The sequence below is a fragment of the Hemicordylus capensis genome, chromosome 4 (assembly GCF_027244095.1).
Source record: "Hemicordylus capensis ecotype Gifberg chromosome 4, rHemCap1.1.pri, whole genome shotgun sequence".
In the NCBI taxonomy this organism is placed as follows: Eukaryota; Metazoa; Chordata; class Lepidosauria; order Squamata; family Cordylidae; genus Hemicordylus; species Hemicordylus capensis.
Genome location: NC_069660.1, coordinates 135763991 through 135836079, shown reverse-complemented (window position 1 = coordinate 135836079; position 72089 = coordinate 135763991). Strand labels below are relative to the sequence as shown.

General features: G+C 44.3%; 2 long non-coding RNA genes across 2 annotated transcripts in view; one reads left to right on the top strand and one right to left on the bottom strand.

The window, feature by feature from the left end:
- Positions 1 to 9737, bottom strand: part of LOC128324819 (uncharacterized) — a 24005-nt gene extending 14268 nt beyond the window's left edge. Inside the window, exons 1-2 of the long non-coding RNA XR_008307110.1 lie at positions 9662 to 9737; positions 7908 to 8071 (exon numbers count right to left, since the gene is read on the bottom strand). This is a non-coding gene — a long non-coding RNA (uncharacterized LOC128324819). The remainder of the gene's footprint in view (positions 1 to 7907; positions 8072 to 9661) is intronic.
- A 12713-nt stretch (positions 9738 to 22450) lies between these two features.
- Positions 22451 to 46890, top strand: LOC128325244 (uncharacterized). Its single transcript, XR_008307325.1, has 4 exons — positions 22451 to 22540; positions 31343 to 31439; positions 45901 to 45963; positions 46546 to 46890. It is a non-coding gene; the product is annotated as an uncharacterized LOC128325244 (long non-coding RNA).
- The last annotated feature ends 25199 nt before the right edge of the window (positions 46891 to 72089 follow it).

Below are 72089 nucleotides of genomic sequence, written 5' to 3'. Positions count from 1 at the left end.
TAACCTGGCTGGTTACTAATAGAAACTGTGTGCTGGACATTTGGTCTAACCCAGCAGAAAGAAAGAAATCTGTTGAGTACATAAAGAGTGCTAAAGAAAGGCAGTTTCTCCAAATTACGAGTGTCTGTTCTTTTGCTCGCAAAAGCCATATTTCTTGTGGCAATAAAGTATAAGAATGCAGACCCTGGAGAACAGAAGTGATTGTAACTGTATTTAATATGGTTATTTGCATATTCTAGATGATAAAAAGATCAAATGAGGTGTTCCTTGGCTCAGTATAAAAGGAGTTTTTCAGTATTGTAGTCATTAATTTTGTATTTTCCATAAAATGCTCAGAAGTCAGACAGTTTATCTTTGTGTCAAGGTCTTGCTAGAAATTAGCTGTTACCCTGCTAGGAGGATTATTGCTAATGCTGGGGAAATAGAAACTGATAGCTTGTTGGAAATCTTCACTATATGTGATGTCTTACCTATGATTAAAGCCCTAAGTACAAAAAATAATAATAATAAATCATTTTAAAAGTAGCTCACAAGAAGGTGAAGAAATGTCTGAAAAATACAGAGTTGCTTTATTTAGATTTATTAATGCTTGCCCAGTGTCAAGAACATTAAACTTGCCCAGACTCAATAACATTAAAACACACACAAAATCTGTGAAATACACAAATCATACCAAATGTTAAAATTGTACCACACCAAATGCCATGTCTAATAAGAAAAACTTACAATGCTGCTAAGTAATACATGTACTCTGATCCAGGAAGAGAGATCCATGTACACTTTTGCATTTGCTGGTATGGATCCATATTTGATGAACAGACCTGATGTGGTATATAGTGTCTAGGAGACTGAGAGACTAGGGAGATCTGTGATCAGGTCTGCCAGCATCTTTTTCAAAGTGTAAAAAGATCTATAAAGGGAGTGGGGGGTAAATACTGAGGCTGTAGTATTTACTCCCCCGCCCCCGGTATGTTTTCCCTGTTCAAAATCACCCTTCAGAAGTGACCACTTGGAAAACAAACAAACAGGTATCTGTATACCTGTGTAGGGTTGCCAATATTATGTTGGCTGAAATCAGGATAGGGGTTTGAGGCAGCTGGGGGGGGGCAGCAGGAGCATGGCCACCTAGGGATGGGGCTTGTCTTTTTTTTTTTTAAACCTTTTAAAGCCACAGGATGGGTGTCAAGAGCTCTCCCAGCATCTCCCAAACTCTGGGAAGGGCTGGCTGGGGCGGGTGTGCTGACAGGCAGCTAAAAGAATTAAGAAAAGCACTACATCTCTCAAGCACTCACTGTGGCACTGCTGACTACTGACTGACTGCAGGAGGGGCCTGGGCCCTGCCTTCCTCCAGATGAGGCAGACAGGTGATTTCAGGCTTCTGGAAGCCTGAAATGCTCTGGATGCTCCTTTCAGGCATGCACAGGAAGGGAGTCTTTTGCCGGCCCTCTCTCTGACTCCTTCCTCCGGCTCCTGCAGTCAGTCAGTAATCAGTGGCATCTCAGTGAGTGCTTGAGAGACAGAGTGCTTTTCTTAATTCTTTTAACTGCCTGTTGGTGCATTCCCCCCAGCCAGCCCAGCCCCTGAACAGCCATTCCCAGAGTTTGGGAGGTGCCGCGATTGCTCTCGCCACCCATCCTGCTCCACTGCTGCTCAGCGGTGGCTTTAAAAGTAATTTTTTTAAATCCACAGTCAAAAAGTGGGAGAAATTGCATCCCAAATGGGACAAGCATTTCCCTGCTGAAAGTTGGGACATTCCGCACAGTGCGGGACAGTTGGCAACCCTATCTGTGGTACCCCCCACCTCAAAAACATAAAGCAGAGATCATAGCAGATGCCGGGGGTGGTGTCAATTTTGATTTAATTTGTCCCTTAGCTATTAGTCAGGAAGCCATTCAAATTTATCCTCTGCCCTGAACACAAGAGATCACTCATTTGTGGGACACTTGTGCCTTCCTTGTAGGAAGCATAGGAGTCTATTTTATATTGAGTCAGATTGTTGGTCTATTAGCTCAGTATTGTCTACACCAGGGATTCTCACTGTTGGGTCTCCGGATGCTATTGGACTTCAACTCCCATAATCCCTAGCCAAAGGCCACTGTAGCTGGGAATTATGGGAGTTGAAGTCCAATAACATTTGGGGATCCAACGTTGAAAATCCCTGGTCTACACTGACAGGAGCTGCTCTCCAGAATTTCAGGCTGATTCCCCAACCCCCGTCCTCAGCCCTGCCTAGAGATGCCAGAGATTGAATGTGGGACCTTCTACTAAGCGACAGTCTTACTGGGACCTTCTACCAAGAACTTCTACTAAGGACCTTCTACTAAAGGGACCTTCTATTAAGAAGCGGCTGGGACCTTCTACTAAGCGACAGAACAGGGTGCCAGCAGGTTGGTCAATAGCTTCACTTAGAGAATTGGGCTGCAGTTGGTGAGTTGTGACTCACAACAGGATTGTGCCCCACTCCCAACCTATGGCAGGTCACATCAGTGGAGACATCACCACTAATTTCATTAATGGTTTTAGCAGCTGTTGTACTTTGAGAAAAGAATCACAGAGATAAGAGAAGGGGAGGAAGATAAGTAGAAATATAGAGAAAATGACAAATGTTAACGTTTTTAAAAGTAGGCCTCATGTTGGAGCTAAAACTGAGTCTGGGGTCTGAAAAGGTTAAAGACTGCATTAGGGCTCTTGAGACTGTATCTTGAACTTGTTTGTTCTTTCTACTGTCTTCATCACCGTGTTCATGGCCTGATGCTCCCTAAGGAAATATCTGATCTGAATTCCATCTGGTGAATTGTTTTTGCTTCCTGCCTGTTTGCCCATCTTAGGATAGATTCCCATATATTCCTCTGTCCCTGACCCAGCTACACTGTCCTTGCTCCATCTTGCCCTTGACAGCCCCTTCCATTATAGAACCTGCCTATAATGCACAATCCACCTGTTTCTACAAATATCTCACAACCGACAACAACCCTGTGAAGTAGGTTAGGCTGAGAGAGATGTGACTGGGCCAGAGTCACCCAGCAAGTATCATGGCTGAACTCATGGATTTGAACTCATGGATTCAAATCAGTCCCCAGTCCTAGTCCAGCATTTTAACCACTACACCACTCTGCCCTACACTTTGATCACTTGGGTAAATCAGTGTTTCCTTACTGAGGACAGAAGGACTCAAAAGGTATAGTAGTTTGGTCAACAAATTAACAACATAATTTAATCTTCCCTAGTTGGAAAAAAGAGAACAAAATAAACAGATGCCTGTACAGATGCATTTCTTTCTGCAAAGAAATGCGGAATAAGCTTCCAGCTTAAAAACCAACCCATTCTCAATCACTAACCAGTACATATATAAGAAGCATGCGTTGCTGTCACTGGGATAGCAACTTGCTGAGGCTTATTAGTGTTAGAGCAGCAAGCTTGATCTCAGAGAAGAGGATGTTCACTAATCCCTGCTTATGACCACACTCTAAGAGCCAGGAAGGGACTCTGCTCCCTCAGAACACCTCAGAGTCCTACAAATTTGCTTTTTCTTTTTTTTTTAAAGCTCCCAGTAATTCCTCCCTGCATTGCTCTGTTATTACACCACAGGCAAGTTTGTTTTTCAGTAAATCTCCTGCCAGCTTCTCCAGGGTCTGGTAACTGGCAATTCTCAAACAATATACTCAAAGGACTGGAACATTCATGAGATTAGCCTCCTTGGGAGTTAGTGGCAGTGACCCCTCACTAAAATAAAGGTACAGTTGTGCCCTCGAGTCGGTGTCGACTCCTGGCGCCCACAAAGCACTGTGGTTTTCTTTGGTCGTATACAGGAGGGGTTTACCATTGCCTCCTCCCATGCAGTGCGAGATGATGCCTTTCAGCATCTTCCTATACACTGTTGCCCGATATAGGTGTATCCCATAGTCTGGGAAACATAGCAGTGGGGATTCAAACCGGCAACCTCTTGCTCGCTGGGCAAGTCATTTCCCTGCTGCACCATTAGGTGCCGACCCCTTACTACAACACATTTATTATGACTAGAGCTGCCCATAGGATTATCTGTACTTTGTACCAAGTTTGTGGTCAGTGTCCTCTCGATTCCACCCTGCCCCCTGGAGATGTTGTAAGACCTGCATATTAAAAAAAACCCAAAATGAATACAGGGAAGAACATTACCAGGTAAATCCCTGATTGAATTCTTTATCTACCCCTTTCTGTCTACAGGTTTGGAGATTATAGTTTATTTGATCAACCTTCCTTGTATGGCTGCTGGAAAACCCAAGCTCCCATCACTTTATGAAAGGAAGGCAGAGACTTCTGAAAGTGCTCAGCAGCCTAAGGGCTCAATGTATGTCTCAGTCAATAAGTAATAGTAGCACTACCAGCACCAGATCAAGAAATAATCTGAACTGCTATCATACATAAACATATAACACCAGAGGAAAACAGAGCAAATGGAATTGATTATTTCCACTTTTCTTTATTTCAAAAATACAGTTTGATCCCTTGTTTGTGTTGGATTATTAAAACTTGTGAAGGGAAATGTTCTATGTACGTATGGCACATCCCATTTTCAAAGTTTAATTGTTTTAGATTTTTCATTGGTTGGTTTTAATTTCAGACTTGTTTAGGTAAGGTTTTGTAGAGTTCTTTATAAATTTCTTTACAGTCGAATCTTTATCTAACCATTGATTTCTAGCACAATTGTTTCATAAGCATTAAACACACACACACACCCAAAGAGCAATTATCCTGGGTGCTCTCAACATATTAAAAAATAATTTCCATGTGGAATCTGATTGAAATTATGAGGCCATAGATGGCTGCAGCATTTGCTTTATATAACAAATTTAATATTCCCCTGGATTGTGTTTTGCTCTTACAAATGCAGAAAGGCTCCTAATGTAATTGCATAATATGCAAGAAATTGCAATTGTGAATGAAGGTCTCGTTATTCAAAAGAGCTAATGTAGAGTTTAATTTCCACTATTGATTTCTTTCTTTTTCTGATTCCAAACTTTCCTCTTTTGTGCAACAAAAATAAATAAAATTGGAATAATAAAGCTTTCTATCTCGTCTTACTTAAAATGTAACTTTTCATCAAAACATCTTGAAAATTAGGTGGGTCCCCTCCCTTTGCTGCCCCAAATGCTGCCCCCCCTCCCAAAAAAAAGCAACACTGAAAGCAACAGACGGAAGGGGGTTTGACAAAAAATGGTGCATGAGTTACTCTGGATGATAATATTTGTTATTTTATTTATTAAAGGGTTTGATATACTGCCCAATCCACAGACTCAGGGCAGTGTACAAAACAAGAACAGCATCTGAGATTTAGAGGGGGGGAAATTAAAGGGCAAATGCCTGGCAGAAAAGAAATCTCTTCAATAAGGTGTTAAAGGCTGAAAGGAGGGAAGCAGACTGAATCTGAGAAAAAAAGGGAATTCCAAATTGAAGGGGCAGCAACAAAGGAAGCCCTTTCACGGGCCCTAGAACTATGGACGTCTCTGAGACCAGGGACTAAAAGAAGGGCAACTGGAGAAGATCTCACAGGACAGGACTGGCCAGGAGAGGCGGTCCTGAAGGTAAACAGATGCTAAGCCCTGAAGGGTTTTAAAGGTGAGTACCAGCACAACCCCATCCAGGGAGAGACTCAGACTTGGCAATTGGCCAGATTGAGGAGTAAGCAATAGCAGCTTAGTCTTGGAGGGATTAAGTGTGAACTTGTTTTGGCCCATCCATACCCTGACAGCCTCCAGACACTGAGCAAGCACAGAAATGGCATCTCTGGAGTGGCCTGTGGTGGCAATATACAGCTGAATATCATCGGCATATTGATGGAATCTCACCCAAAACTGAGGGATGACCAGCACCAGCAGTTTCATGTAGATGTTAAAAAGAATGGGTGCAAGAACCAAGCCCTGATCCACCCCCACAAAAGAGTGGCCACAGGGCAGAGCACTCGCCACCAATACACACTGACTGAAAATGCCCACTAAGGAAGGGATGGAACCACTGCAAAACAGTGTCCCCAATACTCAACAGTGCCCTCAATACCCAATACGCAGGCGCTCCAGAAAGAAACCATGGTCAATGGTATCGAAAGCTGCTGAGAGATCTAAAAGGACCAAGAGATGGGCATGACCCTCATAATAGTCACAATACAAGTCATTAACCAGAGTCACCAATGTTGTCTCCATGTTATGCCATGGCCTGAAATCTGACTGACAAAGATCAACATGAACAGCTGCCCCTTGGGTCAGTTAGCAACCCTAGGTGCATAGGTTATGAAGAAGTTTCACGCCAAAGGCATCATTAGGTCCCAAAAGCCTTTATATGGAGAGCAAACAAGAACAAAAAGAGCAAACAAAACCACCATCCTGCAGCTATCTGCAAACTGCAGTGTCACTGCTTACATTCTAACCAAGAACCCCACAACCAGTGTTGCTGACCATGCAAATGGCCTCCGTGCATGTGCAGATAGGGATGTGCAAACTGGTTCGAGGGTTCGGGAGCTCGGTTCGGGGGTTTGGGGAAACCCCAAACTGGTTCCGTCCGGAATGGAACCAAACCCCTGCACCAGTTTGTGAATTTAAAATAATAATATTTTTTTTCTTTTAGTTCCCTCCTAGCTCCTTTGGGGGGCTTCACTTGAGCATGCGTAGTGGCCATTTTTAAATTTCTTTTCCAAAAATGGCCACTGTGCATGCTCAAATGACCTCTGTGAGGCCCTCAGCCATGCCAGGCCTTGCAGAGGCCATTTGAGAATGCACGGTGGCAGGCAAAATGGTCCCCGCACCAAATAACAGAGGCCCAAACAGGCCAAAAAGGATTATTTTATGGGCCACGGTGGTGATAAACGAGGCTGGCGGGGGAGGGACCTTTAGGAAGCCCCTCGAAGGGGCTAGGTGGTACAATTTTTTTAAAAAAACATTTTTTAATCGCAACCCCCCCCCCGAATGGACCGGGGAGGTGGGGTTTGATGGGGCAGGACCAAACTGGCCCGGTCAGGTTCAAGTGCAATTTGCACTCAATCTGAACCAGACTATCCAGTTCCGTGCACACCCCTATGTGCAGAGTCCAGCTTTGTGCCAGAGCTGTGGCAGCTGCTGTGTGGGATGCTGGGCGGGGCAAAACTGCTTGTGGCAGCTTGTGGGTGCCAACGGTAATCACTTTTTACCTCTCACCGCCCCCCAAGCACCGCCCTCTCCAGCCACCACTGATCCACATGTCTCTTTATTTTTGCCCCATTCACTTCTAGTGTTACAAAGCTCACAGCTACTGCTTTCGAATTCTATATCCTGATCAAAGTCTGGCCACCAAATATAACTTTCAGCTAGATTATTCATTTTCATTATTCTTGCTGTTGCTCAAGTAGCTCTGTTTAGAGACTGCCCTGTAAACTTTTAAAACGTTATCAATAGTTGTTCTAGGCTCTGTGTTAATAAGCATTATTCTTTGTGTATTTGTAATTGAACTTGAAAGTTTTATGCTTAAATTGCACTTTAAGGAACATGTGGTATTATCCCTTTATATATCTTTTTATATTTTCTATATGCATACATGTGCAGAGAGCTTATTAAGTGTACATTTTATTGTTTATAGAATTTCCTTGAAAAAGATAAGATACTGAACGTGTTGGCATAAATCCTTTCTTCAGCAGCTGCACCTGCTTTGTTTTTGCGTTCAACTGTTAAACACTGGACGTTATTAAATCTTACACAGGAAAAGTTCTTATTCTTCTGTATATTAAATTACAAGGGAAAGAGAAAGGAGGATATGATGCAACATAACATGCCATTTTATAGTTATGATGTGATATCTTATTGCTGTAATTTTCATGCTTGTTAAACTGCTCTGACTGCATTTAAAAGCTTGGTGGAATAATAATATTGGTGGTATAATAATATAATTAATATAGTATAAATTACCTTTCTATCCTGCGCTTCTTCTATGGAACTTAGTGTATAATACATTTCATCCTTGCAGAAACCCTGTGAAGAAGGTTAGGCTGAAAAAACATGACTGGCCCAAGGTCCTCCAGCAAGCTTCAAATACAATAAATGAAAATATCATCTTGTAGTCTTGGCTTGGTCTAGGAGACAAGCAGAAGGATATGTGTGAGGCTAAATGAGTTACAGTGATTAAGAAACAGAGAGAGCAAAGCATTCTCTCTCACTTTCTTGTTACAACTCCAAATCCTGAGAGGAGGACATCATTCCAAAATGTTATGTCAAAACTGGCGGAATCCGTTCATCTCATCCATTCCCCACTGGGCAATTTGTTTGCTGGCAAGGCATCCTCCATATATCCAGTGCCAACACATATCCACTGCTGCAGTGTGCGGTAATATTTCCATGAAAACTTCTGCTTTGGAAGCTCCACATTGCTCTCTGTATTTCTTCAATTGCTCTTTCATTGCTCCTGGGAGAAATGGGCTCTTGTACTTGAAATGGCCATTGAATCCATCTTTGAGACAGCTACAGATGGACATCCAGAAAACTCCAGTTTTCTATGGACATTTTGTGGAAAGAGAGATGTTGCTTTAGCACTCAGTTATTGTGAGTGCTAAGGCCATATCCTACCTTCACCACATCTTTTGTTCTGCCTTTGCTCATCCATATGGAAGCCATGATGAAGTGCTATGAAATTAGGAAATATTTCTGTAGGCCAGCAATGAGTTGTTTTAACATTTTGGCCATGCATGAAATGTCACCACACAGCTAACCTCTTGGAGGAAAAGGCCTATTATATACGAGAGCCTACATCAGAGCCAAGTGGTCAGTACGTCAAATGAAGCCATTGCATTGAAGAACCAGCAATTCAAAACTATTATAGGAATATAGGAAACTGCCATAAACTGAGTCAGACCACTGGTCCATCTAGCTCAGTATTTTCTACACAGACTGGCAGCGACTTCTCTAAGATTGTAGGCAGGAATCTCTCTCAGCCCTATCTTGGAGAAGCCAGGGAGGGAACTTGGAACCGCCTGCTATTCCCAGAGCAGCTTCATCCCCTTAGGGGAATATCTTACAGTGCTCACACATCTAGTCTCCCTTTCATATGCAACCAGGGTGGACCCTGCTTAGCTAAGAGGACAAGTCATGCTTGCTACCACAAGATGAGCTCTCCTCCCATTATCAGTAAGGCAGTACTAGCCCTGGTGGATAAGTTCAAAAGGTCATCAAGTCCAGCATCCTGTTTCATACATTGGCCAGTCAAATGATTGATTGATTGATTGATTGATTGATTTCTATACCGCCCTTCCAAAAATAGCTCAGGGCAGTTCACACAGGAAATAATAAATAAATAAGATGGAGCCCTGTCCCCAAAGGGCTCACAATCTAAAAAGAAACATAAGACAGCCACCAGCAACAGTCACTGGAAGTACTGTGCTGGGGGTGGATAGGGCCAGTTACTCTACCCCTGCTAAATAAAATGAATCACCACATTAAAATGTGCCTCTTTGCCAAGTTAGCAGGGGTTCTCAAATGCCAAAGAAGCTTATCAGCAGGGCAGGAAGGCAATATATCTCTTCCACTATTGCTCCCAAGCAGGAACAAAGCAAGTTAGGTGTGAGCCTTGGGACAAGTGAAGATGACCTGCCTTCCCCCCCACCCCCATTGTTTTGAATATGTGGCACACAAGTAAATCTTGCCAGTGTTGGTGGCAACAAAATACAAACCTTATAAGTCTGAGCTCTATTTTAGAGCCTCGTTGCCAGGATTCTAAGCATATCCCTGGCCTAGCCACACCCGTCCCTCTCCTTGTAATTGGCTAACTAGTGCTCAGGCTCAACCCACTCGCCCACAACCTGACTGACAGGTTCATCAACCATAGAAATGTTGGAGGGGTGGGGTTAGCAAAGGGGAAGGCATTGGCAACCTTTGGCTCTCTAGTTGTTGCTGAACAACAACACCTACCATCCCACCCACAGTATATTGTGGTTGGGGATGATGGGAGTTGTAGTTCAACAGCTAGAATGCCAAAGGATGCATGTAGCCAGTAAGTAGGAGTGGAAGGAAAATGTCTGTAGAGGACTCGTTGGCTTGAAGCTGAGCCGAGTTCTGGAAGGGTGAGCAAACAGCATGCTAGTGAGTTGAGGAGGTTGGATGGGGAGGAGCATAGAGCAAGTTTATTTTTATTTATTTTTACATTAATATCCTGCTCTTTCTACAAAGAGCTCAGAATTGTATACATGGTTATGTTTATCCTCACAACAACCTTGAGAGGTAGGTTAAGTTAAGGGATAAGTGACTGGCCCATGGTTACCCAGTGAGCTTCACAGACAAGTGGGGATTTGAACCTGGCTTTCCCCATTTCTACTCCAACACTCTAACCACTACACCACACTGACAGTCACTACATCACACTGGCTCTTGCCCCCACCGTGGTCCTCTATTGTAATGATGCCCCTGCTCCCAAGCAACTGGTATTGAATGACATACTGCCCCAGAAGCAGAAGACTGCATATTGCCATAAGCATGACTTCTCCTCCATGGTATCATTTAAAGACATCCAAGCTAGTGACTATAGTATCACCACAGCAAAGTCAATTCTATATTGTGTGAAGAAGCACTTTCTAGTAGTCCTGCATGACATAATGGAAGTTCTTTGGCATCTGACCCTCAGAGCTGCTAACAGCCTTGGAAGCTATTTTGGACTCCTGACAATGACTACTGATGATTGCATCCCACATAGAACCCACATGGGATATTCTTGGATGTGTCAGTTAAATAAGAACATGTCTAAGCCCACATAAATGATTTTATTTTTTAAAAAAATGTTAATTGTGGAGCAATTAATATTTGCTGTTTTTACATCTCATCTCTAAATAAAGTATATACACTTATAGATATGAATGACTAAAATAATCTGAAAAACTTTCCTTTTGGATATATATTTTTTTAAACTAGGTTTCCTGGATGAATGTATTATTCTTTTTACTTTTAGGAGGCAAAAGGGAAAGCAGCCAAACAGTGCTTGTTTGTTTATTGTTATATATTTAGTTAATTTATAGCCTACATTTTTCATTGAATTACACACACACACACACACACACACACACATGCACACCAACCCGGCAACTTACAATGTGATAAAATCACAAAATCAAAAACAGACTAACATAATAAAACAACAATAAAACCTCAACAAAATGAAATGACAATAAATGCCATACCAGAAACAAAAATAATTAATACTAATTTAATTTGACCAGATGCCTAAAGGTAGTACTGAAAGAGGCTATTCACATGTGTGTGCAAAACTGGGCTAAAGGAGACCAGCCTGGTTTTGCATGCACATGTGAATCACCGGGATCCAGCCCGATCTGGCAACTACACAGTGACAAACCCACCAAAGTAGCCTCCCTCTAAAATAAGGTTAAGGGAGCAAATGCTTAACACTCACGCAGAGCATGATTGGAGCTCTGGGCAGCCAGGGCCATGCATGGTGGCACATTGAGGCTCCTTGACCCCAGGAGCTGCCGGGTGAGCCACTGGTGATCTGGGCGGGTGATCCGTCCACCCAGGGAAAGCACGGAGGTTGTCTGTCCAGAAGGTACATTAAACCCGCCTTCCCCACCGACTGCTCCAGAGCTCTTTTCAATGATTGTGAGAAAAGCTCCAAAGAGTAATTTGAACCTTCTTGAAGGGAGGTGTCAGCACTGAAAAGGCTTTGTTCATTGTAGATACTAGTCTCGTTTCTGTTGACACTGTGACACTCACTGGCAGGGCCTGGGCGATTCCCAGGTTAGCTGCTCAACAGCAGCAAAATGCTTCTATTCAGGCAAATCGCATTTGAAATGTAAACAGCAGGGAGAGCAGTCTTGGAGAAACTAACAGCCCGGAAAAACAGCAAGCTTTTTATACCGGATACAGGACATCATAGCAATTGCAGCGACTGTATTGGAAACAAGGTGTTTGAAATGTGATCAGCAGCACCGTGCTGTCAGTGTAGGGACTGCGGTGTCACAACACAGGAAGTGTGGAAGCACACTTCTGAGATCTACTGTGAACCCATTGCAGGGTCTAATCTGAAAAGTGCCCTGTTGAGATGTTCTGAGGACACCAGGGAGATGTGAGCTCTCATGGGAGAGATGCTCCCTGACTTCTGCAAACTACTAGTTCTTAGAATGTGTTCTCTCTTAAAAAAAAAAAAAAGGCTCATGCAGACAAGAATAAGGCTATTCCACGAGAAGCCTAACTCAGGCTAGGGCAAGCCCAGCCTGGGTTAGGCTCATGTGCAGTGCTGGGATGTACATGGATTCGGGCGCTGCCTGCCTAACCCCACTTTTAAGCCCAGTATTTAGTCAGGGTTAAGGGCACAAACACGCTCTTAACCCCAGGATCTCCAGGATCGTGTGTGTGCTTGGGCTGCCTGCAGCCCGAGAGCATACAAATTTGGGTGTCTAGAGCGCTTGTTCCACGGGAGTACCCCCCCCCATGCACTATGCTCATCATGCAGTGCATTGTGGGATAGGTGGAGGCTGGGACACATCATCCAGTGCTACAGAGACTCGCACTGAGTGCAGCAGTGCAGATAATGGAGGAGCACAGTCTGCACTTCCCACCAACACTGAAGAATCATCTAGGGGGGAAGTAGGTTTCACCCGCCCACTCTCCCTGCCTCCCAGTCGTGTGAATACTTTTACTGGGTGATGTCTTAATCACTGTCCAATGTCCACATTAGGGTCCAGGAGTGGATTGTGATCACATGTTCCACGTCCAGTATCTCTCCTCTCCAGCACAAGTCCCTTCTCCCCTTCCCTTGCTAGCCTTAAGCCTGGTACAAATATTAACCATGGTTAAAGCCAGGAGCGGAGGGAGGCTGGTGGCAGCCTGAGTTGAGCTGACGCAGGGTGCCAGCTAGCCATGCCCCCACATTGACGTCAGGTGTGGTCTCCCTCCAAAATGGAGCCACACGGCCCCGTTTGGGAGGGAGATCGCCCCCACTGCATTGGCAGCAAGGCCAGGAGTGGCTCTCCCTGCCTTTAAAAGGCAGAGAGTCACCTCACGGCCCCATTTAGGAACAAAATAATGTCCTCCGCGTCTGATGTCAGATGAGGAGTGTGTGTCTGGGGCTGCAAGGCACAGCACCTGGGGGCAGTGGCCCGGGTTCTTTGAAACTGTTTGGTCAATGGTGGCTCCACGCCTTGTTAAAGTTAAGCTGGATTCCCTGCTAACCTATATGTGAAGCCAGGAGTTTGCTCCCAACCAAAATTAAGGGAAGGCAAGCATTATATTTGCACAGGATCTGAATGTGGTTCTGTGTACATCACTTACAGAAAAACCAAGATACTGAAAATTGGTGTGAGCAATATTGTTTCTTGTGTATTTATTACAATTAATCATTTATTTGTTATATTAATATCCCACCCTTTTCTGTCATGGAGCCAAGGCAGTTCCAAGACAGTTACTCATCCAGGCCTAGATCTGGTGCCAAAGTTCAGTGGCAGAGCATCCGTTTTGCTTGCAGAAGGTCCCAGGTTCAATCCCTGACATTTCCAGGTATGGCTAGAAAAGACTCCTGCCTGAAACCTGGGACGGCCACTGCCAGACAATACTGAGCTAGATGGTGCAATGGTCTGACTCAGTATAAGGTAGCTTCCTATGTTCCCATGTACCTGCTTTGCTTCAGCAAGGTAACTGTATCATGTGACCTCACATTCAATGGAGATCAAGATTAACCATTGCTTGCCATAATCAACTGCGTCATTTACTATTTGTATTAAAGGTTGGCTTGAACTATGATGTGAAATTTGAAGAAACCAGTTTGGCTACAATATTCATTATCCTGTTGGAGGATCCATGACCTGCGACTGAGACAGAGCTTCCTGACACTGGGCAGTACATTTCACTCCAGAATGTCTTGATAGTCTTGAATTTCATTGTTCTCTGCACAGAGAATCTCCAGTTTTGACTCATCTGTCCAAAGGACATTCTCCCAGAAGCATTGTGGCTTGTCAATATGTATTTTAGCAAATTCAACTCTGGCTTTTTTAAATGACAAAACTGTAGCTTTTTGGCAAGTCACATCAGCTCTATGTCCACAGATGAAAAAATGAAGCTTTCAAAGAAAAGAACTCCAGGCCTACTGTGAAACATGGAGGCGGGTCTCACGATCAGTGAGACCTGCTTTTGCCTGGTTTTTGGGGAGAGTGGGCTAAGCCCGCTCTCCCCACAGATGATCGGGCAGACCTGCCTGGGCAGCCGGATCAGCCACCCACATGACTGCCAGCTCAGTGATGGAGCCAGCTGGGGCTGGGGAGTTCTGGGGCCGCGTGGCTCACGGAAGCCTCAGTATGCCCTGTGCGAGCACGCAGGGCATACTGGAGAGACCCCCAAGCTGGGAGGCTGCTTTTCAGCCTCCTGCTGGGGGGGTCTACTCTTGAGTAGTTGTGGTGCGGAGCCACGCCACGGCTACTCACGATCCCAAAAACTGGGTTTGCAGAGCGCTCACTCTGCAAACCCGGTTTAAGGGGTGGGCTACTCGAGCGGGTTACCCACTCAGGAACCACCGGGCTGGCAGCCGAGCCTGGTGGTTCCCACAGTGGGACGAAATTGGGCTAGCGGAGGCTAACCCGATTTTGTCCCATTGTGTGAATAGCCTCATGGAGGAGGTTCAATTATGTTTTGGGGCTACTTTGCTGTGTCTGGCACAGGGTGCCTTGAGTCTGTGCAGGGAACAATGAAATCCCAGGACTACCAAGACATTCTGGAGCGAAACATACTGCCCAGTGTCAGAAAGCTCTGTCTCAGATGCAGGTCATGGATCCTCCAACAGGATAATGACCCCAAACACACAGCTAAAAGCACCCAAGAATGGCTAAGGACAAAACATTGGACTGTTCTGAAGTGGCCTTCTATGAGCCCTGCTTGGAATCCTATCGGTCATCTATGGAAAGAACTGAAACATGCAGTCTGGAGAAGGCATCCTTCAAAGCTGACACAGCTGGAGCACTTTGCTCAGGAAGAGTGGGCCAAACTACCTGTTGACAGGTGCGGAAGTCTCATTGAGAGCTACAGGAATCGCTTGTTTGCAGTGATTGTCTCTAAAGGTTGTGCAACAAAATATTAGGTTAAGGGTCCCATCATTTTTGTCCATGCCATTTCCATTGATGTTGTTATTTGAAATATTTTGTTGCATCAAAACTCTAAAGCAAAGTCTGATTTTTGTTAAATGTGGAAGAAACAATGATGGGTGCCAATTACGTTTGTCAGTTTCAAGTTATTTCAGACACAATTGTGGGTTCTTCTTTTTTCGTGGAGGGGTATCAACATATTTGTCCACATGTGTAAGTCCAATAAAGAGCTGGACCAGACACAGCATTTTAAATTATACAATAGGCAGTGCAAATATTAAAATAAAAAAGAAGAACATTTTTTACCTTGAATATCCAGGTGAAAATAATTTATGTGGGTAATTATGGCACAAAGCAACTTGTTCAGCAGTTAGTTGTTTAAACTCTCCCCTTACCTACTTCCCGAGTCTTCAGGGAAATCAATCTAAGAAATGACCCTTCTCCACTTGGCATATTTATCAGAAACATGATGCTATATATGAATGCTTACCTTCGTAATAAGGGCGGCAGGAGAGGGAGGAACCATACACATCTCATTTGCAGGGATCCCAGAGATGCAAAAGGTCAATAAGTGTGCTTGTAACTGGGTTTACAGTTTACCAGCAACACGAGTCACAAATTAATAATCCTCACACACCTTTTGCTGGCAAACCCTGAATAATGTTTATGAACATCATTATGAATAATCTGTTTTCCCATGCTTTGACAGCGATAATTTTTATGTTGCATGTGCTTCATTTTAGTTAATCATCCATGAGATAACTAGGCAATGTTTTACATGGCAAAGGTGTTGAACGAGAACGATTAAATGTTGACTGCATTTGTCTATGGAAGTATTTTCGTGGTTCAACATTTCTGTTTATAGCATGTTTTAGCAACCCTGGCTGTCGTCCTGACTAATGCTTCGAGACCAGGGCACCAATTCAGTTAAACTCCCTTTGAAAGCAATGGGACTTATTTGAGTTCTAATGGGATCCAGTCAGAACCAACTTTAACTGAATTGGGGCCCAGATCTATAGAAGAAAAGGCTGACCTTTTCCAGTGTGTGTTATCTCAGTTTTCATAGCACAAACCTAAGCTGTGTAGTAGTAGTAGTAGTTTATTTTCGGCCCTGCCAAAGCTGCAGTAGCTTTAGGATTATAGATCCGTTGCCAGCTCACATGTCCTTTCCCAATGGCTGCTCTGGTGGCCACTGAACTCTGTGATTGCCATGCAAGGGAGGGAGATCAGGATGTTATTGTTTAGCTGTTATGACCAGCTAAAAGAGCTGTGTGAATTCTCATTACCAGAGAACTCAGGTAGGAGAGCTCTCCCACCTTCAGTTAAAAGCATAGTAGAAAAGCTGCGTTACCCTGCTTGGAAAAACTGGGCTGGAGGGATTTGCTTGACTTCTCACAATCATGCAAAACAGGGTAGCACAGCTTCTACCTTGATTATAACAGTCATGTGAACCAGCCTTTTGTTTGTTTTAATCCACACTCCAGTCTGTATTTTATTCCCATCACTGTCTATTGAGCTACAACATTTCTGCACCATATCAGATTTCGCTTCTTCCACATATGGAATGGGATGCTTTTTGTATGATTTTAAAATGGGAGAAAATATTGTGTTAAATTAGACTCTTTTATTAGGAACTGAAGGACTGAACGCATTGCACCATCCAGTATAAGATCTTCCTTACACACATTTAATAAATAATTACATTGTGTGGCACAAAGTAAAAAGAAAGTTAATGTCTAGGGAGGGATGGTTTCCTATCCCTACATATGATCTTGCAGAACTTAGTCAATTCTTAATATATAGGTACCAGAGATATAAAGTGGCAAATGGGAACTAATTATCTGCATTAGACAGAAGGAGCTTAACATCTTTACCAGCCTTTTAAAAAGCCCCTAAGACACACTCTTTTAAGCCAGGCTTGTAATAATCTCTGAATGTTTTACATTTTTAATTGCTGTTTAAAATTTTGTTTTGAATTGTGGTAATCTTTGAATGTTTTAAATTTTAATTGTTTAATAGTTGGTTTTATTCTGTTTTTATTGTGTTTATTTTTGTAAACCACCTAGAGCCTTTGGAGTCAGGTGGCATATAAAATAAAATAAAATAAAATAAAATAAAGTGGGTATATGTGTATGTGAGCTTGTGTGTTGGGATGAGAGAGAAACACTCTCCCACATAGCAGAGCCAATGTATCTTTGCAGTCTTTAGAACCTGGATACAGAAATCAGATCCAGTATTCAACGCAGGTCAGCACAACTTAACCTGAGCCAGAGTTGAGAAGGATGGAAAAGGGTTTTTTGTTTTTTAAATACCCTTCACAATTATAACGGGCAGTGGTATGTAAAACCAAGGAGGAACTCCCTTCTAAAATAGAAACATTGAATAAGGAAGACGTCGTGAATGCCTGGTGGGTTGAATCGTGACGGTGAGCATCCATCTTTGAGAGTAAGGACTGAATTTAACATGCTATGTTAAATGAAGCATGTTTGGCACAGCCTCAATTTAGGACTCCTGTCGGGTTGATATATATCTCCTTACTCATGTGTAATTCACCAAATGCTTCCAGTCTTTGCTGAGGAAAGCTCAGGCTGAGACTGTATAGAGTGTGATGAATAATCTGCCTCTGGAGGACAGTTGCTTTTTGAAGGCCTTTGGAAGGTCAATGCAAAGAAAATTGCACTAGTGATTTTTCTAATATTTTTCACCCCAACCTCAGGGTTCTGTAATCTCTGGGGAGCTCAGGTAATCACTCGCTTTCACTGTATTTTTGCCGTTGGATAAAAATGAGACTTCTAAATGACTATGCCAGGTTTGTACTGATGCACTACATGAACAAACTGGTGTATTTTAATTGCATATGTTCATGTAGTGTCTGGTGATCATATGCTTTTAAGGTAAAGATTAATGTTAACTGTTGGAAGCATATGGAATTCAAGGACTGAAAGTAAATGGGGGCCAACCTCTTAATGCTTTTCAGATTACCTGTTTGGAAAACAAGATCAAGAAATCAGGAGGCTGCAAGGAAATAATTAGAACTATAGTTTTTTTTATATATGTTGTTTCTCTCGATAGGCATCCCAACTACTGCAGCTGATATGTGGTATTCAATACACTTCTGCAGGGGAACATTCTTTCTAATTTTATATTGTGGCTGGCTACATCTATTATATTATTTAAACATTTTAGGTCCTGCTTTCTAATGGGGAAAGGCTCTCATGGCAGCTTGTGATACAGTTAGAATGATATGAGAGAAAACAATTAATAAAAAGCATAGCAACAACAATCTGCTGTCAGACCTGGCTGCTGTGAAGGTGAAGGAAGGGTGAAGCAGAGGCAAAGGCACAGAAAAGTGATGGCTGTCAATTGCCTTGTTGGAATTATTTATTCCAAGCAGGGCTAGCAGGGAATATTGGGAATAAAACATTCCAACAGCCTGCAAGACTAAGAAGCTATTCCCACAATCACTGGAAAGAGGGCCAAGAGAGCTTAGCCCGCTTTCCAGGGATCGTGGGAATCATTGGGCTCGAACGTGAGCCTGGTGCTCCCAAGGCGGCTAGCCCACCTAATTACTCTTCCCCTTAAATGAGGTTAACGGAGCGAGAGCTCCGTTAACCTCATCTGATTGCTTGAGTATTACTGCCGCTTGTGTGTTGCACTTGTGTGGGGCATCCTGGAACCCTCGGGGGCTGTGCGGCCCCTGATCCCCGCAGCCCCCACCAGGTCTGTGACAAAGCCAGCAGTTGTGTGGGCAGCCAATCTGGCTGCCCAGCTATGAGTGACTGCTCGTCTGCGGGGAGAGTGGGCTAAGGCCACTTTCCCCGCAGAACCCTGTCAGGTGCTTCACACGTGTCGTCCTAGTTGTTCAGATCAGTGAGCAAGGCTGATGCAGAAACTTGTATAGGGTTCGGGATAATCATTTGACCATTCTTCCTATTGGCACAAAGAGACTTACTAGACTGGTGTAGCTGGTCTTGTCGCACTTCCTTCCTTTAGACAACACTGGATTAGATAGTACAGGTGACCATTTTGCCAGCACTGGGGAACTGATGTTCCTGAGGAAGGCCAAAAGAAACATGCCCAAGAAGATGCCCACCTTGAAAGGAAGAGAGAGAGAGAGAGAGAGAGAGAGAGAGAGAGAGAGAGAGAGAGAGAGTGAGAGGTGTGAAGTTCCTGACATAGACTTAAAGTGCATGTGCATGGAAAGTCTCCATCCTTGGGGAGGTAGATCATGCCCCAGTAGGACTTGTGAAGATCTTCACTGTAATTCAGGAATTTTCAGTGCTGGAGAACTTCCTGGAGTTGCGTCTTTAGGGCTCGCTCAAGGACTTCATAGGTCCATTATATGTATTCTTAAACTGATTTTCAAGGGGAGTGCTGAGAGATTATCAAAATAAGTTATTGACCATTCCACATGACAGTAAACAGATACAAATCTGTGCAACCATGTTTGACTTCTCCCTACTTCAGTCCTATGATGGTGCTGAAGAATAAAGGTGATGAAGACTTGTGCTTTGTGGATAGTCAGTTAATGAAGGAATTGTTCACAACACTATGCATTATCTATTTGCCACAGTAGATATGATGTCACAGATTTGTGACTGGCTTTCCCCCTGAAAAGCAGTTGCAAGTGAGCCTGATTTAGACTGGAGCCACAATGAGAGAGCAGAGTCCCACCCACCCATTGCCACTTTTGCTGATTTCCCAATAAACAGTGAGCACTCTCTTAACCCCATGTTTCGGGTTGTCTGCCTGCTCAGGCTGCTTGCAGCTGGTGCTGGGAGACTGCAGGGCTCCCAGCCGGCATCAGGGAACCCCAGCCCCACAACCCACCACACTGCCTGAGGAGGGAGCTGTACATCTGGGCACATGATCTCTGCCCCCAGACTCTTCACGAGGATTGTCTATGGGAGAAGCACACTTTTGAAGGTTTCCTCCTCTCATCTCTTTTGAGCCCTTTCTCCCGTCGTGAGAAAGGGCTCAATATCTATGCATGTATGAGTGCCTTTATGTTTTCCCCTCCATGGCTAGCAGCAGCTTTGGCACTGGCAGCGGATTTGCATCAGGGAATTGATGTGAGCTGGAAAGGGTTGTTTACCCTGCCCCCTATACTGCAGTCCCAGTCTAGATCAGGTCTCCCCATGGTTGCTTTTCAGTGTGTGTGTCTGCGGGGGGTGGGGGGGATGCTGAGAGATGAATTCAGTGACTTTCCATGGAGTAGCTAGTTTTACTCTTTCTCTTACTCTTTTAAGAGTTTAGACTCTTACAGAAGCAACTGATCTATTTCCACTGAAGATATTGATGTAAATAACTGGAAGTCATTTGAAGACAGATCAAAGGAATGGTAATAGGAGTTATACTTAACAAGGGAACTAATTTCTGGTAGGAATGTGCAAAATGTTTCGGGTACAAAACAATTTGTACCCAAAATGAGCCATTTTGGGCAATTTGTAGCCAAAATAAATCGCCCAATGGCCAACTCGAAATGTTTTGGAGCTGAAATGAATCACCCCTATTTCAGCTTCAAAAGATTTGTAGTTTCGGCCCTCCATTTTGCGATTGCTGAAATTGCTTCTTCCTCCTCCTCCATTTTGAGTTCTGATGTCTGAATTTCCCTCCTTTCAGCCTTCCATTGACTTAAATTGCAAAGGTCCGATCTGCAGAGGAATGCCCATATTTGGCTCTACAGGAGTCAAATTGACCCCCCATTGGATAGGAGGAGGTGGAGGAAGGGGCAAGAGGGGATTTTCAGAGAGGTTTGTAGGAGGGTATTTAAGGGCCAGTAGTAGCCATTTTCTTCCTTTCTGCTGCCTCATGTGGTAGAAAAGAGAGCTCTCTATTGCCTTCCTGTCTGCTTAGCCTCGCTGCCCTCGACCTCGTCCACCATTGCCTCCATTTTGCTCAGCAAGCATTGCCGGCCACTATTGCTCAGCATTTACGCCATTGCTTAGCCTTGCCAGTTGCCTGCCTTTTCTCCTGCATTTTCAGCCCTTTTTTGAGAAAAAGAGAAGAGGAGAAATATTTTTTTGGACGTTCTGCCTTGCTGCCAGCCTGCTGCCTGTGCCATTCTCTCCTGCAGTTTTTGTTTTTTGAGAAAGAGAGAATTGGTAGAAAAGATATATATATATTTTTTTCTTTCTGAGTTTTAAAAAACTTTTTCCTGCTGCTGAGAGAATCATCACTGCTGCCTGCCTGTGCAAGTAGCCATCCACACCAGCCCCAGCACAGTGGCCACCTGTGGCCAGCCAGCAGCCACCGCCACCATCTCAGATTTCCCACAGAGGCTTGCCTTTTGCCCCATCTGAAGAAGAGGAAGACTGAAGAAAGACTGACCAGACTCTCAGAAGCGGACTACAGAGACCCAGCGTTTGGAAAAGCCTTCGATTGAGTGAGACCCATTTATTTTAACACATGCACACACACACCACATCATTACACACACACGTCTCTAGTCTTGAATTGTGTTTTTAGGGTCACCCCGCCCTCCACTGTTTGGAGGGAGGTTTTGGTTTAACTGAATTTAATGAGCTGTGTGATATTTAGAATAAGTTTTAAACAGGGGTTCAATTTGTGTAGCTTTAGAGTTTAAATAGAAATCCCCATTAGCTAGGTAGAAGGTGGTTTTGCGTGTAGCATAGCCTAGTGGTTTAAAAATCTGCCCCCCCTTTCAAATAATGTTTTTGCATTTGCATTTTTTTTAAAGGAGCCTGCCCTGCCCTGATTGTATTAATAATTTAAATTCAATATTGCTGGTGCCCTAGGCTCTTCTGCAGTGCCACACACTTTTTGTGTGCATGTGTTTGTTTTTTTAAAGAAGCCTACCTGTGCCCATTTCATAGAGAGCAAGCATACTGTATCTGGCTCTGCCCATAATGTTTACTTAGAAAAAATTGTAAGTAAAAAATTTGTATCCCATTCCCTACCTAGACTAGTGACATTGTCTCATCTGGCTGCTCCTTGCTGTTGACATGGTATCTCTCCTCATTCTTTAATTTTGATACATTGTTCTAACTGTTTGTGAATTCCCTGAATCTAGCCTGTGCGATACAACTACTTTCCCTGTTCTGCTGCCAGTGGCACACACAGCCCCAGCAGGCGCGTAACAATGATAGGGCAAGGGGAGACAGTTGTCTGGGGGCCCCACTGCCTGGAGGGGCACCCCAGAGGCACCTCATGTGACTCCCCATTGCCCCCTGCCCAGCCCCATAGCCTCTCAGCCACTTGCCCTCTTCGCCGTCTCTCCTGCTTGTTCTGCTGGCCCGCAATGGAAGCAGCAGGCAAGCGGCAAAGAGCTCCTTTTCTCCCGCCTCTCAGCTGATTGGCGGGTGGGCGGGGCTTCCACCGAGGCCTCCGTGTAGGCCGCAGTGAAGCCTGAACTCGAGTAGGGCCCAAGCCAGCCAGGAAGGAGGAGGCAGCCAGAGTGTTCTCTGCAGCAGAAGACCCCAGACCAGCATCTGCTTAACCCAGACCAGCATTTGCCAGGTAGAGTGTGAACTCCTTTTTGTGGTTACCTTTCCCGCCCCCCCCCCATATATAGGGATCTGCTTGCCATAGGGCTTGGATATGGGGGGGGGGGGGAGGGACCGAGAAGTCTCTGAATATTTATTTTGAAACAGCTTGGAAAATTTGCTGACTTAAAAAAACTATCTAAAAAGTCCTATAAGTGGCTTGTTTCATGGCAGAAAATTGCAGAAACTTCTGGAACAGTATTTTATTAATTTTATTTATTCATTCATTCATTTATAAATGCACTTATGTTCAAGTTGTTTTGCAACCCAGAAGGTCTGAGTGAGAACTGTGAAGCATGGCTTGTGCTTTTATTTTATTTTATTTTTCTTGTGTGTGAACTGCTCCCCAATAACTTGCAGGGACTTCAGGGTAAATCTGGCCAACATGTGAATGCAGCACCTCCATTCCAGAGGAGATGTGTGTTAAAGCGCTTTAAAAGCCTCCTGTGAAAAACCTCCTGCAATCAAACTTGACTGAATTTGTTCAGAATTCTGAGAAAACAAACATAGGTTCATCCTGCATGGTTGAAAGTCTCCTTGCTAATCTGCAGCGAGGGGCCCATTTTAATCATTCATCTTTCTAGTGTGTTCTAGGCATTAAAAGTAATACAAATGTATAGTACTCGATGTATATCACTATATATTGTGACGTGTGTGTGTGTATTCAGTGAAATGTATTTGCAGGCAGCATACTTATTTTGGAATATCAGACTTAAATCCTTGGGGGCCTGGGGTGTGCGGAGGCCCTGGACTTTGGGGGGGGGCCATTTTAAAATCTTGTCTCTGGGCCCACTCCAACCTTGCTACGCCCCTGAGCCCCAGGCAGGCAGGCAGGCATTGCACTGAGTAAGTGAGTGCATCCATTGTGCACCCCGCAACTGCAGTGCAGCCTTAAAAAGAAGCAGCACTGCAGCAGCAGTACCCACAGTCCATTGGCACTGGGTGTGTGTGTGGGGGGGCACACTCTGCTGTGCTGAAGTCAGCCCAGCCCCACTTCTTGGCCATTCTCCCAGCTGAGTGGCAGGCCTGAGACACTCACACCCCACCCCACTCCTTTCCAAAAGAGGGGTTTTTTTTAAAGTCAGGGTTTTAAAAAGAAGCCCCCAAAGAGATGGCTGGGAGGGGCGGCAGAGGCAGGGGGAGGGGATGCCAGGTACTAGGGGGAGGCTTCCCCCACTTGCTGGTTGTGGCAGAGGGCAGCAAGAGGGGCTTACTCCCCAAGTCACCCTCAGCCCTGCTTCGGCACGCAGGCTGGACTTCTCTAGTCTACTTGGCCCTACAGCCAAGCAGCAGTTAGGGGGGAGGGCTTCCCCTGCCAGAGAAGAAGAATCCCTCTTGTGGCAGATGTGGAGGTGGTGCAGGTGGAGATGGATGCCAGTCCAGTGAGATCCACCTTGCCAGCCTCCCCACTGGTCCCTGTGGTGGGGTGGGCAAGGTTGCATCTAAGGAGGCCCAGGAAGAAGTCCCTGTGTTTCCTTCCCAGGCCTGCTCTGAGGGCAGTGGTGGTGCCATGCCCCAGAAGGAACCATCAAAAGTGCCACTACCCAAGCAGCCATGTGTTGTGGGAGAGTCTAGCAGTGTGGTTTGGGATCACTTTGAGCTTTGCCCTGGTGATCCCAGCCATGCTGCCTGCACCAACTGCAAGGTGCTTGTTATCAGAGGCAAGGATCCTAAGCACTTCAGCACCACAGGTCTACTGTTGCACCTGCAGTGTAGGCACCCAGGTGTTGAGACCTCTTCTGGCAGTGGCTCTAGGCAAAGTGCCTCAAGTAGTAGTAGCAGCGCAAGCAGCCAGTGGCTCCTGCTCCTAGGCAGGGAAAGCTGACTGAATTGTGGGTGCAGCCTCTGGGGAAGTGGTCTGATCGCCCGAAGCCATATCTCATAACCTGGGCCATTGGGGAGATGATAGCTTTGGACGACCAGCCTTTTAACATTGTGTAGTATGTTGGCTCCCACCGTCTGCTCCAGCTGCCCACCCGAGAGTACAAAATCCCCTCACGGACCACCTTCAGTAGGAGGGTGGTGCCCTCACTGTGCCATTCATGTAGGGAGGCTGTGCTGGCCAGGTTGCATGCATCCGCGCCCAGCACCAGTGTGCATTTCACTGTGAAGCTCTGGACGAGCCGCAGCGGGCTGCACACTGCCTTCATGTCCCTGACAGCCCACTGGTGGGGGCATGGGGGTGAGGGGACATCGGGCTCTGCTGGCGCTGTATCCAGCTCCTCCCATGCATGCACGCCTTCTTGGGCAGTCTTGCATGTGGAAGCAATGGACACAGACCACAGGTTGGATGAGTTGGCGGCAGTCATGGACTCGCAGGTGGGGAGTTGGCTTCACGGTCACCAACAACGCAGCCAAGATCAGTAAGGCATCTAGGCAGGTTTACGGTGTGAGCATCACTTGCGTTGCACACACCTTGAACCTGGTGGTGCAGGATGCTCTTGGGCTCAAGGAGGCATCAATGTCCAAGCGCCAGCAGAGTAGGACAGGTGGTTTAGCTCGGGCCCCATATCCTGCTGCTTCTGTGGCTGCTTTTGTGGAGCAGTGCCGCAAGATTGCTGGCCACTTCCACTGGAGCAAAAAGGCAAGGTGCCTGCTCAAGGCCAAGCAGATTGAGCAGCGCCTGCATGGACAGCTGATACCCCAGGTGGACCTCCACCTTTCTCTTGCTCCAGTGCATGCACAAACAAGAGGGAGCTCTCCACAGCCTGGCAAGGCATGGTAGCATGGTAACAGTGTGTACACTGGCAGCTCATTTCCGAGCTGGTCTCAGTACGCGAGCCATTCTATTCTGCCACGAACAGCTTGTGTACTGATGCATCCAGGCTTTGCCCATTGCTCTTCTCCTTGAGAAGGTGATGGGTGATAGTGGCCTGGAGATCACCCATCACCTTCTCATGGAGAAGAGCAATGGGCAAAGCCTGGCTGCATCAGTACACAAGCCTTTTGTGGCAGAATAGAATGGCTCGAGTACTGAGACCAGCTCGGAAATGAGCTGCCAGTCCACATGGACCAGTGTGCACACTGCTACCATGCCTTGCCAGGCTGTGAGGAGCTCCTTCTTGTTTGTGAATGCACTGGAGCAAGAGAAAGGTGGACACAATTGCCCTGGCAGGTCGGTTGAGGACTGGGGTTGTGGAATGGCTCAAGACACCCTTGGGTGCATCTGCATGGCATGTCCTGGCATACAGTACATCTGTGACCCAAGGATGAAGGGCAGTGCTAGGATGAAGGATGACCCAAGGATGAAGGGCAGCTGCCCAGGTGGAGGGACCTCCTGGTTGAACATGTCAGGCGTGAAGTGAATAGGAGGCTAGGTGTAGGTGATGATGAAGGTGACCAGGAGGAGGGGGATGGGTTGCAGCTTGGCAGTGAGCATCCCACCCCCAGCAGCACTGCCACCACCACCATTTCTTCCCAGTCCAGCAGCACGGTTTCTCTGGCAGTGGCACCAGCGGAGCAGTGCAACTTCTTCATGGTTCACAAAGGCCTTTGCTGGTATCTTGCCAGGGAGATGGGAGGTGGCTGCCCCTTGCTGCAGCCGTGCTGAGCAGACTGTTCTGCAGTACCTGGAGGAGGCGGCAGAAGACGAGGAGATGAAGCCGTTCCACTTTGGGGCAATGCATCGTCAAGTCTGGCCGGAATTGGTGACTGTTGCCGTGTGGTGCCTCTCATGCCTGCCAACCAGCATCTTGAGCGAGAGGTTTTTCTCCATGGCTGGGGACGTGATGACCCTTCTGCACTCAGGTCTGGGTGCTGAGTTGGTCAAGCAGCTTGTCTTCTTGAAGGCCAACCTCCCCCTGCTGGGCTACCCCGAGCTGTCTGTGGAGAGTGAGTGACTCGCGTCAACCCCCCATTGCAGCGCCTCTCACGCCACGGCAGCTCATCCCTTCCCGACCAAGATGTGTCGCAGTTGCTGCCCCTTACCAATGCTGACACATCCAGACACGCACACACAAGCACTGCTGCACTGCAATGCCAGCCTGAGAATGGTGAGATGGTGGACTGCGGCTGTGCTGGCACTCAGGGGTAGGGCAAGTGAGTGCTCCCGTTATCAGGGAGGGGTTCTCCCAGATGTTGCAGAGAGAGACTACAACTCCCATTTCCCACTGTTGCAGTGGCTGGCTACCATCGAGACTAGGGACAATGGGAGTTGTAGTCACTGTCTCAGCAGCATACATCTGTGGTGATCCCTCCTTTTTGCAGGAGCACCCGCTTGCCCAGTCCTGAGTGCCAGAAGGCAGAAGCGGCACACTATCCATCACAGAGGCAGGCTGCTGCTGTGTGTGCAGGCACATTCAGGAATGTTTCTTGGATGCTATGTCCCACACATGACAAGTTAAATTGAATTACACACACACACACACACACACACACACACACACACACACACACGAGAGGAGCACACTGTCACAGAGGGTTTGCTTGTTCCCTTCAATGTTGAACACAGTGTTTGTTTGATTTGTTTCAACCACCACGAGGCCCATGACGGTGGTTGGAGGGTGGCACGTCCTACCCTGGCTGGCGCCACTAGGGATGTGCGAACTGGTTCATATTCAAACCGGTTCAAAATCGAACCAGGGTGGCTCGAAGGTTCAAATTCGGAACGAACCAGCCATCAGGTTCGAGCTGCAGGTTCGAATTCGAACCAAACCAGGGGGTGGTTCGATTTGAACCGGTTTGAACTGGTTTGAACCAGTTAGAACATCCAGCAATTGGTAGGATGGTAGCTGGCACCCAGGGGTACCTGCCACCCAAACCCCAAAGCAATCGGACACTCGTACAATTTTTTAAATAAATTTTTGAAAATTAGTTTAATTTTTCCCCTCATAGGGTATAATGGGACTCCAACCAGCCCATTATTCCCTATTGTGGAGAACCCATGGGTGCCAACAACCACACAAACCCCGAAGCAATTGGAAACCCCTATGATTTTTTATGAATATTTGAAATATTTTTAATTATTTTTCTCATAGGGTATAATGGGACCCAAACCAGCCCATATCCCCTATTGTGGAGCACCTAGGGGCACAAAGGTGGGGTGGGTGGTAGACAACCAGGGGTGCCTACTATCCAAAAAGTTCCAAGGCAATCAGACACTCTTCTGATTATTGATGAATTTTAAAATTATTTTGGAATTCCTCATAGAAAATAATGAGGATTGCAGCAAATGTATAGCTTCACGTCGGGGAGAAAGGGGTGTCCTAGAGTGGAGTGTGGTGGGTGGTAGTTCCCAAGGTGGGCAAGGAAGCTATCAGAATTATTTGAAAGGAATTGGGCAAAAGGCTGGTTTTTAAGTGATTTTTGAAGTTTATGCGACTTTAAGGTTTTTCTCCATAAAGAAGCATGGAGGTGTCAGCAAATGTATAGCTTCACGTCGGGGGCAAAGGGGTGGCCTAGAGCAGAGTGTGGTGGGTGGTAGTGCCCAAGGGGGCCCAGGAAGCTATCAGAATTATTTGAAAGGAATTGGGCAAAGAGCTGATTTTTAAGTGATTTTTGAAGTTTATGTGTCTTTAAGGTTAGCAGATGAGAGTGCATTCATGGTTTGTCACTGAAAATCTTATATGCTACCAAAGAATCTACACTCAGAACACTTCAGAAACAACAAAACCCAGTACTCCATGGGTTAGCAACCCATGTGGGTGGTTGGCACCCTCGCTCTGGGCCACCCCAGCACCCCACAAGTGGCTTTAAGGTTTTTCTCCATAGGGAAGAATTCAGGTTTCAGCAGCCCCATAACTGCACTTGGGGGGTGCTGGGTGCTACCACCCCTTTCTCCCGCTACCATCCTACCAATTTTTGGATGTCCAAACCAGTTCAAACCGGTTCGAACTGGTTCAAAACAGTTCGAATTCAAACCGAACCAGGGGGAGGTTTGAGCAAAACCAAAACCGAACCACCCCCTCCTGGTTCTAACCTGGTTTGAATTTGAATTGAATCGGGCAAACCAGTTTTGTGCACATCCCTGGTTCTTTGCAAAGCTCTGCTGTTGTTGATGTGTGCTGTTATGTTCTTGGGGCAGATTCGGGGCAGAAAGGGGGGTTTGGGGGCAGAAGAGTGGGTTGGGTGGTTGTGCCCCAGTGGGTGCCTGCCATCACCCAGATTACAAAGGAATTGGGCAAAGGGCTGATTTTTTTAGGAATTATTGATGTTCGCGTGACTTTGGCACAGATTTGGGTCAGAAAGGGGGGTTCAGGGGCAGAAGAGTGGGTTGGGTGGTAGTGCCCCAATGGGGTGCCTGCCACCACCCAGATTCCAAAGGAATTGGGTAAAGGGTTGATTTTTAAATGATTTTTGAAGTCCCCTACATAGGGAATAATGGAGGTTTCAGCAGCCCCAAGTGGAGTCACTTGGGGGAGGCGGTGCTGGGGGGCCCCAGAGAGAACAGTGATGGAGTGCACATAGGGTGCCAGCCACCCCCATATCCACAAGCCCATGGGGTGCTGGGTTTTTTTTGTTTCTGAGGTGTTCTGAATGTAGATCCTCTGGTAGCAGATTTTCAGTGACAAACCATGAATCCGCTCTGCTACCAGAGAATCTACACTGTGAACACCTCAGAAACAACAAAACCCAGCACTCCATGGGCTTGCGTGTATGAGGGTGGTTGGCACCCTATGTGCACTCCAGAGAGAAAGAGAGAGGTGGGGGCACTCCAGCCGTCCGAAGAGGAGAGACCCAGCCCAGCCACAGAGCCCACCGTCGTCACGGGGACAAAGATAAGAAGCGGCGATGGGACAAGGGCAGAGGCCGCGAAGGGGAGATGTTTGTTGCCCCTCTCCTTGCGTCTGATGTCAGATGCAGGGGGGTGGCTTGAGGCACACGCATGATGGGGGGGGCTACAAAAATTTGTCCCTGGGTCCTCGGAGTTCTCACTACGCTCCTTACTGGCAGCTGGGAGGTTTGAGGGCTGGGAGGACCCTGAAACTCCCATAATGCATCTTGTGAGTGCTACTCATGTGTAGGTGCTGTGCGGAGTCATGTGGCACCAACACAGTTAGCCAGTAGCAGGAGCACGCTCTTGCCCTGAACCCTGGCTAAAAGCCGAGGCTTCTTACAGGGTTTGCCACCATGCTGCTGCCAGGAGCCACTTGACTCCCAGAGGTTTTCATGCACAGGCAAAACTGGGCTGGGCTTCCTTAGCCTGGTCTTGCCTGCGCATGTGAATAGCCCCGTAGTTAAGAACCTGCTCTGTGGATAGACCCGACGTGAAAATAGGAGAATTGCTGCTCAGTACCATGTTTTTTCAGCTAGAGTGGATAGAAGAGCTGTTGGATAATGATTATGGTAATAATACTGCTGGAGATGTCTACAATGTAATTAATGTTCAAGCTAAGATTATTGTACACGAAAGCCACTTCTCAGCTAGGCTTTGTTTCTTATGCATGAAGGACTGAAAACTTAGAATTCTTGAGTTAGGAGAGACTGCAAGGCCAGCTACACCTTCTCCTTTTCTATGTGAAACCATCTCCTTCCCTCCCAGACTGTTGAGCCATATCCGAAGCCAGTGTGCCGGCTCTAGATTATTCAGGTAGGTGTGGACCAAGCCAAGCGCTACAGGAAAAAGAAAGGCATACCCCCTTTCTCAGGAATTCATTCCTAGATCAAAGGACTTTGGTTCTAGGTCTGATAAAGGTATTTCTCTTTGGACTGATTTACACTGTGTTTTATCACATATTATTCTACATGCGGTGAGCTCTGGAAGTGAGCTCTGTATTCTCATCTTGAAAGTATCACTTGTACAATATGTCCACCACAAAACAACCGTATGGGTGGGGCTTATGTTTAAGCTTGTTTTATTGGCCTCATGTTTCATTAGCTGCACTGTTGGCTGTTGTTTTGATTATTGTTAATGTATTTAAAAAAAATGTTTTTAGCCTACTTTCCAGTAGGCTTATGAGATCACCCAGCATTCTGTGTGTGTGTCCGTGTGCCCCCTCCTATCAACTTCGCAACACCTGGACACATATTAACCAAATCGGGTACAGTTGCAGGGAGACATAGGAACACCAATTTAAACCAAGTTAGATACAGTTGCAGTGAGTGACACACAGGGACACCTCAATGGCATAGCTTGTGATGATGTCATCCGCACCAATCCAAGATGGTGGATGCATAAACTTTGGAGGTGCAAGTGGGCTAACTTGTGAACCACTTAACTGATTTGAACCAAATTTGCTACAGCTGTAGGAACACATAGCAACACCTCAATGGCATAGATTGTGATGATGTCATCCAACCCAATTCAACATGGCAGACACATAAAGTTTTGAGGCACAAGTGCACTATCTTGTGGACAGTCTAACCGATTCAAACCAAATTTGCTACAGCTGTAGGAACACATAGGGATGCCCCAATGGTGTAGTTTGTGATGATGTCATCCACCCTGATCCAAGATGGTGGATGTGTGAATTTTTGAGGCACAAGAGATCTAACTTGTGGACCTCAATTTGAATCAAATTTAGTTCAGCTGTAGAGAAAATGAAAAGAAAGTAGGCTGATTAGTTTTTACTAGAACATCTTGTTTTTATTTTATATCACCTTGGGATCCCAGGTTGAAAAGTGGTTTTATAAATGTAATGAATGAATTAATGATGGTGCACAAGGCTTTGGACATTTGCTCCTAAGCTGACATGATGGGACAAAATGGGGTCCAAAGCCTCTTGGATGTCAATTCATGTATCTACGTATACTGCACGATGCTATGCTGGCCTCATGTATTAAACATATCAGTGTTATTTTTAAAGCATGTAAGGGTTTCTATTCTTATTTCTTTCAGTCACCACACAAAGGGAACAGAAAAACACTTCCATTCCTTTTCCAGTTTGCTTGTGATGGTGCTGAATTAATACCTGGGAAGTTGTAATTAGCTTAAGGTAATTTTCTTGTCTTTTCTGAATTATGGGTTCATTTTTTCCAGCCAAATCTTTTCTGGGAACATTATATCTGCCCAATATTCTGTGTTAAAAATTGCCTCATGGAAAGACATTAGCCACCCTTTTATAGTGTAGTCAATCTTGTACTTATGTCACTAAACTCCTCAGTTATATTCTGCTTCATATTCTCAATTTTCTCACCATTTTCCTAATGATATACCTTTCCATATTGCTATCATCATCTAACTATCTGTTTAATTGCCAATTGGCCTCTGGGCATTTCAGTGCCAGAAAATGAACATAAAAATAGTTATATGGAAGGGGAGAGCCACATTTTATTCTAAGTAATTAATAATCAGTAATTAAAAACCAGTAAGTTGTTGGAGCTAGGGCCCTGGCAGCATCAGCTCTCAGCTGCAATGTCTCATAGTGACCACTGGGGTTTTTTAGGGACATGGATTAAATTGCTGGACTCTTCCCCTTTTTGCTCTTCCAGTGTTAGTCTCCATTTTGTCTCTCCAGAGATGGCTATTTGTTTTGTTCTCTCTCTTCAGCCATGAGATACAGCTGAAATTAAGCTGCAGGCTTTTCCACATTTGTTTGTAATCTTTTCTTTAAATAAATCCTTGTAGTTCTTCAATACTAAAGAACTGTCTCAGGACCTTTTGCTTTGCTGCTTTTAGGGATGTGCACAGAACCGGGCAGGGGAAGTTTGAAAGCGGGTGGGTGGGTGTTGTTTTGACTTTAAGGGTGGGGGAAGGTGCACTTACCTCTCCCTTAGCTTTCCCCCCAACAGCACTCCATTGCAAACTGGTCTGGCAGGGCAGCAGCATACCTCCCTGCCACCCTGTCCACTCCTCGTAAGCGGAAGTACCTGGCATGCATGCGCATGGTGTGTGAGAGAGTGTGATGTGTGCACGCACATGCATGCGCATGTGCCTGACTTGCACATGCACACCAGGTACTTCCGCTTACTTCTGGTCTGAGGAGAGGGTGGGGTGGCAGGGAGGTACGCTGCCACCTCACTGGACCAGTTTGCAATGGAGCGCTGGCGAGGGAAAAGCGGAGAGAGGGGTAAATTCACCCTCCCCTGCCCTTAAAGTCAAACCCCCCACCTTGGAACCAGCAGAACAGGTGTTAATTTAAACCAGTTCAGAGGCCCATAAAGGGCCTCCAAACTGGTTCCGTGCGCATCCCTAGCTGCTTTCTCACCAAACTGGTTTTGCTTTGCTATTTGGGGACTGAACTGCCATTCTTCCCCATCATAAGTAAAAACCAGTAAGTAAAACACCGATTGGAAGGTGATCCCAACATGCCTTTCGCATGAAAAACATTTCTGTCAAGTTCTCCCTGATCCTCCCCCTCTCTGTTTGGGGGGCAATTAACCATCAAAGAAGATATAAGATTAATAAACATAAACAAAAGCCAGAGGAAGTTATCTACTGATTCCTTGTGTGTTTGCCTATGACCTCAAGCTTTTCCTGTCAATCTATGTGGGAGCTTCAGAATTCTCAATAAGGGTCTGACTTATACATGGCTACTTCTGTCATGAAGAACATAACATGCAGCCAGTCTTGGAGACTCATTGTGGATTCAGTCAAGGCCTTTTCCAACCATGAGTCCTGATAGTCACTGAGGTTCAGCCTTGGGAATCTTATACCCTCAAAAATGCATTGCTAATCAGAGCTCAACCTGTTAAAATATCAGATAAGTGTTGGTATGTAGTGTTGCCAGAAAGCCATGTTTTGAAGTAGCACACAAAGCACGCCTCTCAATGTATCCTCAGCATGAGACCACATGATCATATTCTCTATGAACCTTTACTTTGCTGTTTGGCAACAAATTGGTCATCAAGCAGCAGACCAAGCTTGGCAGTGTGCCTTCAGGTTAAACATAGGGACATAGGAAACATAGGAACATAGGAAGCTGCCATATACTGAGTCAGACCATAGGTCCATCTCGCTCAGTATTGTCTACACAGACTGGCAGCGACTTCTCCAAGGTTGCAGGTAGGAATCTCTCTCAGCCCTGTCTTGGAGATGCCAGGGAAGGAACTTGGAGCCTAGATGCTCTTCCCAGAGCGGCTCCATCCCCTGAGGGGAATATCTCACAGTGCTCACACTTCTAGTCTCCCATTCATATGCAACCAGGGTGGATCCTGCTTAGCTTAAGGGGACAAGTCATGCTTGCTACCACAAGACCAGCTCTCTTCCCATGTCTTAAAGAGACAACAAATTGAAAAAGGATGCAGTCGCCCCTCCTCTATTGGAGGTGAGTCAGCAAGTAGACCTGTCAAAGTGACTTAGAGATAAGGATTTGGAATACCTCTTAGCAAATAGCACCAAAATGGCTATTTCCCATCCCATGCTGCATCTGTGTGACATCATATTTCCCATCCCATTAAAATTGATTGATTGACTAGCAAGGATAAGGGAGAGATGCTCATCCTATATAATAAAATGCTAGGTGTCTGCGTCCGTGTCTCTGACGGGTGTTCTGGGCATGCGCGGAGCGCGTGCGCAGAACACGGCGAGGGAGACACGAACACAGACACCGGCCGCCATGTTGGCCGGGAGAAGGAGAAGTGGCGGCCGAGGAGAAGCGGCCGAAGCCGGGCGGGAGGAGGAGGCGGCAGGGGAAGCTGGCCGAGGCGGTGGCGGAGCCGCGGCCTCAGCCAGAGCAGCCAAATGACCCGGAAGGAGGTGGCGAGGGAAGCCAGCTGAGGCGGAGCCGCGGCCTCGGCCAGAGAACCCGGAATGGCCGAGGCGGCGGCGGCGGACCCGCAGCCTCGGCCAGAGCAGCCAAATGACCCGGAAGGAGGCGGTGAGGGAAGCTGGCTGAGGCGGTGGTGGAGCCGCAGCCTCGGCCAGAGAACCCGGAACGGCCGAGGCGGTGGCGGAGCCGCGGCCTCAGCCAGAGCAGCCAAATGACCCGCAAGGAGGTGGCGAGGGAAGCTGGCTTAGGCGGCGGCGGAGCCTCGGCCAGAGAATGCGTTGCGGCCGAGGCGGCGGTGGAGCCGCGGCCTCAGCCAGAGCAGGCGATTCACCCGGCCAGGAGGGCCTCGGCGGCCTGCCCGGCCCGGAAAGGGGAGGCCGGCGGTGGCGGGAGCTCTGGCTCTGGGGAGGGGAGGGGCCTTGCGCGCAGGCGGCGAGCGCGAGTTGTCTCCTTCACTTCACCCTCCAGCACAGCCTTCACTCAGCGAGAGAGAGGCAGAAAGAGAGAATCTCCCTCCTCGCCCCTTCCCCACCTAGACAGGTAGCGGGTGGAGGCGGCGACGGTGACGAATGCCGCCGCAAGGTGGGGTAACCATCGCAAGACAGGGAGTGCTGGAAAAGGGGAACTTGGAAGGGGGATCCCTTTGCCAGTTCCGGACAGCGGGCGGGTTTGTCTGTTTGCCAGCGCGTGGAGAAGCAGGGCCCGTAAATGGCCTATAATGTATTGTTGTTTGGTCATAATCTCGCAACTGCCCTTCGAGGTGGGTTAGGTTGGAAGAGCCACCGGCCCTGCGAATCAACTTCCTGGCCAAGCAGGGATTTCAGCAAGTCCGGCAGGTCCCGCTCCTTCCTCCCCACACCGCCTCTCCTTTGGGAGGGCCTCCGTGTGTCTCTGCTGCTGCCTCTCTCTCTCTCTCTGTCTCGCACACGCCCCCTTAGACCGACTCCCCCCGCCCCCTCCTAGCACCCGTTATTTACTTAAGAGGGAGTGGGACAGGGGGGAGGGGGAGGGGCAAGAGGGAGTGGGGCAGGGGGAGGGGGAAGGGCAAGAGGGAGTGGGGCAGGGGGAAGGAGGAGGGGCAAGAGGGAGGGGGAGAAGGGCAAGATGTGGGACGCAATAGCAGTCTACTAGCGCCCGTTAATTTAACGGGCTTAAAGTTACTAGTAAATGAATAAAAGAGGACACCTGGAGATAGCATGGATCCTTGAGATTGTAAACAATCATAGCCTATTCACTTCACACAGTCACATTTGCATAGCTTGCTCTCACCTTTGTGCAGAAGGACCCACCTATGGTGACTAAGTTCATGTAGCAATTGACTTTGTTATTTTCCACAATTCCTTGCCCTCCAGGTTAGGGTTGCCAACTGTTCTGCACTTTGCGGGATGTTTTGACTTACTGCGGGGAGATGCTCATCCTGTTCAGGACTCAATTTCTCCTGCTTTTTGACCTTTTTTTTTTTTTAAACTGCCACTGAGCGGCAGCAAAGCAGGGACACAACAGCGAGAGCTCTCCTGGCCACCTCCCAAATGATGTATGGTTCTGGAGTGGATGGGGCAGGGGCAGGGGCAGGCTGCAGGGCTTGCTGGGGCGGCATGCTGATGACAAGCAGGCTACGGTCAGTCACTGAAAAGCACTCACTGCCACTGACTCAGTGCAGGAGGGAGGGACAGAGTGAGTCAGAGAGAAGGCAGATGAAAGACTCCCTTCCTCAGCGCTGCCTTCCTCCAAATGAGGCAGATGGGCCGATTTCAGGTGTGCAGAAGCCTCCGTCACTCCCTCCTGCACTGAGTCAGTGGCGGTGAGTGCTTTTCAGTGACCAGCCACAGTGTGCCTGTGGCCAGTGCGCCACCCCAGTGCACCCTGCCACCTGCCCCGCTCCTAGGTGGCCATGCCCCTGCCCCCCACCCCTGGCCCCCTCTTGAAGTCCCAGTCCCACATACAGCCAATGCAGTGTTGGCAACTCTAGGTGGGATAGACTGAGTCAATAGTTGCCTCAGGGCACATTTTTAGATATAAATACCCCAGCCAGACCACCATGGCCTCAGACTCAGATCCTGCCATCCTACAGACTCTCATATGCTGCACGCTGTGATGGCTGCTCCCTTGCTCTTTATCCTACATTATGCTTTACTCGAGAAGAGGCACATCTGCCTGGCCATCATACATCATAACGCATGCAGGAAGGATAGGTAATGCTAACTTCTCCAGCCATCTATTTCTAAACCTCCTTGCCTCTTTGTGAGGCATCTAGCCATCTATCTCTACACTGTAAGCCTCTGAGCAGGCTCTGATTTGGAACTCTAGCCAAATTACTACAAGCCTTTACCAAGACTCTCATTTAGAACTTTAAGCTAAACTAGCTGGGCTGGGTGCAGAGCATCTGCTCCTCTAGTTTGCCACAGCCTCCGTTTTCTTCCCCCACTGGCCAGCCACTCGCCACCCGCCAATCCCCGCCTCCCCCCCTCTGGTCGCCCATCCATCCCCATTACCATTTTCTCCCCTGCCTGTCCCCCCATCACTGGTTCCCCCCGGCTGCCATTTTCTTCCTGCCCACCGCCGTTTCTTTCCCGGCAGCCGGCCACCCTCCCACCCCATCATCTCTCACCTACTGGCTGCCCACCCACCCCCATCTCCAGTTTCTCTCCCTTGCCCCCACTCGCTAGCTCGCTGGCCCCCGCCCCCCGCCCCCCACCCCCATCACTGGTTTCTCCCCCTCCTGTCTGCCTACCCACCCACCCCATCACTGGTTTGTCCCCCCAACCAGCCCATTCATCCCCATCGCTATCCGGCTGGTGAACTCTCATGAGAGCTGCCATGCATGGGATTAGCTACTGGTACGTTTAAGAGAATTGTATATAAAGATTATTGAATTGCCTTGGCTAACTAACCTTTTGCCTCCTGTAACCTGCATTTAAACTTTTAATAACACTTTTACATGGCACCTATGTCTCCTCATCCTTTCCAGATACAGCAAAATTGCTTAAATGGATACTGAAGCCATACTGCTCCCCATCCCAAACTAATTCCCCCATTTGAAGCCAAAGGCATAGTTGGAGTGCCCTAGCTAAATGCTCCGGGCAGTTTTGGTAACAGTAGTGGCTTTCAGGCTAAAGTAAAAATGAAATGGCTTCTGATTTGAGAGTCATCTATTCAAAATAAAGATGTAATGGGGCACTTTAGAAAGGATTCAGTTATGGCTGGAGCCTAACAATAGTTTTTAAATGTGTACTCCAGAATACCCTAGCGAGCCCTTCTTAAGTGTAAGGATGGAAACATTTCTGCAATGTTCTCATTTTGATGCCCATGGTACTCCTACAGAAGGGCCAAAACCAGATTCTACGTATTGATGCTGACCTCGGTGCTGTGGTTACCACTCAAACTGAAAAGTCACAGGTATGGTATGAGCTGGGCCATTCCCAAGACCTTTCTAACTCTTAAAAATCCACTGAAAATGCCAGGTTGTTAACAAAGTTGGGGAAAAGAAATCTCTTGTGTGATGAGGCCATAAGAATACATCCTTCTAGTAACTGATAATTGATGCCATGGTTCACTAGCCAATGCATCCTAGTGATGCACATTGGTTTTTGTGTACTTGTTACTGCAGTGTTTTCATGAGTGCTGTTTTAATGAAATGCTTTAATGAGTGCTTCAGCTTTTTCTCCTACATCTCGGTGTTCAACACAGCATGAGTTTCATGCTGTCGTGGTACATGTGTTAGGTTTGATTAACTGCTGAGGTAAATGTATGTTGTGGATTCTTTTCTGCAATTACTGAACTGGCAGCTTCCTCACACAAACTCTGGATTTCATCGACAACAACAAAATGATAGCTCACAGGTAGCTAGCAATTTCTTTAAAAAGAAGAAAGTAACAGAAGATAATATATAGCAACAACAACAAGAATAACACACACTACGGTACGCAGATGCTTTTATTCACGTGCAAATCTTCTCATTCATATGCAGCACAATCATTCGTCCAAACACTCACAAGAACAAAAGGCTGTTTAGGCAGCTACTCCTGAAGGGCAAACACAAGAGGTCTGTACATAACTAAGCTGAAGAGGTACTGGAAAATTGGAACAAATATTTACAGAAACATTTTTTCTAGTGAGCTTCTCTGGCTTGAATAAAGAACCAGAAGAGGAAGACTGATTCCCCAATTTACAAGGGAAAGAGTATTTGCTACCCCATTAATGATAAGCATCTTTCTAAAGAATATACATATATATTCCATACATATGGATCGATATCGCTTTCAGGCATTTCTTCATAGTTTTCCATACAGTTTTGGCTCATCACTGGAAAAATATTTCTTCTGTCTTTCTCACTCATAACCCGTTTCCATCTCACAGCTGACCCTGCAGTGAGGTAAAATAAAAAGAGAGAGAGAGAAAAGACAAATGCATGACATCATACCCATTTTTCCCCTCAGCTAGCAAACTGTGAAACCATTAACAGAGGAGTGTGACTTCACGGCAGGACCAAAGAGAATGAGCAGCTGGCCTCAGATGGAGAAAGCTCTAATTCAAACACATATATCTTCAATAATAGCAGGGGAAATACAGAAAATTACTGTCAAAATAAATTGCATTTTGTATAAATGCCATCTCCTTTCATGTTTGCCCCAGCATGATAATCTTTCTTTATTTAGTGGTATTGCCCTATTCTCTTTAGAGACCTTTGCTGAAGTCTTCTTTTATATTTTATGTATCATTAAAATGACTTAAATGAGCAGAGGATGTAGCTCTGCTGACATTTATTTCTAATTATTTACATAAATAAAGAGGTTTCCTTATTCCACACCTGCTGCAATTATCAAAATATATTTCCTTCATTTATAATGTGAATATAATGCCTGTGAGTGCTGAACAAAACAAGCATAGACGACCGTGCTGGAAAATATCCTGTAGCTCCAGAAAGTGTGAGAGAAGAAAGACTTATTTAGTTTCATGGAGCCTTTGGCCTAACTCTTTAGTTCTCACCCCCAACTGCTTTAAAGCCTAAGAATATCTAGCTGCATATGCTCTCATTCATCTCTTTGGTTTCCCTTGCATTTCCTTCCCCTGGGTCTCTTCAACAGTATAAATTTTTTTCTGCAGACTCCCTGGGACAGGGACCTTTCCTTTTTGATGTTACTGTGCACACAATGATGAAGCTGTTTAAATTATAGAACAATATTAATGGTGATTGGGTGAGGCAGTCAAAACACATTGATTGTGCAGTTTTAAGCCTCTATGAATACATAATGGTTGACTTGAACTGGAAATAGTGCAAAAACCAGTGGTCCTTACATCTATATTTGCCACCTTTAAGGACATGCCAACTACATGTCTGTTTTATTGCTGCTTTCCTCATAGACACAAAGCAACCTTATGTTTGTTTAACTAAGCTTTATTCAGAAACAATTCCATCTTTTCTTCTTCTCCTTTCCCTCCCTTTTCCTTCGGACTCCACCCCCTACCACTCTCTACACTAACAGATCCCACCGGGACAAACATCTAATTAACAAAACATAAAAGATTGCAAGATAGAATGCAACTTTTTAGATAGGAAATTTATTTATTTATTTATTTATTTATTTATTTATTCATTCATTTATTTATTTATTCATTCATTCATTCATTCAATTTCTAGACCGCCCTTCCAAAAATGGCTCAGGGCGGTTTACATAGAGAAATACACAAATAAATAAATAAGATGGATTCCTGTCCCCAAAGAGCTTACAATCTAAAAAGAAACATGATAGACACCAGCAACAGTCACTGGAGGTACTGTGCTGGGGTGGATAGGGCCAGTTACTCTCCCCCTGATAAATAAAGAGAATCACCACATTAAATGATGCCTCTTTGCCAAGTTAGCAGGGGTGGAATGTTACCAGTTGTAATGAGAGTTCATGTATGCACTGTTAGTTATTAGATTAATAGAGAGCTGAACAACTTGGCCCCCACCCCCTCCGGCTATTTTTGGACTATAACTCCCATCATCCCCGACCACAGTGGTCAATAGTCAGGGATTATGGGAGCTGTAGTCCAACATAAACAGGAAGGCTGAAGTTGTGCAGCCCTGGATTACAATATTGCCCATGGGATTAGAGAGTTTGTCAGAGTTATGCTACTAGGAGCACATTTCTAACATGTTGGGGCTACATGTTCTAACATATTGGAAGGGCCATGTACCAGAAAGCCAAATGGTTAATACATTTACATGGATTTTCTCAAGTCTACTTCTTTTGGCATAAACCTAACATTCCACAATTTAAATTTAAAAACAGACCGATGAATGGATGAATGTATTTACATAAACCAGTTTGACTCTGTTAGCAAATGCGAAGCCAGCTTCATGGTGTTAAATTAAATGGAGAAAAAAAGAATTATGACTGTGAACATTATTTGTTTATATATACTGAATATCTGTCAAGGAAAACTTTGACACTCCAGCTCTACCAGATGCCCTCTGTTATTCTAGATGGCTAATTTAGCAATATTTTGTTTGATCAGAGACTTTAGCCTATTCAGAAATTATATGAACTTGAGTGGAGTTGATCATGCATGCTTGACTTCCATGCATTCGTTATAAGGTTTGAAAGAACCAATTGATATTTTATTTTGTATTTTATTTATTTCTACATTTATATCCTGCTCCTCCTCCGAGAAGCCCAGAGCAGTGTTCATTGTTATGCTTATCCTCACAACAACCCTGTGTGGTAGGTTAGGCAGATAGATAAGCAACTGGCCCAGAGACACCAGTAAGTTTCATGGCTGCACAGGGATTTTGAACTTGGGTGGGCTGTGCAACCAGTTCTGTGCACACCCAGGAGGTGGGAGGGGGTCTCTTTAAGGTGTGGGGAAGGTGTTCTTACCTCCCCTGCCACACTTCCCCCTCTGGTGCTGCAGTAAAGATTGCTGTCGCAGGGTGGCTGTATTCCCTCTTGCCACCCCGGTCAGCATAATACCGGAAGTGGTGTGCGCACAAAGGTATTACACTGACTGGGTTGGCAACACCATCCCTGTGACTTAAAGAAACCCCACCCCTGCGGGGGTTCTAAACGTGTTCAGCAGTCTGTGTACAGACCACCGAACAGGTTCGTGCACATCCCTACTACCTAGACCTAGTCCAGCACTCAAACCACTATACCAGGGATTCTCAACATTGGGTCCCCAGATGTTATTGGACTTCAACTCCCATCATCCCAAACCAAAGGCCACTGGGGCTGGCGATTATGGGAGTTGAAGTCCAATAACATCTGGGGACCCAACGTTGAGAATGCCTGCACTATACCATACTGGCAACACAGCTGTATATATGAAGGGCTCTTTCTAGGGGTGTGCAATCAGGTTTGAAACCAAACTGGTTCAGTGTTGAACTGGTTCAGTTCAAAGGTTCAGGGTTGAGCTGACTCCCCCGGTTCGGCTCGACCCCAAATCGAAACCCCCTCCCCCATTCAGGCGTTCAACGAGCAATTTTTTTAAAAAATATTTTATTTTATTTTATTTTATTAAACTTACCCCCTCTCGGGGCTTCTACAAGGTGGTGGTAGTGGGGTCCGCGGAGGTTCCCCCTCTCCCTGCCAGCTTCCTGGGAAGTTAAAACTTTCCCAGTTCGGGCACCTTTGGCTCTTTCCGGGCCTATTCCCTGGTGCAGCAGCCATTTTGGAGGCCACCACACCTGCGCAGTAGGCCCCTGCATGGCCTGGGTCATGACTCAGTCATGCAGGGTCCCACTGTGCAGGCACGGCAGCCTCCAAAATGGCCACTGCCCCAGGGAATAGGCCTGGAAAGGGCTGAAGATGCCCAAACCGGGCAGGTTTTAATTCACCAAGAGGCTGGCGGGGGGGGACCTCTGCGGACCCCCCTGCCACTTTGGAGAAGCCCCCAGAGGGGGTAAGTTTAAAAAATAAAATTAAAAATTGCTTGCTGAACCCCCCCAACCGAACCAAACCGGGCAGGTTCAAAGGGATCCAAAACCGGGCCAGGTGGTTTTGTGCACATCTTTCCACCAGAAACTCTGCTCGTTCAGGGTTCCCTGTGTATGGAGAAAGTCCTCTAGGCATACAGTTTATGTGCAGGGTGTCTTTCAGGCTTATAATGATTGTGTGGAGTGGAATGGACTGGCTCTTAGGGGAGATCTGCACATCCTTGGTTTTTGGAACTAGGCCAGCATCTAGGGTGCATTTGCTGTTAGTTTCTCAATCTGCACCAACTTGAGAAGCAATTCAATGGAAACTGCTGTCTTTCCTGAAGTAAATGTTGAAAGGCATTCACTTTTATGGGTTTAGCTCTGTCAATTATAGTGTTCACTCTGTGATCATCAGACTTTTTATTATTTCTAGGTTTCTGGCACTAATGGGATATACAAGCCACTTCTTCCATCCCGAAAGTCATAGCAACATACCCTTCACCTCATGTCACAGAAGTGTCCATGCCACTAGTTGATGAAAAGCAGCAGTTTCTGTTCAGCCATTCTTAATAATATATGCATCTTTCAATATTGCATTAGTTTTTTCTGCACTCCTTTGGGGAAACATATGTTGATGATGAGCACAGCTTAATTTGAGCCAGGCCAAGCACTGAAACTTGTTTTCTTTTCTGTAGTTTGCCTCTAGAAGTTATCAAATAGTTATAATGTTCAGAATTGGCTCTGAACCTGTGCAGAATTTATTTATTTATCAGATTTAAACCCCACCCAAACTTATGTCTCTGCGCGGCTAACAACAATTAAAACACATATAAAAGTTAAAACAGTTCAACATATAACAACACATATAAAAGTTAAAACAATACAATAATTTAAATACCATAAAATTAATAAACAAACAGTATTTTTAAAAAATCCTTTCCCATTCTCCTGAGGGCCTTTCCATATAGAGGGAAAAGAGAGTAGAGAAGGAGCCATTTGCATGTGATTCTTTCTCATCCTGCAGTAATAATGTCTGGAAGCCAAGAAACATGCAGACTGAACAAACCTTCTCACCTGATTGTTGCTCTTTCCAGGCAGGTTATGACTGCGATTGGGCCTATATACTTTGTTACTGTCTTCTAGACTGAAACATAAGAACAGCCCTGCTGGATCAGGCCCAAAGCCTATCTGGTCCTGCATCCTGTTTCTCACAGTGGCCCACCAGATGCCTCTGAGAACACAATGGCATATGAAGAAGCCACTGAGAAGTAACTCTTAAAAGGTTACAATAACGTATGATGGTAACCATAACAATCAACACAGATGTGAGGCGAAGAGACTATAATCCCAGATCAGATAATCTTGTTTTCAAGTGGGAGAGTCTTATCAACTGTCTTTGTAGAGATTAGCTACTGGCAGTAATGAGAGAGAGAGAGAAAAAATCCATACATTGTGGATATTGTCGATAACACACATTCTCTCTAGAATGTTTAGCATGTATTCGAGAGCACCTTGATTAATGACATCTTAATAACTCCTTGTATGCCTGGATGCTACACTGCTGAGCTGATGAATTTCTAGATAGGCTGACTGATTGTATAAATGTATGTGCATATGTTTCTAGACTCAAATAAATTATCAATAGATGCTTGGCCATCATAAACTCTCTCATCTGGGGAGGAAGACAATCCATTTCTCCCGTTCAACATTTTGTTTTTCTACTTGCTTCCATGAACCTCATAGCTTGTTGTGTCTTGCATTGCTTCTTTGTAGTGCTGCTTTTCATGTAGCTGTCATACTGCAGTGACAATCGCAACAAGTAACAAAAAGAATTCTACTCTGATATGTTGGCTGAAATAGCACTTTTCACCCCAAGTTCTGACTCTTGAGGCCCATCACACAAGGATATCCTCTCTGCAGAGATTGTTTCCTTTTTACAATTAGGAGGCCTGAATAACAAAGGCAATATTTACGGGTGCTTACAGTTGGAATGGAAGCTATAGATTTCTGCATGCTTCCATGGAACAAAAAGGAGGCTTTGCTCTCACTAAGGAAGGAACAAAATGTTTTTAAAGATTGGTGGAACTGACTGCAGGGGAACACACTAAAGCAGAGATGAAAAGTAGCACAGTTGTGAGTTCATGACCTAGTTTAGATAGTTGGTTGGCCTCATGTGGATGCTTTTTAGAGCTGCTGCATCTATAGGTTCCATGTAAAGATGACAGTTGCATGCACTGGCATCTCTATGTGAGCCCCGCAAACTCTTGTGGCAGGTCCCCACAGTTTCATGGGTGATTGCATCTTGGCCATTAACTGCCAGAACTGGCCATCTTTTAATTGGTTAAGCAGATTAAGGTAAGCATTACTTCTCTTAAGCGTATACCCTTGCTACCTGGGGAAACAAGCACCTTAAGTGTAGTGGTGGCCAGTGAGGGTGGCGCTGGAGTGGTCGCAGTGAGAGGTACCTTTGAAAAGTGATTACCAGTGGTACCACTGGCATCTGCAAGTCAACTTGAGCAGCGGCACCCCACCCAGTATCCTGCGTGTCAGCGCCACAGCTCAGGCACTCACCTGGCCTCTGTGCATACGTGGAGGCCATTTGTGTGGTCAGCATGTGCTGGCAGTACTGCTGGTAATAACTTTTAAAAGGTACCTCTACTGCCACCCCCACCCCCCACGCTGCCTTCACTGGCCTCCATTGTGGATGACCCTCTGACTCCTCCCTTTCTGAAAACAACCATCTCCTCCTGCAGCCATTTCTACCAGGCTGCAGCAGGGAATGAGGCAAAGCAGCAAGGTTCCTCCACCCACCTGTTGGTCAGAACCCTTTTTTCTTGTGTGTGTGTGTGTGTGTGTGAGAGAGAGAGACAGAGAGAGAGAGAGAGAGAGAGAGAGAGAGAGATTCCCTGCTAGAAATGGCTGCAGGAGGAGATGGTTATTTTCAGAAAGGGAGGAGTCAGAGGGTCATCCACATATATATAAGCTGTGAGTCACTCTGAGCCTGTGGAGTGGCTCTTATAAGAGCTGGATATAAGTAGGGCTGCCATATAGAAAAGGACAGGTCTCCTGTACTTTTAATAGAGGCACAGAACTGGGGATTTCAGCAGGCACAGCTTGTCACACAGGGGAACAAAAAGCGGAACCTGCTGCAATTCCATCTTAAGTTCTGCTTCAATTCTGTCTTAAAGGTACAGGAGTCCTGTCCCAATTCCATATGACAGTCCTAGGTAGAAATCAATCAAATAATCAAATAGTAAATTAAATGACTATTTAATTATTACTATTATATTGTATAGTAATCAGTTTACTATAGAGAAACTATAGGAGAAGAGAGCTGGTCTTGAGGTAGCAAGCATGACTTGTCCCTTTAGTTGAGCAGGGTCTGCCCTGGTTGCATATGAATGGGAGACTTGATGTGTGAGCACTGCAAGATATTCCCCTCAGGGGATGGAGCCACTCTGGGAAGAGCAGAAGGTTTCAAGTTCCCTCCCTGGATTCTCCAAGATAGGGCTGAGAGAGGTTCCTGCCTGCAACCTTGGAGAAGCCGCTGCCAGTCTGTGAAGACAATCCTGAGCTAGATAGACCAATGGTCTGACTGAGTATATGGCAGCTTCCTAGGTTCCTATGTGTTCCTGTGTCCCTATTCTTCCAGCATAGCACCCTTCCAGTGACTGTTTGCTGGTGTCTCCCTAGTGTCTTTTTTAGACTGTGAGCCTTTTGGGGACAGTAAGCCATCTTTTCAATCCTTTTGCTTTGTAAGCCACTATGAGTACTTTTGTTTCTTATAAAGCAGTATATAAATACTTGAAATAATAATAAATAATACTCTTTCGTGTGTGGTTTCAGATTATCATCAGAGGTGATGTGAGATGCTAAAGCCCCCATGCAGTCACCCCCGCTTTGAATCAGGTGACCTACCACAGATATATAGCAAGATTAGTATTGAATAGCTCTTGTCTCCTCCCAGATTTATTCTTTTTGTAATACATCATGAATACAAATACCTTAGACTTGTGCAAGTCTCCATAAAATAATTGTGAGCCACACAAGAATACAGGTACGAATGCTTACGCTGCAATACACCTATTAATGTACCACAGGATTCTTGGTTTTCTTGTAGCAAGAGAATATGGCTGCTCTTCTGAAATGAGGAAATACAAGCATGGAACCTTCCTAGTTTTTACAGGGCCTGTATATATCTGCATTTACTCTCCAAAATCACTCACTTTCATATAACCTGGCAAGGGAGAAAACATCCCCTGCAGGGATATGATGTTCTCTGTAACTAATCAGGATTTGGCCTCTGTTTAGGAAAGCTTTCCAAACATGCTTGAGGTTTGTGATACAGGTTGTTGTTGTCCACAAGGATTTGGACTTAGACCAGCAAATCTATTTGTACAAGCTGCTGAGATGGTGATCATTTTTATTCCCATAGCTTTCTTTCCTTCGTTATATGTTTTATGATAATTATAAGCTTCTTTTTCTCCACAGAGCTCCTGTGTGTGGTAGCCTGTGGCCATTTGGCACAGCTTGCTGTATGCAGATCTGAGGGAAAGGTTTGCTATAAGAAATCAATATTTTAAATGACAATTTCCCCCAAGAATATCATTATCGTTGCAAAAATCAAAATATGTAGCAATTCCTAGAAGCTCAAAGAAATATTCCGTGTGAAAGCTGACAGGAAACCATAATCAAATTGTCAAGGAATTGCTCCTACTGTGGCAAACTGAGAATGTTAGATTACATGTGTCAGCATGTGAAGATAAAGACTGCATAGTGAAGGCAGCATTGAAGGGGATGGGAAGTTTATCGTTGTAAACTGTAACCCACAGTAGACAGTTCTGCTACCTCAGCATTCCTCTGTTTGCATTAAAAACCTTTATGATCAATAAAATGTCTCAGTTTTGCCTTTTGGGGGAAATGCATTTAGAACTCTCATAGCACCTGTGTTGGGCCAATTAAATTGAAGACTAATTGTTATTCCAGTGACTTAGCACTAAGAAGGGATGCAGATTTCTAACACCTTGTTGTACACGAGGCATTCTCCCCATTATGTTTCTAGCTTGCCTCAGGAAACTGGGTCTGGGGTGCAGACAGAGGAAAAGATTGAGGAGCAGCTCCATGCTTATACTTTTTAGGGGACAAAGGAAGACACTTTTGAGGAGGAGATCTGGCTTATTAGGTTTGGCAGGGGGAGTTCAGTAACACGAGGGGGGAACTCAAATGCTTGGGGAGGGGTCTACACCCCTGGGGTAGGTAACAACTGTAGATGACATGATGAAGAAAATGCCTAAATAAGTCCCATTGGAATTAATTTCAGTTTCAGTTAGACTACTTGGAGTAATTTTTATCAAGTCAGTCTGTGTATTTATTTATTCAGTTTAAAATTACACACAATGAAAACAAAGAGCAAGATTTAGTCTTGGATTGGTGTGGCTTTGGTTGCAGAGGAAAATGTCATAGAGCCCAATGAGTCTTCTTCCTTACTCGTCCAACTTAGGCACACACATGGGACCAGCGCAGTTTGCAGGATGCTGGCTGTTACCTAAAAGGGAACTCTGTATAATGTAGCCACTTTGAAAGTCAAGCTGTTCCTCTTCTTTCTAAAGTCACTTCTGCTTTGACTTCCCTGTCATGCTCAAGGTGTCCAGTTATCTAATTCCACACCTGCTTAACCCTGACAGTTGAATGCCAAAGATGAATGAATATTTTACAGTTCTTTAAGAAATTATTCAGGAGCAGGCTTGGTACACCCATGTATGCACATTGCTTAATTTATCTATACTGGATAACCATATGCTGAGGGTCAAACAACTTCTTTACTTTTAATATGTGGTTTGCCCCTGCATCTCTTGTTTTTTGTGTGTAAATGATTCATGGGGTGGGGGGTGGAATCTGCACTCTGCTGGGTGGTGGGCAGTACCAGATTTAGGCACAAGCTAAGAAAGCTATAGCTTAGGTCCTCACATCATGAGGGCCCTCTGAAAAACAAAAATTATGTTTTACATAATTTGATGAAAAATAAAGGAGAAGGGGGGGGGATCTCTAAAACAGACATTATAGTTCTGATAAGACAAAAATAAATTGATATGACTACAAAATTATTTATCTTAATGAGTTTATAAATATGCACAGAAATAACTGTAAATTGTATTGAAATTTTATGAGACCAGGGGGCCATGGATTAGATCAAGGCCTGCCATCACAGTTATAGGCAGTGTTTGCTATTTCAGATTAACCTTGTTGTAACCATGAGTAGTGTGGCGAGTGAGGTAGGGTGGGGTTGAGTGACACACCAGGATGGGACTTCCAACCCATGCACTCTCTGTGACCCACCTCAGCAGGGAGGCATCCTGCAGCAACTGAAGCTTCCAGACAACATCAAGGGCACAAAGTATGTAGTTTAGCCATGGCATTATGCAATGAATGGTAAGCCCAAACGACACATGATGCTAAATAAAACAGTGTGTGGATAGCTGCTTAACTTCTCCCATGAATAGTATCTGTGTTGGGTGTGTGCTTCGGATCAGGACCATAGCACAGAGGCAGGGGTTATTGAACTTTTACTTCTGTGGGATTTCCCCTCCAAAAATCACATCCCTGAATATTCCTTCCCTTCCCATGGCTGCTGGTGGGAACATATTTGTCTCATCCTCTCTTGGGGAGCATGGCATTTCATTAGGCCATTGGTCATGAATGCCCAATAGAAGGAGGCCTCAGAGAATCCTTTAAATGTAGGTACCCTTTCCCCCTGTCAGTAGTCTGACGGAGGCTGCCCATCCTCCCTGATTTTTCACAGAGTGGAATTAACCAGTTATCTTTGGGGTGAGTAGACATTTTTAGGTTGCTTATTCAGTTGCTCCCCAGAAGCATCCCTTTCTACCTGTTCTGCATTGGTAAGTCTTAGATTGAGGTGTATTCATTTGGCATATTTTGTTGTTTTCTTTTGTTGCAACTTGCAAGATCAGTATGGGCAGGAAGGAAAATTAAGGTTAGGCTAAGAATGGTAAAAATTCTGAGGGAGAAACAAGGTGATGGGTTCCTTCCCCTCCCAACCTCTAGGCCAGCTCGAGGGGATATAGAAATGGAGCTAGCCCTGGGCCTCCAGCTTGCTCATCTCAGTTAGGGCTGATCATCTCAGGTGTGAAGAGGTGGGACAGGGCCCTCTTGGTACCCCTTTTGGTGAGTTGGCTGTGAGAAGTACAGACCAGTTCAAGGACTGGTCTATGGGTTGAAACCTGGATAGAGTTGCCTGTGCAAGGTTAATAGCAGGAACTCTGTCTTGCTTTTAAGGAAGAGAGCCTGCATTAATAGGTTGGAATTCAGGAGGTGTACGTTTTTGCATTCTTGTTGTAGATCCCTTTCATTTTAAAAAAAGTTGTAGCTCGTGTTTAACTCATAACATGTTTCATGTCTTTATTCTATATGAATAAAGCAGAGTGAGCATGAATAAAGCACTCTATGAGCAGAGTGCCATTTGCTACAATGACATTTTGAGAGTCTAAATGGGTGTGATTCTTGGCAGGAAAAGAGTGCAGAAGTGCAGGGTTAAATACCGCCCCCCCACCTCTGTGCCATGGTCCTGATTAAGCCAATTCAGCAGCTTGTCCAGCTGCTTCCTCTAAGTAAGTTTAGCACCTATCTACATGACACATTTAATGCCATGTGTTAAATTTTTGAAGTTATAGGTGGTTGTAGTGATAGGAAGGATTGGAGGGGGGATTAGGCCTCACTTAGAGCAACTGCTGTGAAGGTGGACCTTCCATAAAAAGGGGGAAAAAGCCCAGGAAGTTCAAATCAAAGGGACCAATCCAGTTTCTGCCTCAGAAACCAGCAGAAGCTTTGGTTTGTCTGTGAGTCTGTCCCAGAAGGGCCCTGACAAAGCAGCAGGCTGAGCTGCTGGGGATATGGGAAGGCCGCAGCCTGCAAGTAATAAGTTAGGACCAAGTCAATTACATGTGTCAGGGAAATTATTTTTCTTTACTGATTGCTTGGAATCTGTGTTGCCATGTTAATGAAAAGTCTCTCTTACAATCTGTTTTTATGGAAAGACAATTGTTCTCATTGCATACCTTTTTTTCTTTTAATTTGATAATACAACCTTGTTGCTGAAGTATGCTACTGTTCATTTTGGGTCTGCCTTAGTCACATGCCTTTGGAGGCCTAGAACTCCTTGGATAGCAGCTCCTCCAAAGTTTCAGGCACACGTCTTTCCCTGCCCTATCTGGAGATGCCAGGGATTGGACCTGGGCTCTTCTGCCAGCAAACCAGATGCTCCACCACTGAGCTCTGGCCCTCTGTACTTCAAGGCACAGCTGTGGACCCAGAAGCATTTGTGCACTGCAAATGTTATCAAGTTCTCTTCAAACTAGCCCTCCACATCACGCTCCTGTGGCTCTATGAGTAAGAAAAATAGCTCATTTTACTCAGCATATGTCATAGTTGATAATATGACTTTTAGCTGTCCAAAGATTTATGTTCAAATTTTTCTTCTTTTGTTCTGCATATTTAGTTTTCTATCAACTTCTTCCTTTCTTTTTATTTGTTTGTGGAATCAGTGGTTTGGATCTATGATTTACTGCTTACTTAATTACATATCTAGTGAGTATGTACTTTTAAATAACCATTTACTTACTGGAATGCAGAGCTTCACATTCAGAGTGATGCCAGTGTCACTCTGTTAGTGATGCTGCAAGCAACTCTTGGCATTGCAGCAGCTCTCTGAGACTGCCAGGAAGGTGATGCCAAGGGTCAGAGAACTCTTGGCAGTGATGTGGACCACATTGTGGGTGAGCTGTAAGGAAAGGGGGAGAATCCAGAAACCAGGTAGAGGACATCTTCTGCTAGGTGCCTCTTTATCTTCATTGAAGGTTTTACAAAGCTTTTTGGTGTTCATCATCAGGAGGCTCTACCTTGTGGTTTGGGTAAGCTGTTCCCCATAGTGACTAATCAGATTTCCCTTTTTAAAACAACTGGGAATTCAGTAATCCAAAAACCTTGGGTTTAAATTGAAAGCGAATATGCTTTACATTTTCACTCATGCTCTAAAAAGAATGGAAATTGTAAGTTAAGGTATCCATCTTAACTTCCACGCCTTATAAGCTGTAAGGACTGTGTACTGTCTGTTATATGATGATGGCTTTAGAAATAAGGCTCCATGCATGCACATTTTGCCTTGGTCTTTCAGTTGGACATTGGGCTGGGAAGATATGCATCCAGGCTGACATTTAACAGATGCAGTTTCCCTAATCACTTCCTAGAGATGCCCCTGATGAATTTCAGCCTGATGGATCGCTGATCAAGGCAAAGTGTGGGTGCATGGAGTCTCATCTTAACTCTCATCTTAAACTGAAGGGATTACTGATAATTAATAAAAGAACAAGACAGAACAATGACAGTAAAACACCAAATAAATTGCACCATATAAAAGGCATTATCCACTCATAATGAATGTGGGAGCAGTCAAAAACATTAAAAGGCCCAGGAGAATGGAAAACGCTTAAAAGGTAAGCTTGAAGGAAGAACTCTCTAGGAAGGGAGTTCCACAATCAGGACTCTACAGCCGAAAGAGTCATTTCTTATGTAGATAAGAATCATTTCTTATGCAGATCCACTGAAGCAATATTCTGTCAGAGGAGATTGCCTGTTGCATGTCTGCACAATACACTGTTCCATTCAGGAAGGAATGCTTCCTTCAGTGCTGTACCAAAACACATCATGTAGACCCTGCTGAGCATCAGTAATCCTTACTCCTACTAAGCCTTTAGCATGTCCTTCCATTTTAGCCACTCTGCAATGTTCATCCATGTCCTTCTTTGATGTCAATTGTATGAGAACTTGACTATTTGTAAGAGATGGAGAGGGATAGTCATGCTACAGTCATGCCCTGCTGCTGTTACTTTCCCATAACACTATTTTACGCTTTTATGATTTGGTTTATTCTTGTTGTTTTGTTTTAAGTTGTAAGGATTTTATGCCTAAAACTCAAGATATTACATCTTTAAAAAAAGAAATTAAATGAAATTAAATAATATAAAATCTTTACCACATCTTGTTAAAGATACTTAGATGGCTATTCTCATAAACAGCTGAAACTGGGCTAAGGGAGCCCAACCCAGTTTCAGTGGGTCATGAGACCCAACAGGAGCTGCCCAGCTCCTGGCGGCAGTGTGGTGGCAAGTCCTCTTACATGGCCTGCCACTTAACCCGGGTTTGGGGCATAGTGCCTGAAAAGTGCCCAGGTTAAACGAGCATGTGTCAGAGCAGCGTGGCTCTGTGCCACACCAAATCATGAGTAGCCTCCCAACTGGGAGGCTACAACAAGCCTCCTGATGTTGGGAGGCTCCCCAAAAGGCAGTGTTGCCTAATGGGACTTCTGGGGGCCAAGAGGCCCCCAAACCCTGCCACCCCAACTGGCTCCATGATGCCCAGGGAGGGCTCCCTGACCATCTGCAGGGAGAGCGAGTTAAAACCACTCTCCTCACAAACCCCCTTTCGGCTCTTCACACTAATCATGTGGAGAGTTTCTTTATATGTATGCAGAAGCAGGCATCTGCATGCATGTTCGCAGTTGGACAAACACATGTATAAACAGGTGTTGCACATGCAATTTCCCAGCCCAGTGCACCTTCTAAGGTTAGGCAACATCAGATAACCAGTGATGCTACTCATCTGCCCCTTGGGATGGGAGTAGGGGGATTGATTGAATTTCCCCCTTCCCCGCTGAACATCTGCTGGGTGCTATTGCTGAGTATCTTAGTGAAGCTAAACATGTGCAGACTCAGCATGCATTTGGAGCATGGCCAGCATCTTACAGTATTCCAATGAGGGAAATGAAAAATAGCAATTTCACAATAATGTTTAAATTCACAAAATAGCAGGATATTGAAGTAGGAGTATACTAACTGAGGATATTGCAGAAAGGATATTGCTGCAAGAGTTTGATTGAGCTAAGTATTCTCTAAGTTCATTTTTGGGGGGTTGAAAATAGTTATTTTGAACATTTTCCCTGGTTGTTTCTGCTTTCTTCTTACTGTTTTAGTCAATGGGTGATCTCAACCAATTAGGGATCACATATTTAAAAGGATGACATCATGACTTTACATAAGCTCTGTGAAGGAATAGAATTGTTTCTGCCATTTTATAATTTATTTAATTAATTTGTTTATTCATTTTCTATACTGCCCCTCCAAAATTGGCTCAGGGCAGTTTACACAGATAAATAATAAATAAATAAGATGGGTCCCTGTCCCCAAAGGGCTCACAGTCTAAAGAAACATAAGACAGCCACCAGCAACAGTCACTGGAGGTACTGTGCTGGGGATGGATAGGGCCAGTTACTCTCCCCCTGCTAAATAAAGAGCATCACCATGTTAAAAGATGCCTCTTTGCCAAGAATGATTTAAAAAGATATATTGATTTAAAAAAAAATATTTATCATGGTTAAGTACTGAAACAGTAGCCTTTGGAAAGAAAAAGAAACCAATTAAGTGTTATTTTGCCTAGACATTGGGCTTAGACAATTTTAGCCTGCAAACGGTCACTTGTAGTTCAGCACTAGGAGGGTGAGAATAAGGTCAGTTCCTGTAGGAGCTTAGAAAGCTCTCATCCTCCAGGAGGTTCAAGAGGTCACTGTAGGAAAGAAATACTTAAGATACTGGACAAACAGAAATAAACGACTACCCTTCTGATTGGTCAAAATCTTGGAGTGGAAGCCAGACCCAGAGGAAAGACAAAATAAGAAGAGATTGCTGAAGAAGAGGCTGTTGAAAAACACAGAAAGAGACCAGAAGAAGTTTAAAAAAAGGTATAAGCTGGAAGAAACTGGTTTTAGAACCTGTCTGATATCAGTGGAGAATGAGATAGGTTTAGCTGGATATGTTTATTTAATGTTAGTTCAATACCCCCACCGCTCTAACAGATTATTGCAAAATATGCTTTAGAAAATATGTTCCTGTTGTACAAGCCTGTTTGTATTTTTTTTTTCATTTTAGTGAACAAAATAGCCTTTTAATTTATTTACATTGGTAGCTGTAACTTTGGATGGATTCACATGTAATGGTAGCAAATAAGGTGCTGTCAACTGCATATTCCCCATGAGTTTGACACTTGCAAGTTTGGCACGTTTCATGATGTGTGAACCACCAATGTCCAGTTGCCAAGCAGCACTTCCTTGCATCACCTGACGTCTTGAAATTGGGTGGCAGATGTCAGAAGGGTGTACTGCTTGAGAGCTGGACGCTGGTGAATTAATATGTCACAGAATGCTCTGAGCTTGTGGCTTGTGCAGGAAGTGTGTACTTGCTGAGAACCGGTGGTTGACACAGCGCCTGACTGGCTGCCATTTTTTGTGAACCTGCGCTTAGTTTGCCACCCCATCACTAAATACCATCCCACTCTGCTCGGTACAAGTTAATTGAATAGTCAGAAACTAATTCTCAAAGGTTGGAGTAATAAAGTGCTGCTTGGATGAGGCAGCTGGAGGGAAAAGTATGAAAATAAAAGACTTTTATTTGGTGGCAACAGCGAAGGACATAAGAGGGGAGCATCAAGAAGGGGGCTAAGTATATGGTTTTGCTTGCCTTCCCTCCCACTCACACTGAAGGCCATGACATGTCCTCTTCACTCATTATCTACCTGTGTTAACTGAACAGGGAGAGAGGCAGATCAGCCAGGGTTCTCAACAGTGGGGAGAAACTCTTCCTGCATTCAGCAATTCCCTTTAAAAAGATGCACGAATTCAGATACTTTCTGGGGCTTGGCTAGGGAGAGTGTTGGTGTGGGCTATGGTTTGCTGGCATGCCCTCACCTTCTCTCTTCCTTCCTTCAGTGAGCACAGGGAATTAATGAGCAGAGGGCCTCTGCCCATCAGATTTACAGTAGCTATGTGAGGACACTATTGAGGAAAGGTGAGGTCAATTGAGAGTGAGAGCAAGTCACATTTCATCTCAGCCCTAGTTTAATCATGCTGTAGCCACCTAATGGTGTAGCAGGGAAGCAACCTGCCTAGAGAGCAGGAGGCTGTTGGTTCAAATCTCCATTGGTGTGTTTCCCAGAATATGGGAAACACCTATATAGGGTAGCAGCGATATAGGAAGGTGCTGAAAGGCATCATCTCATACTGCGCGGGAGAAGGCAATGGTAAACCACTCCTGTATTCTACCAAGAAAACCACATGGCTCTGTGGTTGCCAGGAGTCGACACTGACTTGATGGCACAATCTTTCGTTCTTTCTTTTAATCATGCTACTTGTCATTGCTGAACATTTATGCACCAATCTTGTACAGTTTGGAGTCCAAAGCTCTCAGAGAAATAATGAGGGGGGGAATCCAAGGAATACTATAACAAACAAACAAAACAAAACTGAAATTCACAAAATATTGCAGGTAAAGGAAGGAAATGTGTGGCTAGTCACCAACCATATCACACACAATACACAGTAGAAGCATGTTACCTTTCATGATCCTAATCCTCCAATGAATGTGCTATTGCACTCTTGTGGTGCAAAACACTGCAGTTTGAACTGTTCAAATGCTGGGAAAATGTCATATCCCCACAACCGTTGGGTGTTCAGTCGCTGAGATAGCTGGTCGCTGAGTGATCTTGTAATCCACGGTCACTATGTCATGTGGAATGAGTACTGTATGGGGTTGGGGTTATGACATTATGTAAGATGTATTTTATAGAATTGTGTTGATGTATATGTTATTGTTTGTAAGCCGTCCTGAGTCCTATGGGAGTAGAGCGACATATAAATCTAACTAACTAAACTGAACTAAACTAAAAGAAGAACAATATATGTGTATATGTTCACACAGACAAACAACTTTGTGTGTCTATCTGTCTCCAACCCCAAACCTCTAGAGGGAGAAAGATAGTGTGGGAGAGGAAGGGAAGGAACATGACTATGGTCCTGCCGCCCAGAACTTGAGGTCTCACTCTCTGGCTCTCCTCCAATCCCTGGGGGAATTCTCCTTAAACTGGACATATCTTGCCCCTAAGTGCAGCTCTCAGGCTATCCCTACTGTCCTCCCAAACCTCCACAGGACATTCGAATTGTGTGGGACAGGATCTTTGCCATCCCGACAACCAGACTGAATTGTCTAACGTGTCAGTTCTGGCCATAGTGCAAGATCATGTCTTTGTCACTCTAGTAACTGGGTACCATGAGTCAGATGTGTGGCAGGAGAGTGCACGGAGAGGAGTGGTAGGCCCATGGCAGCTCTTTTGCCCACAACAATTCACAAAAATGGAGCTGATCTTATGTCGAACATTTGATTTCTCTACCCTGCCTTGATTGCTGTACACTGAATGTCTCTACTGAAAAGTATTGTGTCTGAAATGATCATATGACTGTTCAGTTTATAGTGTTAGATCAGTGATGGCCTTTTTACACATGAAAGTGTTTACTTGATGCTGTTGACATCACTTGATGAGCAGGTGTCTGTGAAAGAGCCCCTAGTGCTACTAGATTTTTATAGGATCTACTCTTTTTCTTGGGCAAACCTGAGCACCACATGATTAAGGGATGAATTTCACACAGAGACCCTCCCTTCATCTCCTTTGCTGCTACCAATATCTTTCACAATTAGCATAACTTCAGAATAAGGAAAATGTCTTTGTTCTGCCCTGGCAGGAGGAGCCTTTGTTGTTTTTCATCTTAACATTTTATCATTTGCTTGAGAAGAATTCTTCAGGATCATTTGATAAGAGTGAATCGTCTCAGGGAAAGGGGGCTTTGGAAACCTTGCTAATTTTGCAGCAGTGAAAAAAATCCCTCTCTTGTCACTTCTATTTCAGAAGCAGAACTGCAAAATCATCATTTTGTAAAAGTTATTTAGTGCCTGTCTTTCCCCCCTTTATTTCCTCGAAATGAGCTTTATATTAATTAAATGATTGGAAAGAATTGTAAAAATATACAGTAGCTCTCACTACAAGGAAAAAATTGTGACAGGTAAGAAGAGTGAAATAGTGAACTAAAATAACTGATCTAAGGATTTAAATGAGAGGTTTGATTGCCAAATATATGATAGGAGATTCAGGGCAAAGGAAAGGAACTTAAGATGCCATGACAGATTAATTTTTTTGTGTTGTTTCCTATGTGATTGAGGGCAAGAGCCAGTTCCTGTTCCCAATCACATAGCCCTAAAAAGTGTAAGAACGACAATACGATTAATGGATTCTTTCCTAATCCTATTCATATTATATGAAACCAAATCATATCATGTGAAATAAAGCATGTTTGCCAAATTTGCAGCCTCAAGTCCTAATTTTGACTTTTTTTTTACCCTTCATGATTGCAAGATCTTTACTTTTTATTTTAAAAATAAAAATACAATGATGTATCAAATATGAATATATCCATTCAGTGGCTAACATGATTTGCAAGACATACATAGATGGTGGGGCTTGCAATATTGCTGATGCACACCTGGAAGCAGCAGCAAGGCTGGAGAGATTGGGTGGTAGATTAGAAGCATTACCACACTTTCCCCCATATGTGGGAAAGAAAATATGGGAAGAAATATGGGCTGCATTCTCACTATAACAAGGATTCTGGTTAAAAAGTAAATCAGGATCAGCGAACCCCATGTAATTAATTGTGAGAACAGAATTCCAGGGCAATCCTGGTCAAATCGCTATGGTTAACCAATATTTAAACCAGGACAGATAACCAGGACTGGTTAGCTATCCCAGAGTTTTCCTAGATGGGTGGCTATCCACAGAAGCAATGTTGTTCCTGCTCTTAATGCTTGAGGTGTTCAGTCACTGCGGCAGGAAGCTTTTCACACCGGGCTTTTGGAGCCCTTTAATTCACATCTTCTCCGGAATGGAGGAGGGACATTCACATATTGGCTAGATTTACCCCAAAGTCCCTGAGAGTTATCGGGGAGCTGTTCACACACAATTTGGGTTTTCCACTGCACATTAGAGTGTAGCCCAGTTTATATCCAGGGTAAAAAAATTCCATGATTTGTGGCAGTTTTTTGGGACAACTTCGAGTTTACAGTAAAGCCTCCCCGTAAACCTGTGGTAAAACCTGCTGTGCATAAAAGTCTCAGGAAGTGCCTAATGAGCTGTTTTGAGCACTGCACCAAAGTGCTACTTTTAAAGGACACATATAATGTGCAGTCACTGTGAGTAATCAGGAACGAAGCTGAATAATACCCTTAGCTGTATGAACACCACCTTCTGTCGCTGTCCTGACATTGCTGGAAATGGTCCCCTCGTATGAACTCCCCCCACCCCATCCCCTGCCTAAATATAGTGAAGCTGCATTCAATCACCATTTTGAAAAGCTCCTGGTTAAATTTTTGTTAACCAGAGCAGTTTGACCAAATTGATCGAAATTCTGCATTCTCACAAACAGCTCTGTGGGGCTTGCTGATCCTGATTACCTTTTTAACTAGGATCCTTGTGATTGTGAGAACACAGCCATGGTAATGCTTCCACTGCTATAACCCAATCTCTGCAGATTCACTGCTGCTTCCGAGTCCACAGAGCAGCATTGTAAGCCCTTCCGTCTATGTAGGGCTTGCCTATCATGTCAGCCACTATTTTAAATTAAATTGGCTTCCAGCAAAATTATTTATTGTGGCTAGCATAATTCTTCATTGTGGCTAGTTTAAATATTTTGGGGACTGTCTGCTCCAACTCCCTCCCTCTTCTCTCCAGCCTTCCTGCTGCTTTATCAAGTCCTGTATCATTTCAACACTGTCTTATTGAAGTGACTGAACACCTCAAGCATTCTGAGCAGGGGCAACATTGCTTCTGTGGATAGTTATATTAGAATTAGAACAACTTGTAATATTAAGAAACAGTTCTGCGTGCTTTCTTTACAGGCAGTATGATATTAGTTAGGGAAACTGTGTAGGCACCATCTCCTTCAAAAAGAGCAATTAGTCCCAAAGCACAACATGACTGACAACTTGCATTCATGGTTCCCTCCCTCCCCCACCCCTGCGGATCCCAGGCAGGGATGTGTAGAATTTCTCTGCAAAACATCACTAGACAAAATTCAGGGGCAATTAGTGACGGCCCATAGCTCAGTGGTAGAACGTTCATGCAGAAGGTCCCTCATTCAGTCTCTAGCATTTTCACTTAAAGAATCTTAGGTAGCCACTTCCTGGGATAGAGAACTCCTGCTAGTGGAAGCTGACAATTTTGGCAGAGATGGATCAGTGGTCTGATTCCATATAGGACAGCTTCCTATGTTCAACCCTGAAATCTAGAGGGAATGACAACCCAGACTACAAAACACTCTAATGCATCAATAGTTTCTCCAGTCTAGACCTATACATGATATTATCCATCATTTGATTTCCCATCACTCTTGCTTCAGATATTTAATAGGTCTAACAGGGAAAAAAGGCAAATGTCAGTTAGTCATGATCTAAATATGACAGCAATTTTTGTTACCTAGCAGCTGTTTATATCATCTTTCTCACTAACATATTTATTTCTTTGAAGTGTACTCTTTTATTTGGAAAAGATGAACATGACGCAAAAGAGGAAAATGTAATAACAGTTGGTGATAATACTAGAACATTTATCATGCCATTTAATGTTTTAAATAATTTGAAAACATAAAAACAATATGAAGAAAGTGATTTCTTTCATGTTTATCATAGCTAGCTGGCAGTGAAATCCTCAAGTCGTCATTACAAATGCTTTCTCCTCCTTCCACTAATTTCTTGACTGTGCTGATAGAACATGGCAGAATGTTCAAAAGAATGCCAGAAATTGACAGTGAAAATTATGCCACTAGATTCTAGTCTCGTTTACAGCACTAGAACTCCACTGGTAACAGAAGATTGATTTACACCTTTGCTAGAGAGTGTGGAATCCAGCCCAGTTTACTTCAGCTAATTCTGTTTGATGTGTTTGATTGGTGGATTAAATCACAAATTCTTTGGTGAGAAAGGTATCATCTGTCTGTTTGTGTGATTCTGATAAATTTGTAATAATGATTAGCAGATGTGAGATAAAAGTCATAAAGCATTAAGCGTGCTGAAGAAAGTTTTGAGGGGAATGAAATGGAGAAAAACAAATATACATTGCCTTGTAGAAAATAGAAATCAAACGTACAGTACAAGCTATTACCACTACCCTAATTCAGAGTTACAGCAGAGAAGTATGCTTATAACAGTTTAGACAACTGAAATGAATAAATCAAAGTAGGAACCAAAGAATTTCATTACTGATTGTGCAGACGAAAAGAATTTTGATACAGAACATTGAAGAAAAGTAAAGGAACAGCAGCCTTTTAGTATCTTCTTAGAATTACACTAAGAATTGCGCAGAATATGTGTTCAAATTAAGTTCTTTTCATATAATTCTGCAATCTCCTGCCTGCATCATTTGGATAGTTTAGAGCAGCAAATGTTTCACCATCTGAGATCATGCTCCTTAGAGGTCTTTATTGGACAGCAGCACATACCAGATCACTTCTAATAACTCAACTATATTATTGTTCAGAACTCACCGCAAAAGCCCAGTGCATAATAAACTTTGATGAAAAACAAAAACAGAAAACAAGCACATCTTTTAAGGTTTGTCTCTACTTTAAAGTCTCTCTGGGCCTAGGACTATTCAAGCTCCTGAGGAGATCATACAGGCCCAGCTATTCACTCAAGCTTCTGTTACAAATCTGAAACTGTTCCCCCAGTTCTCTTCTCATTCTAAAGCATTGTGGGCTAAGCTTTTAAAGGGGCAGTATACATCAGTCTAGGAGTCAAGTTAGATGAGACCTGTGGGGGCTATTTAGGAAGATCAAGTCAAATATTTTTATCTGAGCATAGTTCGCAGAAAGGTAGTGAATTAATATAAAGAGTTATGTTGCTTCCAGGCATGCATCTTTTCCCATCTTCTCTTTCCAGATCCTGACTTTTCCATTAGATCTGGTTATACTTGGACTCATCTCTTGTATCCACACCTGGATATGTTGTAGTCCTCTGTTTCCCAGATAACAATGCTTGGGTTACTGCTTCTTTTCTTCACTCCAGGCTCCATCTTACACCTTTTCCTCTCACCAAATCAGTCCACACTTAAAATGACTCCATCAGCACCTTGATAGTGTGTGGGGGCCTCTAGACTTGTCAGGCAGTATTCATGTGGAGACATTGTTTATATACTTTGTGAAAGTTCCTTTTTTTGATCACTAGGATCACACAAATTATAGTGACTGTAGCACCATTCAGTAGCTACTTTCTCATCCTCCAAACACACAAAGAGCAGTAGGCTGTGCACATGTTCAAAGCAAATCTGTAACATTTCGACTTGCATCTAAGTGTATGTAAGTACGCAGCACTCTATTATTTGGAGCTCTTCTTTTTCAGGGTTCCTGTTTGCGCAGAGCACTGTCTCTGCATGTACAGACATACAGATGTGGACATGTTCCAGATGTGATATAGACATAAAAGTGGCAGAGCCTGTTTCCCACCATAATATATGTATTCATTGTATGTACATGGAGGATGGGCAGATAACTTCTGAATGGGGCCTGTGTGTATACATCCTCCCACATAGCAACACTGGCTCTCAGAAACAGCACTTCTGTGTAAGTGCTACTCAACCATGAGTTTGCCAGTGATTCCCACAAAGTCCTGCGATGCTCATTTATGGGTCACTGAAGTTATAAACCTGTCCCATGCTCTATACTATGCCATTGCCTCCACTAGATCAACCCCCTTCTCCCAACTTCTTGGCATTCTCTTCTTGCCTGACTCTAAGTGGAATGCTAACATTTTGAATCATGGTGAGGTGTGTGTTTGTTCCAACCAGCAGACTGAATCTTACTTGTAATTACATCTGCTTATCCCATGTTCTATGGGATTACTTTTCTGAATAGAGACTTTGTGGACCAGAACATTTACTCTGACAAATATGGTAACAGAGATGTATTTCAGCACTAACGTGCTTTGGAGTTTATTTAAGGCAACCACATCTTGAGTGATTTGATTCTTGAGGACCATCTGGCCACGCACCTTCAGAAGTTCAAAACATACTTTCCCACATTCACATTACCATGCAATTCACATTCTGTTTTTCATTTGTCTCATTTATTTATACCTTTTGTATTCAGGACAAAATGAAGACACCACTTATACATGAGATGCTGAAACAGGCCTTAGAGAAATTACCAGCAGTCCTTCCACCAAGTCTGCATATGAGCTGCATTTGAGTTGATGTATAAACTTAGTGGTCACAGTGCTGGACAGTGGATGATGTCAGGTAGCAAGGATAGGGGAAGTGGGGACAGGAGGCAAGAGAAAGAGAGCATAATTGGATAGTAAATGGCTTTATTTCCACTGCATTTTTCTAAATTTCACCTTCACTTCTGAGGAACTTCCACAACAAGCTAAAAGAATGTTGATGACTAGCAAAACTCCTCTGGGTAGCCTGGTGCACACAAAATAAAGACAGCTACAAGATTGTTAAGTTCACAGGCATTTTTATAACATTGATATTGGGGGGGAAATAGTGATATCATTCTGTCAAGCAAACTGCTCAATAACTTTGCAACTTCTTGTTGAGACCTTTTCATATTAAGGAGTCGTATGGATGGTTTCTCCTGATAAGGTTACTGTTGAAACACATTGAGAACTTAACCAGTCCTTACAGCTGTCTTCGGGAGCTTCCGTACTATTTTACAGCTGGCTTTGGTCCCATTTTTAGTAGGGGTGTGCAATTCGGGTTTTCGGGTGATTCGGCTCGGACCTGAACCGAATCACCCCTGTTCTGTTTTGTGCCTGAATCTGGGTCACCCGAATCACCCTTGATTCGGTTCGGATTTGGATTTAATCCGAATCCGAATCTGAATCGATTCAGAGGGGTAAAAAGGGGCCCAGGGCAAAATTTTGGGGTGGGGTGGTAGTGCCCAATGGGTAGAGTCTACCACCCCAATTTCAGGGGGATTGGGCAAAGTCCTGATTTTTGGTGAATTTTTGAAGTTTTAGTGACTTTGGGGCAGTTCGGGGGCATAGCATGGGATCTGGGCAAAAGGAGTGGGGTGGGGTGGTAGTGCCTAATGGGTGCAGGCTACCACCCCAATTTCAGGGGGATTGGGCAAAGGGCTGATTTTTGGTAAATTTCTGAAATTTTCATGTCTTTGGGGCAGATTGGGGCAGAAAGTGGGGCCTGGGGCAGAATAGTGGGGTGGGGTGGTAGTGCCTAATGGGTGGAGGCTACCACCCCAATTTCAGGGGGTTTGGACAAAGGGGTGATTTTTTGAGAATTTTTGAAGTTTTAGTGACTTTGGGACAGTTTGGGGGCAGAAAGTGGATCTGCCCCAAAAGAGTGGGGTGGGGTGGTAGTGCCTAATGGGTGGAGGCTACCACCCATCCCCAATTTAAGAGTGATTGGGCAGAGGGGTGAATTTTGGTGAATTTATTTTTATGAGGTTTGTCTTCATAAGGTGAAGTGTGCTAAATTGATTACTTCCTCATATTATTCATAGTAATAGAGAGTGTGAAAAAGTGAAAATGGGGTAATGAGAGTTGTCTAATTGAAAAAAAATCTCATTTGCTATGATACAATGAGAATTCACACCTCAGAAGTTTTTTTGGGGCAAACTGCCCCAAAGTCACTAAAACTTCAAAAATTCTCAAACAATCACCCCTTTGTCCAAACCCCCTGAAATTGGGGTGGTAGCCTCCACCCATTAGGCACTACCACCCCACCCCACTATTCTGCCCCAGGCCCCACTTTCTGCCCCAATCTGCCCCAAAGACATGAAAATTTCAGAAATTTACCAAAAATCAGCCCTTTGCCCAATCCCCCTGAAATTGGGGTGGTAGACTCTACCCATTGGGCACTACCAATGCCCCTCTCACCTGCCAGTCTCTCATTGATCCAAAACCGGCTCATTCAGCCATTCTTCACCCCCCCGTGCGGTAACCTTTTTGCAGGCTGCCGCACCTGTGCAATGGGCTTCTGTGTGGCCTGGCATGACCCAGGCCATGCAGAGGCCCATTGCACAGGCATGGCAGCCTCCAAAATGTGCACCACATGGGGGGAAAGGTGAAGAATGGCCAAATGGGTTGGTTTTGGACCAAAGGGAGACTGGCGGGTGAGAGGGGGAAACTCTGCAGAATCCCCTGCCACCTCAGAGAACACACCTGGAGGGGGTAAATTCTTAAACTGTTTAAAGATTAAAAACAAAAGCAAAACACCCCTCCCAAATACCCCAAATGGGCTGGGGCAGGGAGTTCAATCTGGGGTTGGACCGAACAGGGGGTGGTTCGTTTGATGTTGAACCTGTTTGCACATCCCTAAGTATCAGGTTTGTTTAATGTCCTTCTGATTCCCCACAATTATACTACCTTGTGGGCATGGCATGCATGCAATGTAAGAAACAGCTGCAGTGTGGGTTCTTTATTTGTTTATTTAATACTAGACTTCTACAATTATGATTACAGCTTACCATTTAAAAAGTACAATAGACTAGGAATACATGGAAGTGTTTATGACAGTCTCTTCTCATACTTGATGATTAATGCTATATTCCAGGTGCCACACTCTTTCCTCTAGAGGCAGAAGGACTCAGGCATGGCCTGGTGGTAAAATGCTAACTCACAGAAACAGCTCTTCCATTTATCTGTGGAGTCGTCTGTTTCCTGGCAGTTGGTGAAATGGTCTGGATTCTAGCCTCTTATCTCCGGAAGATGAGGATAGAAAGAGCTCCAGATGGACTCAGGAAAAGGCTGATGGTGGCTGTAGAACCCAGAGGAAAAAGTTGTGGTATGCAAGGACAAGGCCTTGGAGTCGAATCAGGAATATTAATGGTTTACTGAAATAGATATTATTTACAGAGAGTCAAATGCAGTCTGCTTTCAAGTGCTCTTGCTGCTGGCTGTTTGTTAGCCCCAGGACCTGAATAAAAGTAACTAAAGCACCATTCAAAATCTGGCCTGGATCAAGGAATGGATTAACCAAAACACACCACAGTGGCTAACCCACAGAAGCAACCCTTCTAATGATATACTGATGTTTTTTGACACCATGCAAACTTTGATCAGTGTCCCCACATGGCAATGAGAAGAGTGACTGGATACAACTGCGCAGCAGTCTTTATTTCTATCCTGGCATTATCTCAGTGCAAGTATGCAAAATCATTTGTTTCTGCACCAGAATTTTCAAGTAACAAAACACAAATGGGGCATCTATTTTGCTGAAGGCTTCCATGTACGTGCTTAGGAAGCTTCATGGCTCTTTCATACGATGTAGGGATTTAGAGTAAAGAGAGACCAAAAGAAAGGCAGACAAGTGTGGGAAGATGATTTAACCTTAACCTGACCTGCTGACATTTTTAGAGCACGAAAAATTAGTAGAGTGCTGACTTGTGCTCAAGGTGAGCCTCTGAGGGAGAAGCAGGGAATACAAATGGCAAGATTGCAAGAAGAGAAAAACTCAAAAGCAAGGATGATCAAAACAGGAATAAAAGAGTTTCTGACAGGTGGAAAAACAAAATCCATGATTTCCTTCATTCCTTCTTCTGGGCCAGTGGAGGTTCAATCCAAGGACTTGCTGGAGACCTTTGGCTTGGCTTCCAGTACACACCATGAATTTCCAGTGTTCGTGTCCTGCCCTTCTTCACCACACAGTCACACAGTTTCTTGAAATATCAACAGAATATATGTTTTAACCTGACTTTGTGGATGAGCTCTTCATAACTTTCAAAAAGAAAGTCCATCTTTTCCACTATATTCGGTTTTGAAATGGCAGGTTTTCATTTTAGAAACCTTTTATTTTATTTTAGCAAACCAGTCCCACCCCCCAAATCAACATTAAATGCAAAAGCAATTGATTATGTGTATAAAATACAATCCTTTCTTTGCTGGCATTGTTATCATGATCACAGTTCATATTTAGTGCCATAATGGTTTACTGCCTATATAAAGCAAGGCTAGGTTTTCCCCAGATACAACTGAATGCAAATGGACATTGAATGCAAGTATTGAGGCAACAGTTCACTGTTAAAGCCAGCATGTATGTTCTGTAACCTCACTTATAGCCATAGTTAAATATGAGTACGAGGACCAGTGGTCACTCTGCAAGGTTCATTCAGATCACAGAGGTCTAGTTCCTTCTCGTGGCCTTATAGTACAATAAATAATTCTTAAACCAGTAATAAGCAATATGGACAGGTGTTGAACTAGAAATAATAATAATAATAATAATAATAATAACAACAACAACAACAACAACAACAACAATAATAATAATTAATGTCTCCCAGTGAGGCACTACCTTGGCGTGGTTGTGGGGCTTGCGTGCTCTGAGGAAGGTGAGAGCTATGCCAGAGGTCCAGCCATACTGGACAGGTCTCACCAGAGGAGCCAGACAGAGTGCCTCTCCCATCAACAATATGGTGAGATGTAACTTTAATAAATTTATACCGGATCGGTCGTCGCCCGGGTCAACAAGGACCGCGCCAGGTGCTATAGTCCCTGGACATCTGGTGGCAAGTGGGCAACAGGACTCAGGATCTTCAGTTGAGCAACCAGGGCTGAAGACAGCAAAGTTACTGGAAGAAACATCGCTTAACCGGGAAAAATATACGGAAAATGCCAACAAGGAAATAATGATCTGTTATTACAAGTCTAGTCCAACTAGAAGAGGTTATTTAAAAAGAATGTACCAAATTTGGAAAGAGAAGCATCCAGATACAGAAATAACAGAACAAAGGCTAGCAGACCAGAGAAGATTCATAATAAGAAATAAAGTATTCACATCCCTAGTGCCTAGGAGAGCACTCAGAGCAGCTCGTTCTCTGCATTCAGCACTTTCCTCTGCAGACATCACAGGAACATCCAAGGGCATGACCCCTGTTATTTGCCATGGAGATGTGGATAGTTGGCATGCTCCCACTGACTCCCACCATGTGGTCCCTTCTCCAGACAATTCTCAAATAGGGTTTTTGTCTTTCCCAAACCAGTCTTCATTTTCCCCACTTGCACTTCACAAACCGATTTTCAGTACCTTCCCTCTGCATAGCATTGTTATTTTGCCACCTGATCTAGGAATTACTAGTTCCCTTGTTAAGTATAACACCTATTACCATTCCTTTGCTCTGTCTTCAAATGGCTTTCTGGTGTTTGCATCAATATCTTCAGTGGAAATAGATCAGTTGCCCGTATATGAGTGATTGTCTGCTAAGTGACCCCCAGGGTAGAAGGGCTTTCCCTCCTACCTCATTCAGCAGCCGGCCCTCCTATCCAGCTGCCACTTAGCCGGCTATCACTGCTGGTGCCTCCTACATTGTTCTTTCTCATGCATGATCAGAAAAGAGGAGCACACACATCTCCCAACTTGGATAGGACACTGGTCCTACCCTATTTCTGATCATGTAAGCTGACTTAATATAATAAATGTATGTAGGTCGGGGCAGAGGATGTTGCCACAGCATGATCCATGTACACAAATGATAATTTATCTTACTTTATTTATTTATTAGTTATTTCTCTGTGTAAACCGCACGGAGCCATTTTTGGAAGGGTGGTATAGAAATCAAATTATTATGAATAATTTGAAATAGATTATTTAATAATTTGAAATAGAAATCAAATTTATTATTTCTTGTTTACACAGTCAGAAATGTGTTATTGACTGGTTTGTTTTATCCAGACATCGAGTCCTTCCCAAGGACCTGGGATGGCTGGATGTTATTGTCAATTGTTATAGATATCGTCGCAAACTATAGGCTGTTCCCAGTAAAGCTGCTTTTTGTAATTGGCTTATGGTGATTTCTGTGGCCCCTATGGTGTTCAGATGCTCTTCAAGGTCTTTTGGAACTGCACCCAGGGCGCCAATTACCACTGGGATTATTTGGGTCTTTTTCTGCCACAGCCTTTCAATTTCAATTTGTAGATCTTTGTATTTTGTGATTTTTTCTATTTCTTTTTCTTCTATTCTGCTATCCCCTGGTAGTGCTATGTCGATTATTTTAACTTGTTTTTCTTTCTTCTTGACTACAGTTATATCTGGTGTATTGTGTGGAAGATGTTTGTATGTTTGTAGTAATAATATTTTTACATCTTCATTTTCTTCAACTTTTTCAATTTTATGGTCCCACCAATTTTTGGCTACAGGTAGCTTGTATTTTTGCAGAAGTTCCAGTGTATCATCCCTGCTACTTTGTCATGCCTTTGTTTGTAGTCAGTCTGTGTGATCTTTTTACAACAGCTGATTAGGTGGTCCACTGTTTCATCTGCTTCTTTACAAAGGCGGCACTTGCTGTTTGTGGTTGATTTTTCAACTTTTGCTCTTATTGCATTTGTTTTTAGTGTCTGTTCTTGTGCAGCCAGTATTAAACCCTCTGTTTCTTTCTTCAGGTTGCCATTCTTAAGCCATTGCCAGGTCTTGGTGATGACTGATTTTCCACTTATATTGTGCAAATATTGACCATGCAGTGGCTTATTTTTCCATTTTTCTGCTCGGTTCTTGTCTTGTTCTTTCTTGTAGGCCTGCTTTCTTTTATTGGTGTTGAATAGTTTCGCATTATTGACCATTTGAAGTGCATCTTCTTCACTGTCCTTTATATATTCTTCAATGCCTCTTTTCCCCTCCTTTACTGTTTGATGGACTTGCAGCATTCCTCTTCCACCTGAGCTGCGAGGGAGGTATAGCCTATCTACATCACTGCGGGCGTGCAGAGCATGATTGAAGGTCATGATTTTCCTGGTCTTACCATCTAGCGTCTCTAGCTCTGCCTGGGTCCAGTCTATTATTCCTGCAGTGTATCTGATAACAGGTATAGCCCAGGTGTTTATGGCTTGTATGGTGTTCCCACCATTGAGTTTGGACTTGAGGATTTTTCTAACTCTCCTGATGTATTCACTTCCAATTTTTCTTTTAACTTCAGTGTGTGCGATGTTATCAGCCTGGAGAATGCCCAAGTATTTGTAATGTTCTTTCTCTTCCAGGTTCTTGATCTTGCTTCCATTGGGCAGTTCTATTCCTTCTGTTTTTCTTATTTTCCCTCTGTTCATTATTAATGCAGCACACTTGTCTAATCCAAACTCCATTGCTATATTGCTACTGAATATACGGACAGTGTTTAGCAGTGATTCGATTTCTGACTGGGATTTTCCATACAACTTCAGATCGTCCATGTACAGCAGATGCTTGATTTTACTTGATGTTTTCGATGTTTGGTATCCGAGGCCTGTTTTGTTTAGTATTTGTGAAAGTGGGGTCATGGCGATTACAAAGAACAGAGGGGACAGTGAGTCCCCTTGGAAAATGCCTCTTCTAATGCTAACCTGTTTAAGTGTCTCGCCACTGATTGTTAACTGTGTACTCCACATGCTCATTGCTTTTTTTTAATAAATATCTGAATGTTTCTGCTGACACCAGTTGTTTCTAAACATTTTAGTATCCATGTGTGAGGCAATGAATCAAAGGCTTTCTTGTATTCAATCCATGCAACACTTAGATTGGTTTTTCTTCTCTTGCAATTTTCTAAAATCATTTTGTCAATCAGCAGCTGGTCTTTTGCGCCTCTGGTGTTCGGGCAATTTCCTTTCTGTTCAACTGGAAGCTGTTTGTTAGTTAATAAGTGTTGCATCACTTCATCTGCTATTATTCCAGTTAATAATTTGAACATGGTTGGCAGGCAGGTTATCGGTCTATAATTACTTGGAACTGCACCTTTTGCTGGGTCTTTCATGATAAGATGAGTTTTCCCAGTTGTTAGCCATTGTTCAATATCACCTCCTTGCAAAATGTGATTGAACTGTTTTGATAGTTGTTTATGAAGGCTTGTTAGGTGTTTAAGCCAAAAGCCATGCAGTTCATCATCGCCTGGAGCAGTCTTAAGAAAATTTTTAATTTTCTTTGCTCTTTCACTTATTAATTCTGGTGTTATTATTAGATCTTGCATTTGTTTGTTACATTTTTGACCTCTTTCATCCAGCCTGCTTTTTTATTATAATCTATTGGATTGTCCCATAATTTCTCCCAGAATTGCACTGTTTCTTCTTTATTTGGTGTTTCTAGGTTTCTTGCAGTTTCTCCTTCTAGGCTTTGGTAGAAACGTCTCTGATTCGATTGGAATTTGAGATTCTGCCTGTGTTGTGTAGTTCTGGCTTCATATCTGCTAATCTGATTTGACACTGCTATTATTTGCTTCTTTATTATTTCCAGGACTTCTCTAATTTTCCTTGAATCGAGGTGGTATTTTTGGATCAGATACTGTTTGGTGTTTTCATTCTTCAGCTTCTTGACTTTCATATCTTTCAATTTACTAGCATCTGATCTAAGCCTGGAGATTTTATTTTCTAATCTAATCTTCCATTTAGGTGATGTACTACTTTCTTTTTTTACAGGTCCATTGATCTTATATCCGAGCTCTTGTGTTGTTATTGTTGCTGCACTGTACATTAGTTGGTTTGTTTCTTGCAAATTATTGGTTGTTATTTCTGCAAGTGCAGCATTGACATCTTTTAATACCTGAGCAATTTGGTTTTTGGCAACTGTTTTTAGAGCTGGAAGTCGAACCCTGGTGGTTGTTTGGTTCATGTGCTCAGTTATTTTTTGCTTTAGTTCTTGTTGCTTTTCTGTTAAACAGCATTTGGGTTTTTGAGGTGAAGGCAAAGGGGAGGTTGCCTGGTTTTGATTTTGAAACAGTTCAGCAACAGTGGCATCCTCGATTTCCAACACCTCCTCCACCTGCGCCTGAGCAACTTCTTCAATTGGTGGTAATTCTTCTTCCATATCTTGAGCCTGTTTTGCTCTTTGCAGTTCTTCCAGCTCAACTCCCTTTATGGGCCTCTGAACCGGTTTGAATGGTGGCCCGTTCTACCGGTTCGAGGGGGTGCGCTGCTAAAGGGTGGGGGAGGGTGCGCTTACCCTCCGGCTGCTCTTTCCCCGCTGGTGCTTCAATTTTCTAAAGTCCTTTGGGGCAGCAGTGTACTGCCCTGCTACCCCATTGCCCCCGTTTACCGGAACTATCCGGAAGTAGCTAGTGTGCCTGCGCGGATACGTGCACATTGGACACGCCGACGTGCATGTCGGCCATGTGTGCGCGATGTCCGTGAGCCCATGCAGGTGTACGCAGAATCATCGGTTCCTTCCAGATAGTTCCAGTAAATGGGGGCACTGGGGTGGCCGGGAGGTATGCTGCCACCCTGAGGGACTTTAGCAAGCCAGCGTGCCAGCGGGGGAAGAGCAGTGGGAGGGGGAAGAGCAGTGGGAGGGGTAAGTGCACCCTCCTTGCCCCTAAAGCAGTACCCCCTGCCTTCAAGCTACGCCCACGCAGTTCTATGCACATCGCTACTAGGCATTCAGAATTCCTAATTGTGGCCATAATGCATTGCACAATCAGTTAGCCAGGGGTAAGAGCGCACTCATGCCCTTAACCCTGGCTAAGACCCGTGGTTCCCTACAGGGTTTGCTGCTGTGGGCGGTTCTTGCACAGACAAAACTGGGCTGGGCTTCCTTAGCCTGGTCTTGCCTGCGCATGTGAATAGCCCCGTAGTTAAGAGAAGAAAGTGCTCTGTGGATAGGGCCGATGTGAAAATAGGAGAATTGCTGTTCAGTACCATGTTTTTTCAGCTATTGTGAAGAGAAGAGCTGTTGGATAATTTTATCCATTATGTTGGATAAAACCATAATGTTATGGTAACAATGCTGCTGGAGACGTCTACAATGTAATTAATGTTGCTAAAATTATTGTACATGGAAGCCACTTCTCAGCTAGGCTTTGCCTCTTGTGGATGCAGGACTGGAAGCTTAGAATTCTTAAGTTCAGCGAGACTGCAAGGCCAGCTACACCTTGCTTATTATTTATTTATTTGCTTGCTTGCTTGCTTTCTTGCCTGCCTATCTATCTATCTATCTATCTATCTATCTATCTATCTATTTCTGTATCGCCTGACTCCAAAGGATCTAGGCAGTTTACAAAAATAAACACAATAGAAACAAAAGAAAACTATTAGAACAGTAATTTAAAAAAACATTCAGAGATTACAACAATAAAAGAAATTTAAACAACAATTAAAAATTTAAAACATTCTGAGATTAGCCTGACTAAA